Genomic DNA, 72,089 nt, shown 5'->3' with positions numbered 1-72,089 from the left:
AATGCAATCGTTTGTCCACAAATGTGCGTAGAACCAATTAATGTAAATTTATACGTTGATAATCCTTTTATTTTTTTGGAAAATCATCTGGCAGTTTTCACGCACAGTTTTAAACAACGAAAAAGAACGAACGACTAGTGAGAAAATATTTTGTATTTTAAACGCACACGATAATAGTCATAAATTCGATTATTGATTTTGAGCCGCGTTAAATTGTTTACTCTTGGTGATTATTTTGGATGAATCATCCGCAGCGAAACATTAAAAATTTAAACCGTTTACATGGTGTGATATATTGTCATGATTACCTTCATTTTGGAATGAGTTTATCAATATTAATTATTTATTATTTATTTATTTATTTATTATTATCATTAGTATTTATATTATTAATTTATATTTAACTACAGTTATATATATATATATATATATATATATATATATATATATAAGGGGCGGAATGGCCCACTGGTACTACGGGGCCCTACATAAATAAGTACCAAGAGGCCATGATTAAAGAATTACACTTTTAAAATCTTTATTAGACTAATTATAATAAACATCATAAACCGATAATAATTTAAATTTAAATTTTGAATTATGTGTTATATTATATCATACTTATTGCTATAATGTATAGATAAATAACTGTATGTAAGTGTATATAAGTGTATTCACTTTTAATTATATATAAAAAAAATTAATGTAAAATAAATGTAATTGCTACTCTAAATTTATCTATAAGGGGGCCTTTTAAAATTCTCGTACATTAGTACAGTAGTTTTACTCTACCCGGCCCTGATTGGTTTTATCTTCCATTAAAGTATTTATGGAATATGATGGCCATCATTCCATTTAGAACCCATTTTACTTAATACTTAATGTAAACAATCAATTTCAAATACGGTTAAAATAAATAATTATTATGTATTGACAATCGTGTGTAATAACCATTTATCGCGATTTCCTTAACAGGGCATAAATATCATAAATAAAAACATAAGTTTAAACATTCATTGATATTGAAAATGTAAATATGATGAAAGTAGTGTTCATACAATTTACTTTTGATGTTTCGTTCAAAGTGAAAGAAAGTTGGACTCGACCGGACTTCGTTCGTCGTTCTACGAGGATGATCACTTCAAATGATTTAATGTTTACATTTTTTATTATTTATTCACTTCGGATGATTCGTCCAAAATGATCACCGAAAGCGAACCCCACGTATATGCGGCTAAAGAAAATATTGTATGGTACCATAATATATCTATTGCATACGTCAGTAGTCTCAAACACGCGGCCCCCGAACCCTTTCAATGTGACTCGATGAATATTAATTTCTTTGTTTTATAAAATATTTTATAATTCGACAGTCTGATACAAAATAAGAGATGTCAAGAGATATCAAGTGCTGCTCGAAAATAAAAATAAATTATTATTATTGTTATTAAAAAAAAAATCAATGCACTGTACAATGTCCATTTTTGTCATAATCTTGATCTATAAAAGAAATACGTTTCGTTTTAATTTATTTTGTTTATTTTAGATTTAATATTAAAAAAAAGAATTTTGCCGGCGAACCTTTGGCGTAAATATATACAGTCCGTTGGTAATTTGAGTTGCGTCATCGAAACGAACCGGTGAACATGACCCACAGTATGAATACAAATTCGCATTGTAAAAAGGTTGGGCGCGTGTGCTGTAAATGATGCCCTGTTTTCATGAAAATCGACTCCTCCACTCGTACAAGCCAATTACGGCCGATTGCTACTCCTATTTGAGTTCCCTCCGCGCAACCATACATGCACGGACGAACTTGCGCCGACTTCACGGCCAACATCACAGTCACCGGTCACATAATCGGACAGTCAAACAATAATTAAATTTGTCGACGAATTCAAAACAATTATAATTCCATTCTTAACGTCCGTCCTGAATTAATATTTATCTTTAACCACCTCGACCCCGTAATTAATTTAATCTCTTCTCGCACGTGCACGTTCGTACATGTACATATTATTTCAGTTTTAAAACGTTATCCGTGATCCACTTTACGTTCTTAAAATTCCATCTCACTATTAAAATCGATATAGTTAATTAATTGTATTTATCAACGTTTATACGATATTTCATCAACATATTCAATTATTTATATCTATGTTACATTTTGTATTTTATTTAAAATAACCTCTTAATTGTGTACAACAGCTGTTCCAAAACTTTTTTTTTTCCCGGTGCCTTTTTTTTGAACCAATTTAGCCACGGTGCCCTACTATGAATAACGTGAAAGATAGAACAAAACAAAAATACTCACAGATGACCAATTTTATTAATTTTATTAAAATTCAGCTATATTATAAATTAATGGATTTTTAAACTTAAAAAAATAAATAAATAAAAATTATTGTTATTATGAACATAATTATTACATAAAAATATTATAAGGTTAAAATGAGAATGTCCGAATATACAATAGAAAATATTACATTATTCGCTTTAACGTTTTTACGAGAAAAATAAAGAAAAAGTAGTCTATATATTTTAAACTATTTTTTATGAACCGTAGGCCACGGTGCCCCTAGAGCACCGTGGTGCACGGTTTGAGAACCGCTGGTGTACAGTATCACTCATAATTGCCGAGCTAAAATTGTATAATGTAAAATGCTCTTCAAACGAAATAAAAATAAAAAAAAGTATACAATTAATTTATTATTTGTCCCGATAATTGAGATAAAAGCGATATCATTGTCTGTAATCAAAGTTTATTTTGGGTATACCTTTTGCATTTGCGGCTCGTCGATAATTTAACACAAGAACGTTATTGTATAAAACTAATAGTTATTAGTTAATAATTCGTCGTTGCCCGTTGGCGTCTTACTGTTTTACTTACTACTCGTTTATTCGTCTATATTTGACATTTGTATTCCATTATATTCGTTTTAATTTAATTTTACATCATTCTAAGATGTCTAAACATTCCATTATGGTAAGATTTTTAAAATTTAATTTTTAGTATACTTATGTGATTGGACAGAAAATATTCTAATATCTAATATTTATGTTCCTATGTTAGTTCCTAGTTCCTAAATTGTTATTATTATTTATTATAGGCAAATTCTCTAACAAATAAGCAGACTAGAAGTCAAAAAAAACTAATGTCAACCAGAATTAAAAATGCCGAGATCAATACAAATAGCAGTCAAAATTATAGTGAAAAGATTAAATATATATGTTATAAATTTGCTGAACTTCTCCCCCACATAAAAAGTTCCTGGCTAATTATAATTAAATTATAAGTGCATATTTTGTAGCATATTTTGAGAATTTTTTTTTGCGTATTAATCCGTTCCCTAATTATTGTTATACTATTTATACTATAATTTAGGTACCTGTTCAACATAATATTGAAGTTATTGATTAAAAAATTGATTATTTTTTTGGAAAAATGGTCATCCACCGACAGCCATGACTCCTAGGACTTAGTAAAGAGCTCACTCACTGTATGCTCTCGGATTAATTACATTTATAAAACGTTCAAGATTTGAAACAATCGAAAGAAAAATTAAAAAAAAAAATTAAAATTTTTATGTGCTATTTTGGTTTGCAGTTCATCGATTATTCTGTTTAATATTTTTAATCGCACGTTCAAGTATTTCTCTATCGCACAAATGTTAAGAAAAAAAAAAATTATCAACCATCCCCGTCAACTCGTTAGATGTCGCGGTATTCCAAAAACGGTTCCGTCAAACTAACCGATCACGGTTAATTACAATAATTATGTTCAACCAAAATCGTCGTTTTCGGAACTCGAGTTACATAATTATGAAACTCACGTCTCGCTTGCATATTGTAAGTAAGCACACCGTAGTCCGTAGTTTTTAATGCGCGTTGGTCTCACGACGATTATTTATAGTAGCGTTATTATTTTCCAAGGCACTAAAATAAATAAATTAGAAAGGAAAAAGGAAGAAAAAAAAATCCAAAAAAAAGGACACGGTCGCGGCCCGAGAAAATCTTGAGTTTACCGCGTCCGAATTTATGAGCACAATCATCGCGTTACGAGTTCTACGAAGTAAAAATTTATGTGAACAATTATCTCGCGTGTGTTACGAGTTTGCGAACTGGTACAAATTTTCGTGAACTACATCGTTTCGCCGTATTATGATTACGTTGTGCAGCCACGACAGTTTAACGACAAGGATAAATATTTGATTTGCGCGAAAATGCACGACGGTGAGTGCACCCGGCCCTCAGATATTAATCAGTTTTCGCAACCGCAGTAATCGTTTCTCTTCCCTTACATCCGCTTACATAATTAACTGTGTCCGCTTGCACGATTACATTAAATCCATTTTTAATAAGTAATAATAATCGATAAAAAATTATAAGTTTGTTTTTTCTTTTTGGCACAGAATGTTTTTCCGGAGCACTATCGAATCGTCCTGAACAAGAGTACGATCAGAAGAAACGAAACAACCGGACGGATTAAGACGGTCATGAATACTATTAAAATAACAATCTCGTGTCAAAAAAAGTAATTAATAATTTATCGTTTACGTGTTATACGCAGGAAATTCGCTGCGCTTTATTACAGTTATTATTATTATTACTATCGTTTTGGTTTTACCCTAGTACTAAATTCACCCGAACAAGGAGAAGAAATAATCGAAAAGAAGAATATAATACGAGAGTAAGTAAAGTGGCGTATCAATATATTCCCTGTTCATAGGGGAGCTTTTCAATTTCCACTTTCCCCCATTGTGATCGCGGAATACATCATATAAAAACGAGAAACTCCGAACCACGGTCCGCGGCTTCAATTTCAGTGGCCCTTTAAAATATTGTACTTGAAAATATTTTCTTAATATACACCATATACGATGGAAATACCCCGGGTTATTCGTAGTTGACGGCAGTTTGTTCAATGTAATTATTCTTTCAACGCGTGTCCCAGAAACGTATTTAGTTACGTCCAAAAACGATTAGCAATATATTTATCAAGTAATTGATAATAATTAATAAGTAATATGTTAATTTATCGTTGTGCGTCCAGTAATCCGAAATTCAAATGAGATTACGTTCTCTGAACGATTAAGGTCTTTTGAAAAATATGTCGCAACCGTCGGCGCGTATTATTCCGACGCGAATACGCGACCGGACGGCGTTCCGCGTACAAGTATTCGGATCACTTCGAGACTCAACGACGAATCGATCGTTTCTCCTGTCCAGTGAAACGGTTTCCGAATACGACCGGAGACAACGTTACCAATTACCCAGTGCACGATTTCCTCGATACTTTTCCTACGGAGTGGGGTATGAACTGTATATTGTTTTTTTTTTTTGTTATTCGAATGGTTAGTCGAACTTACCAAAAGTACCCATTTTTATTAATATACATTTTAAGAGTAAGTAATTAGAAAAAAAAATTGTATGTCTACATATATTTAACATATATTTTTACACATAAAACAATAAACGCGAATACATACAAGAAATGTCATAAATATGCCTAACCTTGTCTACTCGGAACCCGGAAAACGTGATGTATACAAAATGATTTTTGATACAAACAATATACCTTACCATGCCTTCAGCGAATTTTACTTGTACTACTCACGTGCGTTCATGTTTTATGGGGCCGGGGACGTTTATAAGAAGAGTTATTTTCAGAGTGATTAGTTTAAAACCGTTTAAATCACACGGGTAAAACTTTACGATTGTAAACAATAAATTAATGGTTATGAATTAAAACGATTTTTCGGAAACAGACGGTTGATAATCTTCTTCGCAACATATATAATATTAGGTTACAGCCAATAAAACAAACGAATCACTTCATAAAATTAATAATTTGTCGGGTAACATTACATATGTATTAAAAATACTTACGTGAAACGAATTCACAGTGTATTTCTAAAATTTTAAATTTTGACGAGCATTAATAGACATGATCAATAACTGTATTATTTTTCTTGTTTATCTTGTACACAACGCGTAACATACTACATTTAAATAAATACCACGTATGTAATGTAGTTTTATATGATGTCTAATAATATGTAAATGGATTACCTAATTTTTTAAATCGTTTAAATTATATTCTTTTTTATTAATTACTATATAATTTTGAACGTTTATGTTGAATTTTATGTGTTAGTGATGGAAACTATACGCTTATGATTTATATTGTTTTGTTAAAGATTTAATTACATTTCGTCGATTTAATTCCCGAGAACATTAAATGTATTTATTGATTACAGTAGCTAAACACAAGGGATAAAAGTATTTTACCAACAATTTTCAGAATGCTTTGCGAAAATTATAATTTACATAATTTACATAATTCGTTATAATAAAATAATTGAAATTAAATCCTTTGATGTTAATCTGAAACCTTTCCGAAAATACTTGTAATTTACTAAAATCAAGTTTGTATTGTCTTAATTCTATAACAAAATAATAATAAAAAGAAAATATAATATAAATTATCTTCAAACATTAAACGAATAAAATCAAAGCTATTTGTTTTTTATAATTAACTTGATTTATTGTGATAAGCAACATAATTCGAAACGTTTTTAGTAATGTTAGAACTATTGAAAATGTAGTACAACAAGTAAAAATAATATTGGATTTACCAAACATTAACTAACAAATAAAACAATATTTTTAAATGAAATTTTAAAATCGTATACAAATGACTATAAGGTATATATATGACTGTTCATACTAGAACAGTTATTAATGAAATCAATATGACTGCAAATTGAACAGTGAACGTAATAATCGGTTTGACGTTTTCAGTTGCGACTACTGAAACTAACGAGGAATGTAAATTTTTCAAGTTTGAAGGGACTAAAATACAGTGAAATATGGTGAACTATATGCTTCTCGAACAAATTTTCAAGCTAGAAACTTTCAAAATTAAATGCAACCAATATTCGTCGATCACTAAAAAAAAAAAAAAAAAAAATGTAATAAATTTATAAAATCAGATCAATAATATTATAAAACACTTGATCCTGCTGATGTGCAAGAAACCTATGAGTTCATAAAATCGAATAGACCTTTTGTTTGAAAAAACTATTATAAGAATATGGTTTTGGCACGCAAAATATTATTAATTATTAAATCAGCGTTACGCGGAAGTATAATTTATACACGTTGTGTGATTCGTGAAATAATATAACGCTCAGATCAAGGGGCTGGTTTGGGGCCGGAGACAATAAAACACCGAGAGCATGATAGTGAAGATGAAAAACGGTCGTAGCGGCGAAAGGTTTACGACCACGAACGTGGAATTACCGAGCACAACTAAATAAAAAATAATAAAAAAAAAGATAATCAAAAATGAAGAATAAAAAAAAAGGTGTATGAAATATTTTCATGTTTCTATAAAATTAATTTTTTTTTCTTGTAGAATCCAACTTGAAAACAAGCCATTAATTAATGTAATAAAACAATGCGTCTACTCGAACCGAATTCCGCAATATAATCTTGCGCTAGCCACACAGTCATTAGCTTAAACGATTTTCCTTTTCTTTTTTCACTCGGAAATATAGGTCAAACGTGTACCGCGCACAATGCACCGTCACGGATCATAAAATGTATAAGTCACAGGGGTTCAGCGCGAACAATTCGGCCAATTTTCCACGCTAACATCTAAATCCTTGTGTTATACTCGTATGTTTCGTATTCATTCATTGCATTGGTACATTTTAGGAAATTTTCCACGCAAACATCTAAATTCTTGTATTATACTCGTATGTTTCGTATTCACTCATTGCATTGGCACTATTTTAGGAAATGGTAAATTATGCGCGGCTTTCCCCATTTTAGCTATTCTTAAACGTCCTGATGCTTATGTTTTTAAAAAGTCCCCACGTTGGAGTATTATTCGATAGCGGTAAAATAAATAAAATACGTTAAAACGTCGAATTCCCTGTAGTTGATTTTTAAATTGATAAAAGAACAACGATAAAACTGATTCGTATTAATACAAAATAACAAAAAAAAAAAAAATATTAATTATTTCATACAACAATTATTTTATTAAATATCCTCGAGTATTTCCGAAAACATCATGACAATGTTGTAACATCATTTTTAATATACTACTCGTACGTTTCACAATACTTTGCTATACCATATATCATAGATTAGCTCAAATGTTTGCCCGTCAAGAACGTTTTGTGATTATTAATCATTTCATGAACATTTTTAAGCAGCAGAATACAAAAATGTTTTACGTTTCATTAAATATAAACGTATACTGGACGATTGGTCGTCAATCACTTTTCCTTTTTTTTAATTTTTTAATCAATATCTCTTGATCACAAAACACGGTATCACGCGAAAGACCGATGGCATAGCTATATTAGTTATTTTATGAAAATAATCATTGCGCTCGTTACCGTTGTGCAGAAACTGCACTAGAACTACGACATTGTCACTTGGGGTCGTGCGGTTCAACATAATCAAAGCCAGTAGGACATTTTGCGGAGCCCGTGGCAGATATTTTTTCACGGCGCCCTGGAATTTTCTTTCGCGAAACCAAAAAAACTTCTTTTCCACGTCCTAGTACCCGTTTGACATATTTCACATAATTTATGTAAAAACATTTTTCCTTTCAATGGATATTATATTTTATCATTAAAGTGTCAGCAGTGTATTATTAATTTATTATTTTATACTATTTATACTATTTATACTACAATGCACAGATACCTAATACACGTAATATTGAAGTTAAAGATTAAATTTTCACGCAACAGTGGGACATCTGTTGTTTAATTTTCCGAAACAGAATTACAGGTTTAAAAATTATTATGTCCCACGATAGTCGCGATGAAATGGCGGTACCCCTAGCAGCTGTGTCCCTTTTGACCTGTAATGCATACTACTCGTAGTGAAAATCGTGGACATCGGTTGGATCGAACGTTTTAATAGTATCCTTCGAGTGCAAATGGGCAGACGGTGAGCAACGTTAATCATATTAAAATAGATTACGGCCAAACACGAACAGTAAACGATAGTTGCGTAAAAAAAAGATTCGTATCTGTACGAGACTTTATAATTTCAGTTTCTTAACCAATTCAACGCGTTAACAGTTTTCGAATGATTTTTCAGACGTTTTGCACGGTTTTGATCTGCACAATTTCAACGCACGCGTTTCCCAGCCGCACGCAATGCGTCAAACCGTTTTCCGAAACGTGAAAACGTTACTACTCTATACATTTTGAACGTACGATATAGACATCCGCGCGGTTTTTTCAACAAAAAATGCGCTTGGGGTTGTTTGCTTTAAAACATTACTATCGTAAATAAAACCGTTTAAAATGTTTCCCACCGGTAACGAACGAATTATAATGTACGGACACGTGCAATACACCATGACTCGAAATGCTTAGTACACATAATAACAATGATAAGTTGCAAAATTTTAATAGAAATATTATAGCGTGCCCGCGATCAAGGTTTTGATATCAGTTAAAAACATAAAAACAATAACAAATGGTATAATTGAATCGTAAAGAAATTAAAAAGTAACATTTATCATACTTTATATCAGTAAATAAAAACTATAATTCTTGATTCCTATTATAGTTTTGAAAGATTACAAACGCGTTTCCAAGATATTAAAATAATATTTTGATACCGAATTTATACTACGAACATATAAGTATAATAGAACGCTCATTGTCTACGGGTTTTCTATTACCGCTATACATTATCACGTTTTTCACTGTAATACTGTATAACCCACAGATGCATTCAAACTTTTTCATCCCACGGCTCCTCCTTCGTGTCTTCATAACGTTTCGATGGCTCCCAAATTAGTAGGTAATAATAATAAATCGGTGCATTTAAACTTTTCGTGGTATTTATTGTGATCTATAAGAAAAATATGCAATAATTATCAAATACTCGAACACCCTTGCCATTACATTTCACGTGAAAACAATCGATAATCGCAATAGTAAAGTAGAGAAGAATGCTCAGCTCCCATATCAAGAGACAAGTGTTCGAAACATCTGAAATTCAACGGACGAATTTTAATTAACTTAACGACTTTAATAGTCTTTTGAAGTTCTTCATCAAAAGCTAGACAGATAGACTTTGAAGCAAGAGCTTCTCCATGTGAATTATAAAATGTGTCCATATAGAATATGGTGGAGATTTTTGTTTAATAAAGTCCGTCATAACAACATGCCACGAAACGAGCTCCATCGTTACAAATACCACAGCACATTTTCCACATTGAATTATTTTCCGTCGTGTAAGAATCAAGCATTTCGAATACATCAACTTTTCTAGCTTGACATGTAATTGTTCGGCAAAAAAGATGATCTTCGTGAAAAACTAATTCAAAAATTAATCTGCCATATGAAAAAAAAACTTTAAATTGTCACGTATGTTCCGTTATCGCTTCGATGATCGTTCAAACAACTATAGACTTTTATAATTTATACTTACATCAACTATATTACGTTAATTTTAGTTTTCGGCTCTTTAATGCGCCTCCCTTCTCTGACTCCCCCGACGCTCCGTGGAGCCGCTAAGCACAGTTCGAATACCTCTGGGTGTAACATGTTCAATTATTAATAAATACTTGCGTTAAAAAGAAAAATAATAATAATAATAATAATAAATATTTCACGTTTACACGAAATAGTTGAGCTGCATAATGAAATATTTCGAATACGTCGGACTTCAAACGGTTAGGGCTTTTACAGTTCGGCGTAGTAACTTTTGGAACCACGAATTTCGTTACACGGCCGTACAGTTAAAACGGACGTATCCGAGTTGGGTCCCACATAATATTCATAATAAAGATAAATAATTAATCGGGTCCGATTATAAAAACAATAACATACGAGTTCGGTCCTACTATAAAAACTGAAACTTACAAGTATTGACACACTTGATAATGTTAAAAAATTAATAGATTTGAGTTTGTCAAAGTTCTATTGTTTAAATGTTTACCAATTGTAATTTTTTTAATTTCTTAACAATTTAATTTATTTAACATACACTAGTCAGTAATTTTCAATGAATAATTTTACACCACAAGAGTTAGAAACTTTAAAAAGAAAAAAGAAATCATTCGTGTGCTCTAATTTACAGATAACTCTGATAGTCCTAAGTCTGTGAATATGAGAAGGGAATTTTTTTTTTTTTTTTGTTCGTCAAGACCCAACTAGAGTAGTACTTGTAAAATTTTAGGACTCAACTGGAGTACTACCTGAAAAACACTGGGATTCAACTAGTAGACTGAATAAGTGACCGGGACCCACCTAGTGAACGCCGGTTAAAACGGTCGGTCACGCGTTTCCGTGTCGATCCCATGCCAATAAAAAACACGTTGTGTACCGTCTGTACTATTCATAGGCACAACTAGGGGGGTGCTTGGGGGTACTAAGCACCCCTAGGCTCTAATTTAGTACCTCCAGTTAAAAAGTTAACAATTGAAAAATTGTGTGAAAAAATAGTGTTTTCCTTATTTCATATAGTTATTTTTATTTGATGCTTTTATCAGAAAAATGAATTTTTCATAACTATTAGTTAATTACATCGTCAGAATTATTTGAAAAATATTCCACTTGTCATCGCAAGATAATACCAGTATAAATATTATGTGTTGTATATTGTATAATATTTTTTTAATTTGTATATTTCTTAGTGATGTATGACCTAAATAAAATAATATAATGAAATATATATGTATGTTACAATTTATGCTTGTTAATATTTATAAATTAAAATATTAGTGTATGTGTGTTTTTATGATACGTTTAATGATTAAATTGAGATAAGGTACTTTGGAAGGGAGTGTTGGCGTAGCCCCCCACGGGTTAGTGCGAGCTATGTAATTTCAGCACCCCCAATATTTGGGCTCTAGTTACGCCTATGGTACTATTCTTAACGTGTCATCGAGTGTGCATTTAATACGGTTTTGATATGCACGATAGTAAAATATGAAACAGTCGGTGGTGATCGAATCGCAGAAACGTCGAGCATTGATACGAATTCCGGCTATGCATATCCATCTAGAATTGATTTATAACGCAAAGCGCGTTTAACGGTCGTGAAATACACTTCGTCGATGACTTTGAGAGACCGTTCCGGGTGCATTTACGGTAATGCCTTTTCCGTTTCAACGACGTCGGTTTTTTCTCCCCCTTATCGATTCTTCTTAAACAACTGCACCGTCGTTGTAGAATAAATCCGTTATTTAATATGCACCGAACGAATACCGTTTTTTTTTTCCACTGCGTTTTTATCGCAACAAAACGAACTGTTTCGACAACGCCATCGCAGTAACGTTTTATAATACGAGCAATATACGGGTATTCGTCGTTATCGCCACTCTCGGACAGTGTATTATTATTTTAATTGATTTCGATTCGTAACGTCCGACTACCGTCCTATTGATACACCGTATAATCTCCGGTCCATTAACTATTATCGAACGTTTACGGGCGAATGTATTATTAATTCGTTATTAGTCGGAAACACGCGGCCAGTGTCATGGCAATGCAGTGATCCTTCTTCTTTTAAGTTGATTTTTTATTATTTTTCCGTTTCTTTCAGAGCGTGATCTATGTGTTGATTTAATATTACGGACACGCGGGAAAAGTGTTCGGAAAGTTTCTCGTTATGAATATTAAGAAAACTGATATATTTTAATGATGGTAAACCCTCGACAAACTGAATTACTACATGTTGCGTCGTCCGTTTGTTTTGATCGAGAGAAGCCGGTTTGTCAAAAGCCCGACACTCAAACCGCACAGTAGCAAATCGATAACTGTGCAGCATTGTTTCGAATTAGTTTGATTGTAAACAAAAGCCGTAATAAGTGCATTTCGCGCATGAAATAGGATTTCGGACGGAAAACGTGAACGCAATATGCGTTTAACTCGATCTCAATTATTATTCGATTGCGAATCGTTCGAATCGATGTTTCAGATTTAGTGTTTTGTCTAGAAGTCGCATCCCCAGCGGCTCCGAATGAAATCGAAACTACCGGTTCAAATAATTGGATTGACCCATCAACCCTTTTCAAATTCACCAAACTTTCAAATACCCAAACATTTTAATTTTTTATTTTATTTTTAAGCATCTATAAATAAATATACCATTTTAAATCGAAAAGTTTTAGTTTTTAATAATCGAAATTGTCTAGATAGTTAAATTATTGCAACGTTCAAATAGAGTTTTGGTAAGATATACGTCCACGGCTTAAATTATTTAAAATGATGCAATTTTCGAATGGTTGAGAAACTTAGAAAATAAGCAAAAAAAATATAACACGTTATGATCAAGAGATATTTGTAAGATTTTGTAAACCATGTTAACAAAAATAAAAAATTAAATTTTAACTAAAGAGTTTTAATCCAAGAGTCCCCGAGGCCAAGGGGACTTAATCGACTTCCAATCAGATCCTGACGGAAAATTTAAATTCATAATGGATTCCCGACATCTAAGTGATGAATGTGACTTGTATAACTTATCATCCGTGTACTGATTAAATAACAAATAAACAATTCTAAACGTTGAACACAAATCATAGCACCTGATTTGTATCGATTAACGAAAGACTCGCTCGCCATTATTTTCACGCGAACATTTTAAACATTTAAACGCACAACGTTTGTTGCGTGTTTAAAAATTAAGATAGATAAATATGAAAATACCAATAATACTCGTTCCGTAATTTCTATTCGTCCTGGCCCCGACGATAACGGTGCAGCGGTAACGAAACGACGGCGGTGGGAACTTTTGAACGGCGTCAGATTATTATATCATATTTATGCACGCCCTCGTGTCATTAATCATAATGATCAAGTACTACACGGTGCACGTCACACGTTGGGTGAGTACACGGCGCAGCGTAGGCTTTCGCGATTTCGGCGAACCGTACGTGAACCGCGGCGGAAACGACGAAAACTTTCCAACGCGTCACGTAGTTTTACTGGCAAGGTTAACCTTTAAAGGTATACGTCTTCCGGGGCAGTCACGGTCAAATAGTTCGGTCTTAGGGGGGTAGGAGATCAGACCGATTTTTCATAGACATAGACTTTGATCGTTGAAAAAATAACTCATAGCCAAGGGATATAAGATGGCTTTTATTAAAAATGATTATACAAATTTTAGCAGTACAAACTGTACAAATATATGTTTGTAGACAAAATATGTTTGGAGATGTTGCTGTTCAGTAACAATAATATAGTTCGTTGTTTTAGATTTAGACATTATAAACACTTAATGTCTTATTAATCAAAAACAAAACACAAATTGTTTACGTAATGTAACCGATGAACTGAAAATTAGAAAATAGCACACAATATTCTGTGACTTCATTCAGTACACACTACACGTTAAAAATTGACAATAACTCTAAGTACCTATTATCATTGTGACCGCACCAACAGCAGCATTTGGTCACCAGCAACTTCAACGTGTTTCAATAGAAATATATTTTCCAAGTGAAAAACACGATTTTAAAACAGTTGCATCTATAAGCATAAAAAATTCACTCTACGGTTATCGGTTAATATTTTTTTACTATCGCAAAAAAAAATTTATATCAGAATTTTCGAATGGTTTTATCAGATTGTAAACAAAAATTGTCTACATACAGTGTATTATTAAAAATAATACAAAATCAATCGTGAAAGGTTATGAAGGATGATATATTCCCCCCGTCGACAGTGTTCTAGGGCGGTTCGACGTGACCACCACAGCACCACTGCAGCGGCAGTAAATCAACTGCCACAACAATGCCGATATTCCGACCATGTGGAAATCATGATGATTAGATCATTTACACCAGTTAACGTGAACAGATTTATTTTTGACTCTCTGGAACGATACGAGCACACGTAGTACACCTGATCGTACAACAGGTTTTCGTGAAAACCATTGAAATTCGTTACCCAACGACCAAATCAATTGGTTAAAATTGTTAATAAATTCTATTAGCAGTACACAAGAATTAATTTAATTAATTAATTCAGTATTTGTTTTAACCCATTCCTCCGTACTTTTATCGTCAATGTTTGCGAAATATCATATGGTATATTTACACGTTATATTATATTTTTTGTACTAATTTTTTCAATTTTATTTTTTTATTTTTATTCTTTTCTTATTGCACAATATACAGAATCTACAGAAATATTTTTACAACAAGTGCAAGTGATGATTTAAACATACGAATTATACAAAATAGAGATGTATAAATAAAGACAAAATCATTGAAGTACACAAAGGCATAATGTTACGAATATAAAGCAAGTCTTTGTCGAGCAAAAATTTTTATACAAACGATACAGGTACATCTTAAATATACGAAAATGGGTAACTCGATCCAATTTAATTTTATTTCAATTTTCACAAACCAACACTTTTTACATAAACATACATATGTGTAGTCAGTTTTTACTTATTGCGGGTTTAATTTAGCCATACGAATAAATAAAACTTATTGCGGGTGACAATGTTTTTATTTTTATGTGAATCTTTGAACATTTCCGTGGACTCAGACGCCACTTGACTGTTCAGTGTTCACTAAGTTGGGAGTTTTAACTTACCCCGTGCAATGTAAATTATCATAAAACTAATGCAATTTATCACTCGGGTAGATACATAATACTCATTTTGTGTAGGACATTTCTATTTCTTATTTGTTTGGTTGGTATACTATCGGCTATGGTTCGTATTCTCAAGTACTTAAGACGGGACATTATTATGTTGAAGAGAATTTATAAAATGATTTATAAGTTTCAATTTCATTGCTCTACAACTCTAATTTATTTTAATTCAGCTATTGCATAAACTGCGGTGTGCATTTCGTTTGAAAATTATGTTTATCTATATCTTATCAGCTTAAACAGTTTGTTTTAAAAAAAAAAGCTTTGGCAATTTGTGATTTTGATCTTCTCAAAATACTGTAATATACAATAAACAAACGTATCCAATTTTCAATCGACAAAGAACCAAAGGGGTTGTATGAAAGTATGTAAGACGATTGCTCGATAAACTATTCTCAAGTGCATAATGAAAATATGACCAAACAAAAGTGCCAACAGGATTTCAACAACTTCCTACAGGGTTTATATAATAACTGAGTATTGTGAACCGGTAACCGGATAAAACATTGATAGCATAAAAAAAAGAAATGCAAACGAAAAACTCGTATTTCAAATAAATCTAACAAATATGTAATGTGAATCGCGATAACTGTTGTACACCGGTAAATTATGAAAAAATAAAGAGTTTTGAGTTGTTTCAATTAAGATATTGTGTTACTTGAACACAATATAACATTTCGCAGTAATCCGAAAATAATAGTAAATCAGTTCCATAAAGGTTTTAACATTGTACGTGACGAGTGTCGCATTTCCAATGAAATAAGACAGATAATCTACTGTATTATGACATAATAAAAAATAATCTGATTTACACATTTTAATTTTTAATTGCTAATTAAATAACTACTTCCATCTGATAACAAATAACTTACAGTTACACCCTAAAAATATGTATACGTATGGTTTATTAATATATTATTAATCTAAATTTGTTATATATTTATATCATGGAAAAATTCGAGGAAAAAAAATCTGAAAATGGGTAGTTTAAAATAGATTAAATTAATTATTAAGAACACCATAAACACATTTTACATCTCCATATAATATTGTTTTACCAGTATAAAAACAAATAAATAAATCAATTATGAATTCAAACGCTAGTCCTAAGTAGGTATAATAATATAATGCTTTTATTAGATTATAACATAGGTACTACATTATTTATGTGCAAAAGAATAATTCTGAACGATAATAATTCCGATTTGAAATATGATAGTTTCATAAGGTTATGTTTTTCGTCTGCATAATTTTGAATAATTTAATATGACCAACGTAATTGCATACGTTATAAATATTTAATGAAATAATTATAATTTAGTTAAAAGTTATGTTCAAATCGTTTGTACCAACAGTTCAATTAAATACGATTACCATTGTTTACGACCTCTAAGCGGTAACGCATTGAATTTCATACTATATTACTCCATCAAAACAAATGTAAATTATTTTTTAATTTTCCGATTCATTGTGCCATAAAAACTATTAAAAAAGCATAAAACGACTTGTTGCAAGTAAAACCCATCCACATGTAGATGCCAATCAGAAATTTTGCAACACGAAACTTTCATTGCTGACTTCCCAGCCGACAATTGTATTAATAAATATATAACGAACATATTTCCCAGGGATTTCGTCCGCTCTCTAATCCCTGGATTAATTATTGTTTTTGATACACGACTACAGTAAGTAGTGAAAATTAAAACTAAATAAATAAATAATCAAAAAAAAATGTACACCGGTTACGCGCAACATATAATTTTTGATATTTAACAATATTATTATTTCTCTTTCAACCCTCGGTTTATTGTTTATTTCATTTTTTTTTTTTTTTTTTGAAAATGTAGTAATTTTTTCTATTTTTATCATTTTATCTTTGCCTCCACTACAACTGCAACCTCTGTTACGTTTCGGAGTCGGCTCGGGAATAAAATCGAAAACGTGATCTCTACGGTACAGTTGTTGCCTTAGATCATTGCTTTCCAAACTTTTTTGACTCATGGCGCACTTTTTGATCTAAGGTTTTTTCAGAACGCCCTTCTCCAAGTCATAGCACGAATAATCGTAAGGACAATTTTATACCAGATAGTATTTCACGACGGCACGGCGCACCTGTATAGACATCGCGGCAAACACTTTGAGAATCGTTGCCGTAGGTGTACCGCGAGGACGGTGCTGTTCGCGGTCAACCCTCAAATCCGTTTAGATCCATTCGTCCCGTCAGTGTTAGGTGACGATCCCGGTGTACATCAGGGACGGGCAACTCAAAGTAACAATAGGGCCAATTCGTAGAACTTTAAAATCTGGAGGATCATAGTAATAGAAATGAAGAAACATCATTGAAATAATTTACTTTGAACGATTTAACCTTACGACTGCACCGAATAAGTGTCCAACACCTATAGCTATGTTACCTACCGATACAGATATATAATTCTACTCGGTCGTTTAATGATTTAGCTGGAGTTCTCAATGTTAGTGAAAAATATAATATTTACGTCTTACGATCAACGTGATAAAATGAATAACACTAAACATCGAAACCTTACGAAGTGATTTGAAAACGTAGCATGCACTAGAAAAAAAAATAAGCATGCCAATTGCCCGTCCCTGGAACGCAATGCGCAGGTTCGGTCGCGACAACGTTTAAACAACGATCACGTCCGTCGGATTTGTGATCTTTTGTTTCTCGCGCGTCGTTCGTCGTATCCGATAATCTCCGGTGGTGCGATGCGAGTAGACGTACACGAGCGATTACACTCATCCCGTCACTCTCCCCTGACCGTTAACAATTAATCCCGAGCCCAGCCCAGCCAATGAGTTTATCGGCCGCTAAGCTGTAGAACCGAGTGATGCGTTGACAAAACGGTCAACAGTGCGACGATAAGCCGCATCAAGAAGTCGAAATATGTTTTCGACAATGAGCGAACGCGCGGTGAATATTAAAGGATCGCTGCGTAACTGTGAACAACCCGAACGACTCGAACATAAAACAATTATGATATCAACGGGCAGCGAAAAAAACAAAACGAAAGGAAACAAAAACTAGTTATAAACGGTTTGATAATAATTATTGTCAACCAAAGACATTTTATGCTTCGCAATGAACGCCAAACTACTTACCGAACGACGATTACTGTTGGAGTGAAAGTGCGTAAACACTTATTTTGAGGCGAATTGTTCCTGAAATCGGAGAGTGTAAAAAATATCTATAACCGAAAATTAAATCGATAAGCTGTTGGAATAAAATTATTGCCCGTCTATAATAATTTTGCTCGAGAAGAGCACGACAAATAAAGTGTACGAATGGTACTGGAGGCGTTTATTTCATTCGAGTGATACTCATTAAAAAATGTAGTTTCGCTTTTTTTTTCCTCCCGCCAGTACTTCAAACCGGAACGCACGCGACGATCATGACAAAACGGATATCGGACTAAATCGTTTGCGGATATCTCGGTAATTTTAAAACGACCGTTTTCTTTCGCAACACTCATTCCGGATACTTACCTCGAATCTCATCCACGTTTATGGCTGTTAACGACAACGTATTATTTCCACAGCCACGCCGGTTGGAGATCACCGACCGTGGTTACCAGAGACGCGTTTAACGGTGGGCAAGGGGAGGGGGCAATTTTTTGAGGACTAACGTAAAATAAAAAATATATAATTATAATTTTTCTTATGTAACTGTTTAACTATAATACATATTATTTCTATTACATATGTATAATTTTTTATTTTTAATTGTAATTTTCTTAAGGGTGGCATATTTTAATTTGCCCCGGGGTGGTTACATAGCTTAACGCGGCACTAGCGATGACCGCCATCGTAAAAAACGACGTAACACGCGTCGTTCGTTTCTACGTGGTCGTCGTTTCGCCAACCCGAAACATTCCTTATTCGTCAGCGACGGCAGAAGAACCTTAACTAATACACACGCGCGTTTGCGGATGCACGTACGGGGAAAAATGTATAATAATAATACATTATCGTTATTATTCGAAAAGATGGTTTGGGTAAACGGGGGTGAAAACGCGACGTCGATGACGATACGCGTCGGTGGACAGGGAAGTCCTCGTGCGGCGAACGCGGCGGGTTTGAAAGGCAGGACGAAAAATACGCGACGATGGTACGAAAACGATGGCCGGCGGGGTGATGGGGGGGAGGCACGCGAGAGCAGGACGAAAAGGACGCGGAGCACCGGTGGAGTGACGGAACGACAGCGAAAGAGATTTTGACGGGGCGCGCGTGTACGGGGAAACGAAAGTACACTCGTATGCACATATGAGACGGGCACGTGAGTCGGTGGGCGGAACGGGAGGAAGTGGTGGCGAGGTGAACGAGGGTCTACGACGACAGAGGGTAGTGGAAGGGTGCGATTCAATTATACACCGTTAGCTCATTTAGTATTTAGCCGACGGTTGTCGTCATAGAAACACGGACGCGCGCGCAGAATCCGCCTGCCTCCGGAGAACCAGCGGCGCAGGGTGCGGCGGTCGAGGGTGTGCGAGGTGGTCTACGACGCGGCAGAGAAGTTCGCGGGTCGCAGCGCACTCGTTATAAAAGCCCGAGACCCGCGCGACGAACCCGCACTCAACATCGGACAAACATGGCCACACGTTCCATGGTGGCGAAGGGACGGCGAGCGAAAAGTCCACACCGTAGCAGAGGCGAAGTTGGAGCGGCAGAATACGTCCGTCCTTGGTGAGCATGTCTAATGTTATTTTTTTCGCTCGTGCGTCACGTTATAATACCGTGCACGAGCCGAGAAGGGTAGCTAAATGTTTCTAGAATGGTTTAAGAAAAAATCACGTCGACCTGGTTGTTATAAAGTATTTGAATAAAACGGTTTGAGTATAAGTATTTGAATACTCCCTTTTCTCTCCCTCTCGTTCATGATCATCGTATTTTACGAAAAGTTAAATTAAAATCTTAAATTTTAGCTTATTATATACTTACATACTTAGTTATAGGTGTAAACAACGTACTACGTACACTTGTTATAATTATGTTATACGTAATGTTTATCAACACGTAAGTTTTACTGTCCAACGACTGTAATACATCGCATTACAATAACGTTATGCTTTAGCCGATGGTAATTTCGTTTATATTATCGTCGAAAATATATGTGTAATATATAATTTATAATTATAAAAATAAAATAATATTATGTTGTACAATTATTATTATGTTAACCGTTATGTTTGTTTTTACCTTTTTTCAAGTATGCATTTACATTTATAGCACTTAAGTTGTTTTATACAATTCATTTTTTTTTTCAAAAGTATTTGAGTATTTACTTGAATACTTGTTTCAATAGTTTTTTTTTTTTTTTATGACTCTGTAGTGTTACGAAATAAAAATATCTCGAAGTTCACTCAAATTCAATAAGAGACATATTAATATTATACTACGATCGCAGGAATAATATTTCGCCGGTCATTTCCTCGTGAAATCAGGATAATCTTTTAACGATTGCCTAAAATTATTCGTTCAATACCACGGTTAATATTTTAATATTTTTTCGCCGCCTTAAAATGTCTCATTATTTATAATTTTCGGTCAACAAATTATCGTTGTCAGATAAAACAATTTTTATTTAAGAAGGAAATCGGAATCGCTAGTTCTAGTGTAATATGAAAAATACTTAATATCACATTTATTTTCTATTTTAAAATTGCACGTAATTATTTTACGTCTCAAAGTCCCTACTGCATCAGTGTCGATAACATTCAAATTCAATTTATGTATTTTACCGGGTCTATATTTTTCATTTACGCGATGGAAGCGAATTTTAATTCACGTCGGAAAATAAATTATAATATCAACCCGAGGTCGGAACTTTGAAACCAAATTTATATAGTATACATATACAGTACCGTGTCCCTCTTATTTATCAATATCCATATTTCTCCATTCTCATTTCCTGAGTTTGTGTATATGTATAAATAAAATAAACTACAGAAAGTTTCAAGTCGATCTATTAAGGTTAACCCGTGTCGAATTGAATTTGAAATTCTAGTAAAATAATTCATTCGTAATTTAATGATTTTACATTCTTATGTACATCTCATTTACAAATGCGAAAATTTAAATTTTTTAAATATCTTGTTTAAAAAAATAAAATAAAATGCTTTATGAATTATGTTGTAACCTACTTTTTATTTAATATAATTTACAAGATATATTAAATTGATCTATGAAAATATTATTTTCTCGAAATGTCATTATACATTAAAATACATTCATTAAAATTGGATTTTCCATTTAACCTTTTTATAATCAGGGTAAATTTTTCTGTTATTTTGGATCAACTCAAACCTCATATTGGTTAAATTTCCATGAAAATCTTCCATAAGTTTAATGACTCTTTCCACTGTATTATTTAGCGAGCGTATGGTTTCTATTTGGGGTAAATAATTAATTTGGGTATTACACATACTCGTAGATTATCCTTAAAAATTTTGTATTAATATAAAATCCAGAAAAAAATTCTATACTCTTCTTATATATAAAGGAGGCTAATGTTTGAAAAAAAAAAAAAAAAATTCAAAAATTAAATTATTTTCTATTAAGAACTTTATAGCTGACATATATGTTATATACCTGACCAAATTTCGCTAAAATCTTGAAATAAAACAACAAAACGCAAAACATCGGTTGTACATCTCCATCATTGTTAAGTGACTGTATCATTAATATTTTGATTTCGTTTGAATAATGTATCGCCAAAAAAAAGCTGATTACTCCAGGAGGATGTAATTTCAATTTATTGTCCAAATTGTCATTCAAAAAAAATTATATCTCGGTCAAGTACCTAATTCATTAAAGCCATTCTGTAACTTTTATTTTGTAAAATATCTCGACAAAATTGAACGGCATAACTTCGTGCATCTTCTAACGTAGGGCAACACTTTGATCGTCTATACCTAAAATTGCATTTGTAATATTATTTTTATTCCAATTGATTCAAAACTTTTTGAACAGTTGGAAAAATCAGGAGTAAAGATTACAAAGGAAGTATAGTTTCAAAAAGGCCACGTAAAAATATTTCATGTATGTGGTGGCGACGTGATAAGTAAGTAAATATTTTTTAAATTTTTATTCCAATAAAACACATGCACCATTTAAACGTCCTGTATTTGATGCGGTGGTATCGCAGCTTAACAAAATCTAATACGCCCCATTGATTTTTATGTAACTTGTATTTGTTTATTTTTTTTTAAGAAAATAATACTTACTTTCATGTATCAAAATGAATGTATCTAGTCAATTATAAGAAGAATAATGTAAGAACATAATTTATAAAAAATTATACTTAGTTTATACAACAAATTTCAATTTTCCTATATTTAAATAAGATTTACAAAAAAATATGAAATACATCATTAAATTACAAATGAATCAATGTACTCAAATTTCAAATTCAAGTCGGCATGGGTCAATCTTAATAAAAGGACATTTTTTTAAGCCTAAAGACAAATTTAAGGGGTGACGTTAAAAAAAAAAAAATGTATTTATAGTTAAATAAGAGAAATCCTAACATACAAGTATAATAAAGTATGTTAAGTGGCCCTTATTATATTGTTTTTTCAATCGGCCGTTTCGGGAACATGGTAATAAAAATTTTCGGTCCCTCCAGAACATAAAACTGTTTCAATAAAGGTCGTGATATTTTTTTTTCATTTTCATCACACACACACACACACACTTGATTAACTAACACACGCATCGACGTTTTATCGACACGAAGTTTTATCGTTGGTTTTGGTTTTATTGTTTTTTTTTTTTTTTTTTTTTGTTGTTTTTTCGTTTTACGACACCTAGGAGAGGTGCGCACCTAGTTTATCGCTCCGGATTAAATAATAATACTAATAATAATAATAAGACCGACTGCGGGTCGGGCTGTAAAAAAAAAAAAATAATCTTTGAGCGCTCGTGCCCGGTATATTACATAATAAATACGCGCGCGTGTGTGTGTGTATGTGCATAGAAGAGTTCAGGGATGAGAAGTGTAAGAGACGATCCTTCGTGCACTGTTTGCGGACGGTCACCGGAAACCCGTGGGCGTACTGTACCCATAAGTGGCGGGCGCCGGGTACGCTAAAAGTGCGCTTGACACGTAGCCCTCTCGTACTTTTCTCGCGGCGCCGAGGCCGTAATTTCTCCTCGAGTCGCGCGCGAGATGCACTTTTGTCTGTCGCGCTCACGAGAACCGGGTTATTAGAACGGTATAGAAAAATAGAGAGAAAAGAAGGCGAAAATATAAAAAATAAACAAAGTTTATGTCCACACCGCCGTGATTCGATCGGTAAACAAAAAAACTCCCGGCCCTTTTGTGCACGTACTGTAAACGAGTAGAGTTTTAAAAATCCGGTATTATTTTTTATCGTATAATACCGCATTATGCCGATATTATACTAGTATTGTAAATTTATCAGGGAAAATGTATCGGAAACTTAACACAGGTTATAAAACCATTGTTAATTATGAAATATCAATCATCTCGAAATGGATTAATTTAATAAATGACTAAAATGTCAGAAAACATTTTAAAAAACACGTATACAACAATTATTTCAGACTAAATTCACCAATTTAATATTTAATCGTACTACCAATTATGATGTGTATACCTAGTGACTATAAATAATTTAAAATATTTTAATCGCAATTCGTATTTCATAGTAGGATTAAATTCATAAAATGTAGTAAGTAGCAAGAGCACGGAGACATAATTGAATAATGATTAATTTATTTATTAATTAATATCTAAAATATCATAATGTCAATAACGATATTTTGACTTTGATTGAGTTGACAAGGATAAAATTACGCAGCTATGGATGTTTTTAGAGTAAACACTCAACGGGAAAACAAGTCACGATAATAATTGATAATTATAAATAAAAACCGGATATAATTGCATTAAAAATATCTTAAAATTTCACTAAAACGATGTCAAAATTGCATTAAAAATAAATCAATATTGCAATATAAATATGTTAAAATTGCAATGAAAAATACATTAAAATCATATAGTAAAATTATATCAAATACATTCATTAATTACTTACTTAAATGATATTATGGGTATTAATATTATATTTACAAAATATATCATTTTTTTTAATTAAAATTTATAATTATATAAATCTTTAATTTATGTTCTTGGAAATTTTATCTTCTGTTACTTAAAATTTGTTTATATACCTTATGAAAAAGTACAACGTCTACACTTGTTATCGATACATATTTAAAATAATTTAAAAAAATTGGTGTTACATCTAAATTAACATTTTGATTTTCTGTTATAACCTCAGTGTAAGTTTTAGTTGTTTTATATCCCTCATTTTTTTCTAACGCATATTTTAATTTATCTTCAACTATTTTCCTATTGGGACCGAGAATATTTATCGAAATATTTTCAATTTCACTAAATATGTTTACACTATTAATTAATTGATTATTTAATTTATTTAAACTTATGAGTTTTGTGAATAACTCAGATAAATGTAATTTTAAAAATGCTAAAATACATTTAAATACGAAAATTTACGTCGTAGTTATAGTTTTATTTTAAAATTATTTTAGAAATAATAATTTGTATATTTTATTAAGCAAAGTATACAAAATTGCAATAATTGCAATAATTTCAGAATCGTTGAAAATTGCAAAAAATTGCATTATTAAATTAAATAAAAAGACTGTAATTAATCCGATTCGTATACATATTTGATCATATTTGATTTATCTGGTATCAATAAAAAGTTGGAATATTAATTAAATAATAATTATTTTATATAATACATATTAATATTTTTTTTTTTTATACCGTTGTATAACAAATCCCTAGTAAAGCGCATTGTGCGGGTACACTTTCACAGGGAGCTCGGTGTTCGAATCACTTCCGTGTAACGATGTTTTTGCGGCCCCTAGGTCCTCGGCACTACCAATAGTAACGGCGATCGATCGTCATTAAACGCGATTGCTTATCATTAGGTTTTTATCGAACTCTATACGTGTCGTAGAATTAATACGTATCAATTCAATGCGGCCAGGAAGTGCGCGACGTCGTTTTCCGATGTCCGATGTGACACACGTACTATCTAATATGCGTGATGTTACATCGTCGCGAATCGCACCACTGTTCGTAACAGTCAAACTTTGCGCAAAACAATAACCGTGAAAACGTCAAACCGAACAAGAAATAAATAAATAAATATTTCGAAATTCATCATCGCTCAAACGTAACCGAAAAATGAAACCACAGTTCACTCTGTATGAGATGTACGATCGGATTCGGTAAGAGTTCATTTTTTTATTTTTCTAAATAAAACATCGCGTATAAATAGTGTAATAACTCGCTGTAGGACTAACGATTTAGATTTTAATGGAAAACGAAATTATACGGAACTGATAATGTAATATTATTTCCATCGATACTATTAAACCGTAACGCGTATGATGTGTACTAGTATAGGTTCCTACTGGTAATTTAATAAAATAAGGACTTCCGAGAACGCATAACATTTATTATGAATTTTTAGACTTTATTGAAATATCAAATTTTTTCAATCACAATAAATGTATCATGCTGCTACCTAATCATTTTTTTAATTCGTTCGCACAAAAAAAAAACACGATTCGATTATACAAAAGAATACATTTTAGCTACTTGTGACGAAAATCCCCAAAAACGAAAACTCGTTTGCACACAAAAGTATTTGGTAGGTACTCATTATCTGGTACTGGACATACATAAGCTATGAATACCAAAAGTTATTCTATCGAGTTGTAATGAGGTATTACCGTAATTATTATTATTAAATAATAATAATAAATTAAATACATTTGATGGGATTGGTTTCCGATAGTTTTTATATAAGCGATAGATATACTGTCGGTATTTTCTTATAAATTTACTTTCTTTCTTTTATAATTCATTACACTGTTTTTATTGACCGATAATTAATTTAAAAAAGAAAATTATATACACACTATGTGTTGTTTTGCTCAAACGAATCGTCCGTTTTCGTGTTAAAAACGCTTTACGTTGTACGCAAACGAGTCATTGATTTTCAAGTAAAAAAATTTGAAAGTGCGCAAAGGAATAACTGCCGATAACGTGTTGTGCAGTCGACTTAATATTAAACGTAGAACGTTACTCTTTACAGTATGCCATTTATGTCCGATTTCAGTACTAATCAATGCTGCACAGATTGTGAGAACAGATTTACTTCCCGAAATTTTGATTACAGAAATACGGAAAACCAATAAAAAAATATCATTGTGAATATTTTGTATTAATACAGAAAGAAATAAATGATTATTTTCGAAAAATATTGATAATTAAAAACAAAAAATGTGCGTACAAAACATGAATAATAATTCACGTTTTGTGCCTACACAATTGATTTCATAATAGGCTTTATTCTTTACTATCGATTATAAATTCAACGGTATTATTATAAACGCTATTTCCATTAACTTAACAAAACACACGAAATTAATAACATTTTAAAATAAGAATACTACGAATCAAAAAATGGTAACTGTAATTTTATGATCAAGATATGTGGTTGGGTCAAATAATTGAAGCAAAGGTCACCCATTTTATTGCTATAAATCTCCAGTCGTAATAATTTATTATTTATAATTCAAGAAATAATCATTTGCAACCATTTAAATCGTCCGTTAATGTTCCAAACGTTTTATCATCATCTCTTCTCACACAAGAAAGCATTTTTTACGATCAATTATAATACATTATAGTATTAGATAACACTAAATAATAGTTATAATAATAATCACTCTCTCTCTCTCTCTCTCTCTCTCTCTTCGACATCACAACTCTTCAAGAGTTTTTGCCGCCACCGACACCTCCTTACATTCTTCTCGATTCTCGACTGTATTTTTTCTTAATTCAGTATCCCTAATCCATCCACGTACTGTTTTATTCCGTTTTTATAACAACAACAAAGGACAGAATACGATAAAGGGAACAAAAGAAAATCGCTGTTGGGATAAAGCGTGTTATTTTAGCGTTCGTAAGGTTTGAAAACGAACAAACAAGCCAACGAATAGACAGAAAAGGTGAAACGACGTGTGGACAGAAAAGTTATTCGATTTCCGGGAAGGATCGTAAGACGTCCGAACATTTGACGAGAAAAAAACAAAAATCGGATTTAAAGACGAACACCATTCGAGGTATGGACACGAAAGGTCGTGCGTAAACATACAGCACGTGTGGGGTTGGTTTTGTCGTAACGTGTGGCCGAGAACCGAACGAATTCGGTGCAACGCTCGGGACGGTTTTCTTTTTTCCCCCATTCCACCCCCACCGGTTGCATTTGTCCCGGGACGGCCGTCGAATATACTCGTCCACCGACGGTCGTCGTACAATCCCTTTGAACGCCGACCGCGTACGTCATATTGATTCGTCAACGTGATATTTCATCCGCGTAGAGCACATCGTTTGCGTCCCGGTCCGAAGTCGCGATCGCCCTAGGTGTTACACCGTGTGGGGGGGGCGTTTTTCGCCGGAAAACCCCGTCGTTTCGATTCGATTGGTTCCACCGCGTGCGTGCCCTAAAGACCAGGTCCACGTCAGGGCCGAAATTAAGGGTCTCAAAACCCCAAGGCAGCTACTAAAGAACGGCTCTTTTAAGTATATATATATATATATTAATAAAAACGGCTTTTAATTTTTATACGTTCAACGTAATTTAATAAGAAATTATATTATAATTATAATTAAAATAATTGAATTATATGTATTAAATATAGAAGAACATATTAATGAAAAAAAAATTGACAAATTTCAACGATACTATTCACTAATCAATCAACTTAATTTTTAAACTATTACACGACGAACTTTTTTTTATGCAAAAGAACGTGTATGAATTCACTGTATTCCACTGCTTGCATTATTTCTGGCTTAATGTACAACACGAAATATTTCCCTGTGTTGATCCATTTGGTGAGAAAACTTTCTTTTTTTTTCCAGTCCCCTATGCAACTGCTTAGTCAGCCTAGGCCAAAGTTTGGCCCTGGTCCACGCATAGGTAGGGCAGCGCAGCATAGTTTTCCGTAATCTATTGGTTAGAACGTATTAGCACGTATCGGGAGGCAGGGCAGAACTATGCCCATGTCGATCTGCGTAACGCAGTGCCACACGTGATCGGAATATTTTTAGGGCGCATATTTCAACCGTACGCTTTTCATTATTCGTTTTATCATTCGTTATTGTTGCTTGTTGATAAACGTATTCATGTATGCTTTCCGCGTCGTACGACAGGTCGTAGGTCAGGTTGTGAGCACCTCCGACCCGCTGAAACGCCACTACAATGCCTGTAACCGGTAAAACGTTGTGTCCACCACATGTGTAAGTAGTCGGTTACTTATCGATTCTCGTCCTTCGTACCATAGCGCGAAACGTTTGATGTTGAAACTCCGTGGAACTTTTTACAAATAATCGTCGAAACGAGTACAACGCGTAATCGATTCGGAAAACCGTGATCGTTATTTCGGTTTTTAGACGGCGACGGGGGAGGGGGAATAATGAATATGTGATGAAACGATTATCATCGACAGCGGTCGAACGATTTTTAATTCGCGCTAATAACGTACTATTTTCGAATGCGGGTTTGATGTTTTCGCGTGAAAATCCGTACGCGACGAAGGCGAAACGGTGGGCGGCTTGGATATCGCTCGTACGACGTTTTCAATAACATTATGCTAATTCATTGATGCATGTACCTTTTGCTACAATGTTTACCGTGCGATGGTAATCGTTAGCTCATGTAAACGTACATTGCCCGAAGCCGATTCGCGGTCTATACCGATACGATAAACTGAATCCGATTCCGTATCCTTACGCTTGCACGCGCGAGCGATTATGCGTATATATTCTGTTTTAGATGTACCATATTCGTGTATATATTTATGGTATGATTAACTGTTGCTTATAAAAAAAAACCGCGTATCCCAGCGCGGTACATCGGTCGACAATCGAACAACCGTCGGACAGCGACACGAACATTACGTATTGATGATAGGTAGGACTCGGAGTTGATGACCTTAAAAACATTAAAAAAATACCTAAAAATATATGTAAATATGACATAAAAATTACAAAAAGTTCCATTAAAAATGACCTAAAAAATTTACAAATATTTGTTTTAAATTAATAAAAATAATTCTTTTTAAATATTTTACTCTTTTTTTTTTTTTATAACATTCTATATACATTTATTAAAGCTTACAAATTACTCAAAAATCAAAATCAATGCATTGTATAATTAGAGCGTAGTTGATGTTATCAAAAGTAATTTAACGACGATTATCTGTTTATAAATATTTATATCTGGAAAAATATCTCTCCGCGTCCACTTAAATCATTGGGAGATGTATACGAGCACTAATCAACGTTTTAATTTTCGCTACTTTGAAAATATTACGCAAAAATAAAAAAATGTAGATATACCTGTATTAGGTATTATTCACAATAACACGACAACGACGGGAAGAATGTTATCGGCAAGATAAAATCGGAAAAGTTATTGACATAATAGTCGATAAGAAACGATAAGAAGTGAACTAGTATGAAATCAGTAAAAATGGCTAGAAATACCTATGGAATAGTGACCTAAAAATATCAATAAATGACTTAAAAAATAATTAACACCAAAAAATGCAAAAATAAATACAAAATAAAAATTAGTTATTCGGATTCACATGCTAATGAAACATATTTGTGGCCAAGAGAGCATCGTCCAAAAATTTCCAAAAAAAAAAATGCAAAATGCATTTTACTTCTGAGCCCTTGTGATAGGTTTCAACGAATTTTTTCTCTTTCTTTTTTTTTTTACTCCGTACGCAAAATCGCCATCGCTTTTTTTCGCCGCGTAATGTTATCGTTTGTTATCATTTAATCACCCACGTCTGTTACATTATCGCAGCGACAAGTAAACGATACGGTGTCAAACCATTCGATCGATTAGCCAATGATCTCTTTTTTCCCGTTGATTTCCATTCCTTCGGGGACGAATACAGTTCTAGGATCGAATCATGTTTTTGCATTATATTAGACGTAATACGTATTTATACGTATTTAACACGTCCGTTGTTATACTCACATTGTACTGCGAATTAGTTCAATCGATATTATAGCTCCTCGAGTTTATCGTATTGATAAACATTTTTTATTTCGATTGTTACCCAGTTATAAACACCGAACCGGTGGAATGTCGTAGAAGGGGTCGGAAGATGATGAAGAAAAACTAAATCCATAGAAAATAGTGCGTTGGCTCATACCCGTATGGTTCGTAAGCGTTTTTATTTTTTTTTTTCGGTTTTTGGAGTTATGATGATGCACGATTAAAATGTCTCGGTGATTACAAAGCTTATCGTTAGAATTATTCTCGTGAAGATAAACGGAATGATGTAATTTATTTGCATGGAAACGTGATCGGTAAAACCACAGTAATATGACAGTTCTTTGATCCGAAATCAATAATTTAAGCTGTTTCACTTCGAAAGATGTTATATTTGAGGATAATATATCGTACAAACAGCTCACGTATTCCAATTTTTAGAAGTGTTATTAGTACTACTTTAACTGCGTGCCACAATAACAAAGACTTGTATATTTTAAGTGCTTTTATAATGGCGTCTTCTGCGGATGTAAGCAGCTTAAAGTTTGACGATGTTTTGAAAGCATCTCAGGGCCATGTTCCAAAAATGAATAAATAAATAAATAATAAATATGCACACGACTGTTTTCAGCCGAGTTCTGTACAGTGTGAGTAACATAATACAATTGTTTTCGAATGTTTCGCGTTTAGTCGTTTCAATGAGCATTTCGAATATTTACCGATCTAGAAACAGTTAGTAGTAGTAGGGCTGAGGTTAGTAACCGTACTGAGTTCGAGTCAACAATACAAAACACATACAAAGCGTTTAGAAAAACTATGAACGTTGATTCGAACCGGATTCAAGCGATTTTAAATAAAACAATAATTCGATAAAGGGAATAGAGAGAGAAAGAGAGAGAGAGAGAGAAAATAACCGTCTGTCTGCAGAATGCTGTAGTTATCAAAAAAACGAATAAACGTGTGCGCTAACGTCCAGCGAGTACCGCAATTTATGTGTATGCAAATGTTACATTAAAAACCATGTATGTATAAATTTATATTATGGCGTCGCGTTGTACGTGCGCGTTCGTAGAAACGTTCGACGTGACCCTATGTGTACGGCATACATTATCCCCTGTGCGGCGGCATTCGTCAGCAGGAAATGTTTATTTGGGCCTACACGAGTGTTATTGGGATGATTAAAACCGCTTACGGTGTCCCGTGTGGGAAACGGGGTCGAACCGATTGTGTGAGCACACCGTATTTTTACACGCGTTACATGAGTGCCCGAGTGAATTTCTAGACGGAGAGTGAAAATGCGATTAAAATTTGTGTTTTCGACCACCCGGGCTTATTCTGAGGATTTTTACCTACTGCTCAAACACGATGAAAAGTTTGTTTTATGAAATTTATTTCGATTATAATACTTACCCTCTCCCCAAATAAATTGTATATTGATATTTTAGAATGTTGTCCATCGCGTGGTAAAATATTAAAAAAAAATACGGATCTTTTCCGTTATACGTATACCACTATTTAAATTTCATAGATTAATCAATCATCGAAGTAGCAAAGATTGTAAACTTACACAATTATTACTTATCAGGTACTAGATCGGGTTTATGAATTACACAAATTTCAAATACTCAGTAGAAATTCAATCGTTCTGTAAGGAAAATTATATTTTTGTAAGGTGCCCATATTCATAGAGTCAACTGCTATTTTGATTTTTCCTACTATCCGATTTGGGTCGTACTGCCCGTTAGAACCTATCAACCACCCCCGTGCACCGGTAACGGGCGCGGGGCGTTTCCTTTGGAAACGGTATCGTGCCCATAGTGTTATCGCATGGTTTAAAAACCGATCGTCACGGCTTACAAGTAGTCGCGAGACCCACGCGAAATCGAACGGCACCGGGTGAAGCGACGAAAAAATACATCGTACCGTCGTCGGTACATCGCCGTAAACCGCACGATACGATGCGCTCGTAACAGCCGGAGACGGTGGACACAGTTAAATCCTGGTTCTGGGGCGCGTCGAGAGAATGGCACCGAGTGGTGCACAAGGAAAAAGTTTCCAGGATAAGGACGCTGTCGGTTCGGTGCGAATAGGGCTGTAGTAAAGGGACTAGATAGGGACTAGAGGTGTCTACGCTCCGAGCGCAATCCTTGGGAGGGTGCAAAAATGAAAAATTTGCAATTTAATTGTTACTTATTAGTTATAACTTTTTACTTATAAGTAAAAGTAATATTATGTATTTGTGTATTTATGTACGTATTACTTACATAATTACCTACTTATAATTATGATGTATATTTATATTTAAGTTACTGAATAACGGTTATTATAATTTAATAAGTTATTAAATAACTACGGTCCTGGGTGCGGATCCGGACGGCGCGGGGGGTGTTGACGTAGAGGAGAACCGCACTCGGCGAACTTCTGTTTCGGATCGCTACTTTGCGCGCGTCTTGCCGAGCGGAGAACGAGACGACCGATTGACGTGTATGTACGATAAGTTTGAGCGCGTGGCAAGAAGAGTTTTCATCTTACGGCCGTCGAAGGTGCAATAGACGTTCGCGTACGCCATCCCCTCGCTGTCGGCGACGCGTACACGTGTCGAGGGTTTGACCTGCATCGACGAAAGTCGCCTTCGAAGTTTAGTATTCGTCACGTCGTTCTGTACAGGACTATAACAGGAGCGAATTTGGACTTACTTCTAATGGAGGGGCTCACATTTTTTCTTTAATTCAAGCTCAAAATTTACAAGTACAATTTTTGGTAATATTTAAATCAGGTGAATCCTTAATATTTGTGTTTTTTTTTTTTTTTAATCTAATGCCGGATCAACTTAGAATCGACTTTTGTTTAGTTCTTTTTTAACACCTGTTTATGTTTTGAAAGTTACGCTTGTGTTTTATTTGATTTTTGGCTAAGTATGGACCCGACAAAAAGCCCAATTCAATATTCACAGCCACGCGTAATTTGATTTTGTTATAAAACGATCCAAATTAAACAAAATTTGAAATGTGTACCTCACATATAATCAATTCCTTAAATACAGATTCAGGGAGGCGATCGCCCCTTCTCTCCCCCTTAAAATATGCCCAGAGACCGTTAGCGGTTAGTAGTCGTGTCCCATATGATAAACTTGCAATTTTATCTGGCAACCCAAAGCCGCGGATTTCCGCGTACGCGCATTGTTACCATTCGGTTGTTTTTGTATTTTTCGTATTTGTAACATTTCTATCGTTTCGATATTATAACGTTACAGTGCAACGCTAAATGATACGCGTTAACATGAAAGTTCATTATTAAAACGGTCAGTACTTATTATCGTATGCAGCTCCGATGTATTGTAAAACGTATATTTCACCCGTATTCGATCGCATTTATTACGATATTGTCTGTTCGGCACGTACGCTTTTCACCGAGTACGGTCCGAGCGGCGCGTCAATCGATTGTGTTTCGACAATCGCGATATGCACTATTCGATAACAAAAAAAAATAAATAAATAAATAAATAAACAAACAAGGCGGACAGCTTTGTCTCGGCAGCATTATGCGTCAACAACTCTTCGCACGGAGTAACGCTCGGCGAGGGGGACGATCGCTGTTTTGTCTGTAGTAAACGATGTCTCCGGCCAAAGCCGTGTCTAGAAATTTTTTTCGGGTGGGTCCAAAACATGTATATTATAATTTTATTGAATTTAGATTTTGACTTTTGATATTTGGTTAAAAATAAGACAGAAAAAGATTTAGTCTTCTTTTATTAAAATATAATAAAATCAAACCAACAAAATTACTTTGACATCTTGTCACTTCAGATTTCTATAAAATACACGTGTAGGTTAGAAGTGTATGATTATTATTATTAGACGCTATAAAAATATTTTCGTATGATATTTTGATATATAACTAAAAACAGTCGATGATTAATTGAAGCTTAAGTCATTTTTGACTGAAAACATTTATGTTGGTATTAAAAATAAATAATTATTTTAAACATTTGTAAAATATAAAAAGAAATTTCGAGGGGGGTCTAGATACCCTGGGTCTCCCTCCCCCAGATACGGACTTGACTCTGGCCATCGAACGGGGTTCGTTTTTTATTCAAAATCTTCTCTTATGTGAAGTGTGCATGATACAAATATATGGTGCACTGAATACATTCAAACGACAATCGAAATTTATACGTTCAAATGATAATCGGCGTGTATACATTATATTAAACTTTTCTCGGCAAACGACGTAAGGCCGCCGTTGAAACGACGAAGACAATATTATTGTGTCGCGCAAAATGTAATTTTCATAACCATGTACGACTGAAGTGATGAGTGCTTCTAACGGTTAGACGTTTTAAAAGAGGATTCGTATCACGCGATCATCTCGTTGTTTGCGTACATTGTTTTTATGGACGTGATTTTTTTTTATATTCTTTCTTGTTGGTCGAGAAAAATATCCGTCGCTGCGAACAAAGACGTTTGGTGGAACAAATAAACATTGGGAAAAGTGACGGAACGCTTTTGCAAGTTTCCCGAGAACATAAATTTGCATTAAATATTTGTTTTATTACTAATCTGCGACTGTGCAGCTCTGGCCGTTGTACGATATGGATGGTTTTCGGTGCGCGGCTGTCGATGAGTTTTGAGTTTCTGTTTTTCAGCGATAATATCTTAACAGTAATAGTATCATACGGTTGTGAAAAACATTGATCTCTACATCATTGCTAGATGAATAATAGCTCGTGAACCGTGTTCTACGCAAAAACGAATAATTTTATAAACTAATATGATATGGAACACATTTGCATTTTCTCGGATCAAACGACGATTTCGTCCGAATAATACAATCGCGTTTACGTCATATATCATGTTTTATTTGCATATACGTATTTGTAATACAAGTGTTGATCTGAACAGTTACACTAACAACTGAAAAAAAAATACATAGATTTTAAATTATTGTATTACACGCTGGGATTCCAAATGCATTAGACACGCAATAACATTGGCAATAGGATTTTACGAACTCATGCGATTTACTTGTTAATAGATCGAGATTGATTTCCGATTCGCGTATGACCTTTTACGATCGCCGGTAATTCGATGCAGCGTTATTACTACGTAGTAGTTGTAGCGGTCCGGATCCTGAATAATATAATAGCATTTATTGTTGTGTGTACGCGCAACCGTCAAAATCGTTGTTTACGCGAGTGTTATTTGCGAACGACGGAAAACTAATGAACAATAAAACGCCCGTATGATTGGGTCCGGCGAGCAGACAAATTCATTAGACCCTAGCGCAGTCGTCATCACTACTCTGCAAAGGGACGAGTGATTACACAGCAACCTAATTGCCTACCCGAAAACGAATCGTCATGATAATGTTTGTACAATCTAAAACGCCGTAGTGTGCGTAACGATTAACAATAAAATATACGAAACGATTAAAATATTAAAACCATCATTTGCGTGAATCATCGCGGAAACATGACGCACATATGTTTGCAGTAGTACAAAATTTGGAAGACATGAACGGGTATGATTTGCACGAACGCCTGAAAGACACAAGAACTTTCGAACGGTACATTATGTACAACTTGTCATCGACTTAAGCCAGCGTGAAGTTATGGCTGACACGAAACGTTCTTTCTTTCTCAAATTTTACGTTTCGAACAAAACATTTTCTACATTCAATAATATATAACCGGTCTACGCACAAAATCACCAAATGCAAAACTATACCTACGCGAAACAAAAATGTATACGAGTATACGTAGTAATCCAGGACAATGCGATCCTTTCGAATTACAATGTCATCAGTTCGATGCGTTCTCGAACGGGATAAAAAAATTGATGGAATAAAAAAGAAAAGAAGGATTTACCTTTTTTTTTCCTCCAAAAAAACCTATGTTACTCTGTTACCTATATGTGCTCTGCAGCTGACAGGCCGATAAACCGCTTGAAAAACGGCGCCGATACAATATACACATACGAACCCGTTGATGTACACACGAGATAATACAATAAATTATTATAAATGTATATACCACGTTTCGGATTCTTCGAATGCACGAATTCGACGCGTATCAACGTTTCGTCGGAGATGGAATTACGAAATTGCCAATAAGTGCCTAGTGGCATGTTCAAGGATAGGGCGACATGTTGAACTTTGCGCGAGTTCTTAAGTCAACGCTCCACGCACTCCGGCACTCTGTTCAAAAGTCAACTTCACTTTTATCGCGTGATTAAATAATCAAACGAATACTTAACTTACTGACTTACTTACTTGGACGACCGAAAGTTCTCGTTAACGAAATACGATAATACAATACAACGGAGGACCTGCGGGCTGCAGTACATTTTGTCTCGAATCCCGGGAGCAATACTTCAATCGGATTCACGAGATCGGACAGTGATCGCCAAATGGTAAAATGTACCGTTGCTGCGGTGTCGTCGACGATCCGGCGTATCGCAAGCGATGCAGAGCAAAAATATAACGTTCCGGTGACAATATCATAACAGCAATAATAATAATAACGTTTGTTTTACATTTCGTTTTTGTCCGTTAGCGTCGCGACCTGATAGAAAAGTTGAGCGTACACGTGTACGAAACCGATGAACATGGGGACCTCACACCAGTGGTTTTCAACCTTATTCGAATTGCAACCCCCCATTTTTTTTTATTTTTTTGTAATACAATTTTTTCTATAAAAAAAAATGTTGTTTTATTCATCAAAATTTTGATTTAATTACCGATAAAATATTTACATGATAAACAATTTTGATTAATTTACACTTAAAAATTTCACAAAATAAATAATTTACATTGTTTTTTTTTTTTTTTTTTAGTTAGTAGTTATATTATAATTTTATAAAATAATTCATTACAATTTACGTAATACTTATTATGGATTAATATTTATGGTTAAAATATTAGAATGTTAATTCAACCATTATCTGTATTATTTTATGCTCTTTCTTAGGAATCGAATCAAGAGTCGCTAGAAAGTATAAATTGAATAGTCTTTATTAAATATTTAAACAATTCTTAAAAACAATACTTATTGGTACAATTTGAACAATATAACTAAACATATGTTGCAGAAACATAACTTTTAAAATAATAGTAATTAATTACGATGTTGATAAATTAATAATATTAATGAAGTTTTCATTAGTTTTATATTTTTTAATAATTTTTAACTTTCAAGTTCAATTTTTTGAATTTTTGAACGAATATACTCGTATTTTTTTTATTTAGACGAATTATGTTAGACAAATCAAGTATTCGCTTAAGATGATTCGTCAGATAACTATGATTGTTTATTGTCCTGATAAGATAAATGATAATTAATTATTTATCTAGATAATGCTTGACACTGCGAACGCCGTCGGCTTGACCTCATCGCGTACGAGTCGCGGCTTCCGTCACCGCGCGCCGTTCGCGTCCCGCCGTCCATTCCCACGTCATTTGATCGGACGATAAACGGCGATAATATAATTACACGCGATGCACCTGCCAACGCGGCGGCCGCTTTTGAATGTTTAAACGCGCGGCGGAAACGTATTTTCACGTCGCACCGAATCGGTTCGTTACCCGGTGCACAGCAGAGCCGTCCTTAGGGATTTTCCAGGTTCAAGGCGAAAATACTTTTAAAAACCTTTTAGGTATATATTTATATCTATGATCCGTTTATAAACGTATAATGACATCAATAAATCTTATCGCACAACAAATTTGGTAGGTACCTCCCTAACTATAATTTAAAATAAGGTAGTTTTTTTTTTTTTAAACATTATAATCTAGCTAGCTAATGAAAATAAAACAATTTTGCAGTAGATTCAAATAACATGTATTTTTTTATTCACTTATATTATATAATTCATTAATCGTCACTTATTGGTAAAATATATATATAATATTATTTATACAAATTTGCGTTTTAACAAATAAAAAATAAACAGACGAATTAAAATACTAAAGAATACAGTAAAACCATTTTATTCATCAAACATTTATTTTCCTAGCTTTTATTTCTGCGAACTATTCAATAATGTCGTTATAGTCTACATTTTCACACAAATCACGTTCAATTGAAATAACTGCTAAATCAGAAAGTCGATATTGTACCATTGTTGTTCTCAAATAATTCTTAATGATTTTTAACTTCGAGAAACTTCTCTCAGCACTTGCAGTGGTTATCGGAAGAGTTAATAATATTCTTAACGCGATAAAATTTTTAGAAATGAACAACATGAATCAAGGCACTCGATACAGGTTTTTTTGTTTGTTCAAAATTTTACAAAATATTTTTAACACGTCAAAAAGTTCAATTCCATTTAAATCGTAATGTTCACCGTCCTTTAATAATATTTCTAAATCCATACAATGCTTTTGTAATGTTTCATCTTCAAATAACTACACTGCACGGGCACGCGCACCGCGAGAGTCGGACATTGTGGACACGTCTTGCAGACATTTTGGTGCTTCTTTTTGTCACGGGGCCTCGTACGCAAAACTTCCAACGGTCTTTCGAACCAAAATCATTCATTCACGTGCACTGAAATTACATTGCGCCGTTTCACACGGTCGAATTGTTAACGTGTATAGTACCTACATTAATGTTTTTCTAACATAATTTATAACAGTATTTTAGTTTAAACGTGTATAAATACTGATCAATTAAGGACTAAAAAAAAAAAAAAATAGTTTAAATGAAACGAATATTTCACAGCCTCCTAACTTCGAGAAGCAGAAAGAAGAAAAAAGTAAAATTTAGGAAAACGGAAATCTACAGTAAAATCGAATTCGGTTTCTTATCGCAATCATGACATTATACTCTGGGATCGGGACGGAACTGCTCTTCACACGCTCTGCTCGGCGCAACTCGGTCGGAAACGGTTTATAGTTCACGTATTACGATAGATCCGACGTTTTCGCGTGTCCGCGTACACGACGCTAACGGTTCAACGGTACGTAACACTACGATGACGATGAAATCATCGTGCTCCGATCGCGTGGGAGACGGAACACAGCCTCGACGATATTATAATATTATTATAATGCGAGCAATGGTCATTATTCGGGACAACGCTTTTTAATATCCGCGAGCGGGCGCGTGCACCGCTGTTCAATAAAAGTAATAATAGAAATCACAACGTAATTGCACCACGGGACCCTATCTCTTTATCCTTCCGACGGTTGACAATATTAAAACGCGTCGGCCCCTCGTGATGATGCCCACCGGAAACAATCAGTTCCATCGGCACAATAATAACAATCATATTTAATAAACAATAACGCGTGATATACGTATACACGTACACAGTAGACAAAGTTTATTAAATTCATGACCGTACGCGAGACCCGCGTACGACGGCAGTGTTAAAATATTACACGGACGGACGGCCGGCGTGGATGTCGAAATTCTTTCAACAGCGAAAAAGTTCAAAAATATAACTGTACCTAATCTGGCGAACCGACCGGATTTCTTATTCTTATTCATCCTCGCCTTGTTTCTCAGCTATACGATACGAGGTCGGCCACTACCGTTCTCCAACCACTCGCGATCTGGTATATCGCGCCTCTAACTGACGCACGCACCCCTCAACTCCGTCCATTCGTCCTCGCACTTTTCCTCCCCTCGCTCTAACCGTTCACGTCGACCGTCTATGCACAACAAGCTTTATGTTCTCGAACGTAGTTCGCAACTAGTTACAAAATTGATGCCTCTTGAAGCGATCGATCGTCGTCATGCGATTAGATTGCGCATAGCACTGAATGATCAACGAAATCCTAAAATATACTCTGGTGATGTTGTAGTAAGCCCAAGGCTAAGCAGATTTAATAATCAATAATCGATACAATGATCACTACAATGTTGAACCTACGTTGAAAATGTAAATAATCCGAATCCATCGTGTAGTATAGATGAACTCTAGTTGCGCGCGTAAATAGATTTTATGAAAACAAATATTTTCAATCTTACTCATACGTTTAAAAACAACCGGAAAGCATTCAACAGTACGTCATTAAATACTTACACTTGGACATAATAAAGCACAAGTACAAAAAAGAGCGGATTTAAAATCAGTGTTAAAACCAACAGTGTTGAGTACCGCTATTAAACTCATTTCTCTTAAATACTATTTTAAACACAAATATTATGTTACTTATGTTTTAATAATAATTATTTATTATACGCTCCGTGTAAATAAATGATAAATAACAAAATGTAAATACAGCAATGAGTATACTATTATAACATGCGTATAATTGACTCTTTGCATAGATATTTATCGTTTTCGACTGCCCACTATACAATATTGTTAAATCCGCATGTCGATGTGCGACTTATAGAGTGAAATCGAACAACTGCAGTTCGTAACGTTTAGTTTGTTTTTTATTGTCGTCAAAGCGACACTCGCATATTTGTCTACTTTTTTATTTTCGTATTATTTCCCCGTGTTTGAATGAACTTACGTAAAAGTATTCGATAATTTAAACTCAAATACATTTCCAAGAGTGTAACGTTCGCGAGCATAGAGTGTTTTAAATAATATTTTCGAAAAGCACTCGGATAGTGTTCGGAATACTTTTTTAAAAGTATTTATTTACAACTCCGTGAAAAAAAAATATGAAAAAAAATGGAAGTAGAAAAAAATGGAAAAATATGCAGGAAAAATGTTGAATGCGAATTCTTTGCTTTACCACAAAACGAGTTGGCACGTTATATCCTATACATGTTCCGTTATTTTTTCATAATAGCCCAACAACCGTAACAACATTATGCGAATAGTCTGTGTAGTGATACATCAAACACGAGCCTTATCGTGATAACGTATGCACGGCACGCAGTTGCACGGTGTCGAGCATATATTTTATACATCGTTGCGACGCGTATGGGTGACGAAGATCACCACCTCCCCCCGAATTCACCCCACGAATGGGTGTTTTAGAAATTAAAAACCATTTATACCGACGGCGAAGGGATAAGTAAGTGGTGTACGTGTACGGGTTTTTTTTTTTTTTATTCGTTTATATTCATCGCGGGTTGTAGACGACGGTTGACTTCGTGGGAATGTATTTGGCAAGAATGCACTGCGCTTTTCACGGTGAAAGTTCCACGGATTACGATTATTTGATGTGAAACTTAATACCACGTTTGTGGAGTCACGATATTGATTTCTTTTCCAGCTTGGATATTTATTTCGCGTGTTGCCGTCGCATTATTGCCGAGCGTATCACTGTCATACGTTCGCAAGAGTCGCCCTCGCCCCGGAGCGGCGTGGTGAAAGTATTGTCTTGGAACAATTGCCCCTTGACAATTTAGTAGTGGGTACACTGCCGCTCTGGATTTTATAACAAAGTACTGACTATTGTAAGTCGCAAGAAGATCGGAGTGTAACAAACCTAACTCATTAAGTACGTACGAATTACAAGTATAGGCATCTTTGTTAATATTAAATTTTACGTTTCGGTGGGTTACGTAAAGCCACATCGGTGGTACCTTGTACACGTTTTTTCCCCTCATCGGAAATAATTTAACACGCCTAACTGCCCCTCGTGCACGAAAACGCTATTGGCGCGCAGATGGATTTCTTCGCGAGAAAAAACACTATTTCCGTCCGTACGAGTTGGTCTGAGTTTAATTATGTTTTCTAATGCTGATGTTTGTTTTCGTCGTCACGTAATGTTCGCCCCTATAAACGATTTTTGAGACGTGTTTCTGTCATCCGCGGATGATATATTTATATATAAGAGATAAGTAACTTTTCGGCGCCCCTTACGTATTTGTCCTTAATTTTCACGCAACGGTCAAAAAACAAAATATCTAGAGGTCGGGGAATTTCGAAAAAATAAATCCGTAAGAACCGCGTATCGGATTTTCGGGCGGAAACGTTTATTTGCTGTACAAATATTGTTCGTCGGTTCATCGCTAATGGTCTATAAAGTAATATACAGCACTGATTGTTTATTCTAATTGATGTGCTCATATCCGTATACATTACACGTACACAATTGTATGTAAACATTTCATTTGCGATCGCTGTTTCATTTTCAAATTAAGGAATTCTGTTTCTACGTTGTTCACGTTCAAAATAAAAATATTAAATTCCGGGTCGGCAGTTTTAAAACTGTAGAATTTATAATTAATGTATGTTATTTAATTTTTATTTTTTTTTTATTTTTTGTTCTATTTACTTGAGCGCATAAATTCTTTAGTATTTTCCCTACGCGTGAATAATTAATAACTTAACATATTCAACAGATTTCTGAACTTGTAAATTACACATTTCATTATTTTTAATGTTTATTTTAATGGAGTTTAGGAACATTAACGCCCGCGTGAACTCTGGTCTTAAGTAAGCAATAACAAAAACTATTTTTTTTTTTTTTTTTTAATTATTATTATTATTGTTCATGAAAACAGTCGTATCCCAATACAAAATATTTACGGCACTGAGGAAATAATATGTAGCCAACACAGAAATACCAAAAATGTTTTTACTGTAATTCAAACGTCTAACGTTGCACAAGAAAAATTTCGTTAAAAATGTTTTTACTTCATAGGTTGACCAACGCATACTCGTAACATGGTAGATTTAAATTTTCGTTTTACCACCAAGTGTGTATACCCTTTACTGTTTATCAGGAATAACTTCGAGGAAATACAAGGCATCAATATGTATAAACGGTGTCTTGGGAAAACGTTTTCGAAAACAATTTCGATATTTTTTGGCTATTGGTATTAATATAATTCACAGCGGCGTGCACCACTGCGATATATGTGCGCTTAAAAACCAATATTCTATTCTATATATCAGAAATGTTATTTAAAATTAAAAAAATTTGCATGTATATTTAATATATATGTTTTCTCGGTAATAATGTTTTTTCTTTTTTTTCTTTGTCGACCATGACCAACTACATAACTCAGAAGTCATTCACAAGTCTCTAAAAGTTGGTCACCCCTGTCGTGTATGACTTGGGTGTATTATTTTCATCCTTTATATTTTTCAAAAGCATAACCGCTACAGCGTGGTGTAAATGACGATAATCGATCAATACGACTAGAAGCTTTTTACGTGCACGAAAATGCATGCAGGTACAGGTGCAATGTGTCGTGCAGGCAGTTTTTGATAAAATGTTTTTTTCAGAGAAATAACATTTGTGGTGCGATCAACTAGACATGAAAAAAAATTAGTAAACAAGCATGCCTCTCCGTTTTTCTCAAATAAATTTGTTTTCTTTTCATCAGGTACACCGTACGCATTCTGTCACTTTTCTTTTCGTCATAAAAAAATAAAACTACCCACTTATTTTATTGTACACACGTAGTCCGCAAAACCTCTCGTCGAAACAAAAATACAACGCAAACGACTAGTAAAGCTATGCGTGCAGCTCGCACATGCAGCTAACACCATCACGAAACGACCCTTCGCTACAGTTAATCACGGTTATTCCGTGAAGTGCTCTCTTTTTCGCGAACACCACTGATCGGTAGCGTAATCACTTTTCCTTCTCGTTCTACTTTTTGACGATCTCACAAAGATACGTATTTTAGTATTATACTGGTAACGATAATGCGAATTTTAATTTCACGCTTTTAACTATTGAAAAGGGGAAGAGTGAGCAAACTTCAATGTCTAATTATTCCACAGTATTAAATCGTACGCAATTTAATGATGTTTCGTTAATTTACGTCGTGCGAATCCTGAGGTAGATACGAGAACACATATTTTCACTGATCGATAGTCCGTCGTAATCATATTATACTTAATCCTTTTTTTTTTTCGTAATAAATTTTGTTAAACACCACCGCTGCGCAACTTTCGTTCGCGTTGGCCGTATGCATATATTATGCATCCACATGTATTCGAACTGCGGCCGGTAGAAAATACCGTTACCGCAATAGTGATTTATTATAGGTACTCGAAGTTAATTATTTATAGTACATTAACCGTATGAATTTCAGAACTAATATTGTATCGTTTTTTCGCCTTTTTTCCCTTTCTAAATGTAGCGCGTTTTTTAAAATAATTTATTAAAAAAAAAAAAAACTAAAAAAATTATAGCTGCAGTAGAATACGAACGAAACAAATAATTATGTAGGTGATTTGATATAAACACACACGTGTATACGGGTGAAATACCGTAACTATATTACGTGAATATTGTAGATTTTGAAATTGGTCATTCGAACCGATGACATGTGGGATCGCGGGGTATGGGTCTGTGTGTAAAGGATTTTCGTCATGACATGGAAGGATATAGAGTCTTAAGTCCTTAACTATTTCGCTTTCGTCCGATAACCGATAATCCTACACCCTCGAACGTTAAAGGATTAATCTTTACTACTTCACCTTCGTGTGTGCATAGTAGGTATACCTATATACAAATCGCACGTGCGCTTCGTTTTTATTCACCAGTGTGCTCGTCGTCCAAAAACGTACGCCCGTCGTGCGCTCGCGTTTCGATCCATAACACGATTGCAAAAACGTTTTCGTTAAAAATTAAAAATCTATTTTGCGCCGGTGTTGTACTAATTCAATATTTATAAATGGATCAGGATGGACACCTTATGTGTGTGTGTGTGTGTGTGTGCGTGCGAAGAAAACGTAAGAGACCCCGAAACATGTGTAGAAACTGACCCTAAATATTTATCGTCTAGAGGAAAGACAAGATGAAAAAAATTACACGGTAATTTAATAGCAAGAAGCGCACGTGTCGAAATTGTAAATTACAATTGTGATTATTGCTGCTGGGCCGATCGTTAAAAAATAGTGGACAGTAAAACTATTATTTTCCGGCTGAAATGCGATACGATCAGATGAGTCTGTATTTGATATTACTACTCGACCGTAATATAACGGATATAGAGCCGCAACAGCTGTTGTAGATATTCTATTTTCCATCTTCATCCTCTCTGGTACGTCCGCGTAGTCCGTTTGGATCGCTTTCGAAAGTCGTCGATGATTATTACAACAATGGGAGTTGTTCCGATGTATTTAAATACGCGTTTCGTTCTCCAAACCGTAGAAGCAGTCGCGTACCGCCGCGGTGACTTTTGATTTCTGATCTCCGTATAAATAATGTTCTTCCGAATATCTGTTTCATTCCGACCATTGCGTATTGTGGAAATCGATAAATTAACATTAACAATACGCGTATTGTCCGGTACGTAATGATTATCGCTACCGAACCATAATAATAGTATAAACTTCTTGAAGCGGTTGACTGATATAGTTTTTTTTTTACGAGTTACACGTGTACCGCACATTATTTATTAAATTCTATTAACTTGTTTTATTTGCTTTTTGTTCGTACACGAATAGAGTAGTTCGGCGACGGCGGTGTGTGTGTGTGTGTGTGTGTTCGGAACGCGCGTATAGGTAATATCTGAAATTGAATTTCGACAGACAAGCTCTGGTGTAGGTTTTATGGGAAACGATATATAGCGTGCGGGTAATGCTACCGACCACTTAAATAATATATATATTATATGTAATAATAATAAAAAAAAAAAAAAAACGTGTTACGATCGAGTGCACTAACAAAATTTGTACGAAATGGGAAACAATTTTTTGTTCCAAGGGAAGTTTTAAACGAATACACTGCACGTGGGGTCGCGGGTGGTTTCGTGCAGCTCGATGCGGGCGGAGTGTATGTAAGTAAATTGCTTTGGCCGGACGAAAAACGTACCATATAAAATGCACACGAGCGGAGTGAGGTATGGTCGGTGCGGTATGGCCGTACGTTATATAAATGTTATTTCCCCTTTTTGCGACGCACATACAACAGTAATAATAATAACAGCAGCAGCAGCAGCTCCCCCCGAAAAATAATATAATAATCTCCTATATGGCGCGCGCGCCCGCATGGAGTCAATTGTTTAGACCTTGGCTATGATGTTTTAAGACAATTGCGTCGAGTGTACGTTATTTGTATGCGTACGCTGAAACGTGTCACCGCGAAGATATCCGGACGAGCGTTTTCGATGAACTACTCCACCGCAACACAGCGGTCGTTAAAAACTAGCCATACGCGATTCGGAGAGGTCGAACTGCGCAGGACTGCAAAGTTTTGTCCGGCACGTGTATGTGACAAGTTCGCGCAGTTTTCTGTACGGACGGCTGGAAAAGAATCGGAAAACGATTCTTTTGGCAGTCATAACCGTACAGGCATTGTACTAATCGTTCGACCAGTGAATATACAATACACTGTAGTAACTTCCCCTCTTTAATGCAGTAACTGTTGGGGTTTCGAACCTTTTAAATTATGTTTGTTTTTACGAGGTCTCGGGGACTCGACCTGAGCGTTTGATACTCATGCTACGGTTACCTCATATAAAATACTGGAAACTAAGTGTAAATATAATTTAGAAGTTATTAAGCATGTATATTGTATATTGTATATTGTATATGTATATTGTATAATACATATATATTGCATTATATTTATGATACAACTAGGGTGCAGGTGAAGTCCATGGATTTAGTTGACGCACTCGCTTCGATAGGTCCCATACTACTGCCTTCGGGTCGATCGTCATCCTGACGCACACGGTAAAACCTTGGTCGGCGATCGCACGTCGATTCCAATTGCCATTCGTCACACTCGACGTATTAGCCGTTCCCAAATTAAAAACTAATGTACGATTTCGATAGACGACAATCGTTACACCACGGATCGCGGAGTGTGTCACTGCGGAGTTCGATTAAAACGTTTCAAACACGTTGCGGCCAAGTCGTGCGATAAAAGTTCCGTTCACATTTTTTTTTTTCGCCGAGAAACTAGCAACGGTAATGGGTACAGCTATCGGTAAGTACTCGGCGCTTCGTTTACGTTCGTTTCTGATTGAAATTCAAAACTTCTCCAGACGTTTCTCCGAACTTTTTATCACAAGGGGGGCGAATAGTAAAAATAATTGAACGTTTTTATTGGATAACTAACTAAAAATATCAACAACACCTATCGTTTACTTCGCAAAAGAAAAACTAATCCCTAATCGTGTCTGCAGTGCTTGATTGTTATTTTTAATCAAAAACTTTAAGTAATAATTACCAATAAGTTAAATTTGATTCGTCAAGTGTTCAAAACCAATAACAATGAACAAAAACACACAGTTACATCAAATTTTATGGAAAAATGTTCACGAAAAAAAAGTAGCAATAGAAAGTGGAATATTTTTAAAAACATTTGCTTTTAACAGCATAAAAACGTCTTAAAACCGAAGTACAATTATTATTACATTTTTTTTCTTTTTTTATTTTGTTAATAAAAAATTGCAACCCTGAACAAATAAACTTCGGATTACGTAGCTTTTCATTTTTCGTTTCGAGTAATATTAATAACGAACGCTTCGGACTTTATCAAACAAAGTTATAACTAATTTCACGCTGTGTATGTGTAACAACAAACGAAAACCACAATTTTGTACTGTGGACACGCGAAAACGTATTCAATTTCGTAAGACGCGTGAATCATTTATCGTCGTTTCGCCGCGTTATGATATTCATAATACACACGCTATTATACGGCCGCAGTATTATGATTATTATAAATTATGATAATGACAGCTGTACAACAATACAAAATCAATTTAAGCTGTGTGGATTATTAACATTTACAGACGTGTTTTGCGCATCTAAGCTAAACAAAAACTCGTACGATTTAAATACGAATATAATTTAAAATACACAATTCATGTTCGAGTTAAATGGAAATATTTGTGTGTGAAGGTTTGAAAAAAAAATATCTGCAATGAGAAAAAAATCGAACCACAGACATTTGAATGAACTTATTTATTCATATATTTTGGTTTTTTAATATTGTACCTACCTACATTCCTCCGATTCTTTACGTGTACGTACAAATGTTGGCGTTATTATTTACCCTTTCTATATTTTTGTAACCAATAGAAAATTAAATTGTAAATTAACTAACGATTACTTATTATACTAATGATGAAATATAATGATGGGTTGGAAATGTAGTGAACCATTAAAGTTGTAATATCATCATATTATTATGATGTTGAGGTTTGAACTAAATTGTAGTTGCTAGTAAAGTGAAGTGAATGTAGACAAGCAAGTAGTGAAGTTGGACTTTTTAGTTTTTTGACACGGTATCCATGTGATGATAAATATTTGTATTAATTTGCACAAAATATACTGAATAAATTTATAACTTGAAATTATAATCAATCCGGCGGTATGGGAACAGTGAATTTAATTAATAATTAATTGCAATAAAATCTGTAACAGATTATTACTTAACAGTTATGATTATGTCATTAACCACGTAAGAAGTATAAAAATACGATGTACAATTATTAATTGTATAATAAATGTTATACTAATTCATGTATTATTATGAAATCGTTCGAGATTTTCTATTTCCATTCTTATTATGGTATTATTTTCGATTATAATAAATTGTATACAATATGTTTACAGCAGTTAACACACTGACACATAATAGTATTCATTGTACACCCGTATGGCTGTATTATAATTTATAACCATCAGATTATTAAATTTGATACAGAAAATGATTTATTTATATACTACCAAGCATATTTTTTTTATCGTTTTATCGTCTTTAACCGTCTTTCAAGTCTCGTACAACTGTAGTCGTAGTCTCGTCAACTATCAAATCCTATTGATTGAAAAACAAACGGGTTTAATATTTCCTTACAACGGATTTTCTTCAATTAATACGAGTGGAAAGCGCATAAAGTTGAACGGTGAAGAATGTTTATACCAAATACTAATTATTCTATTATATCATAACTATTATTGTTATATGTTTATAAATACAAAGCGATTACACAATTTCAACGCTGTTGTATTATGCAAGTAGATTGTTCAAATGGTATAGATAAGTTATTGTTAATCGAAAAATTAGCGAAATGCAATAAATAAAATCAACAATTAATAATGAGGTACTTATTAATCGCTTTTGTTGTTGTGAAAAGTGATTTATATAGAGTATCAATTCATGAAACGAATAAAGTAAATCGTTACTCACGAGAGAAGCGAGCAAATTTATAATACATAGAGTATAAATGGTTGATGTTTCACGACATGGCCTCTTCTGAATTCTAAGCTGACCCGCAGTAATAAAATCCTGGATACGTCACTGCTACGGCCCATACCAAAATCGTATGATTTATAATAAGAACGTACACTTATTTATGGACAATACTTAATGTATTCAATGAAAAGATAATGTCATAATTAGCATATGATAATCTTTTTGTAGGGCAATTGGACGCGGCCTAATCGTTATCGGCCATGATTTTTACTTATAGCTCGACAACATGAAAATAACCAACGCTAATTTCTTCAATAATTCAATTAAAAAATTAAAAATACGGGCACCGCGAAAGATCAATAAAACATTTCGTTGTTTGCCGTATATTTACGTGGGTCCCAACACCTTCTGAAAAATGCGAAATCATAAAAATGCGAAATTAATCATTAATCGTTTAAATTAACCGTTAATCAAACAATTAACCGTGTACGATATGATTTTCATTGTTACATCTTTATCGTATCAAAAATAAATAAACGCAATCTAATCTAATAATATCGTGTTTTTTACGTAATATGTTTTCTTTATTTCAATAGACGGCCGTGTAGGGAACGGTCGGACGACAGTTTTTTATCTGTTCGCTATTGACCGCAATAACAACTTCAAAATTCTTGACAAAATAATTATTTATAAACCATATCCCCCTACAATATTGTTAAAGTACACGAGTTATTATTTTTAATAGATCATTATTATTAATGCATAAATAATACGATGCAAAAACAAGCACAAGTTTCGAGTCGTGAGGCCCTTATAAAAAGGCAAAGGCAAAGGCCCTGATCGCCTCTCCCATCGTACCAGAACTGTACAGAATAGGAATGGCAAATCTTCGCACGCGTACCCAAGATGGCAAGTAATAAAATTTTGAGGGTACGCGAAAAATTCAAATATTTATATTATATTTTTATCTTTATTAAAAAATCGTGGTATTGAGCAATGAACCGTTAGCTGGTATGTAAATATTATTTTTAATTTAAAAATACTTCAAGTACAACGAATCACCATTTTCAATTCTTTATAACTAAGCGCTTATACGAGTATAGATTTTTATGAATTATATTGAAAGCTGTGAATATGAAAAAATCGAGCTATTAGCATAATCTCGTTTTGCATAAATCAGTGTGATCGAATTTATGATATCCAATACGTGATTTGAAGACATTCTTAGTATAGTATCACATACCATCAAAATTGAAAACCCTGTACGATAGCTTATTAAATTTTCCTAAATAAAAAGCTCATAGGTATGCGCATTATTATAATAATAATATACGACATTTTGTTTGCGGTCTGGAATTCATTCGTGGCCGGACATGCCGGACATTCATTCGTATACAACGATAATATATTATAAAAAAAAAAAAAAAATAATTTTTTCATATTGTTCTCCAAAGACGAAATATTGGTGGAGAAAAACTGAAAACTCAATCTCCGCTACATCCAAGTTATTTACACAAGGCCAAATTTCTCTGCGTGCCTATTGTTTTAACAAATAACAACCGCATAAATAATTAGAAATAACAACAATATTGCTGTAATCTTGTCACGAAAAGGTCGGACCGAATACGACGACGACGAACCTTTTCCATTCTCTAAGCGTCTCCATTATGTATATACGCAATGCGTCCCCTTTTGTATAATACTCCATAATTTAAGCCGGGATGTTGATTCGCAATCGGAGTTAAAAAAGAGTTCATAAAAAGATTTATGCATGCCCTTAACACAATGCGAATATCCGAATTGGTTAGAATTCGAATGAAATTTATCAGTATAATATGCTTAAATCAAATTAAATTCAAAACAAAATCCAAACTCAATGTTCGATAAATTGTCGTTTGAATATTAGTCATTAACAATAAATGTTAGATTTGTTTTTTTTTTCGACATTATGATGGCGTTGTGTTATGTAATTCGTGATTTTTATCACGGTTCATTCATAATTACGTAAGAAATGTTTTAAAACTATCTGAAAACCGAAAAATACAGTTTATATTCGACTATATTATTGTTATTATTAGACGAAAAAGCATTACGTAATACTCGAAACTTTCCGAGGGAAAAAACGCACAATTCATCGATATCCGGTGCCGAATGATAACGATAACGCGTAAGTAACTTCGACCGACACAGTTTGCGGCTCGCAGCGTGCACAAATGAACTTCTCATCTGTATTCAATGCGGTAACTTTCCATCGTATCAGCAGCGCGCACAGTAGTTCTAATGAAATGTGTCGCGAATTGAACAATAGATTCATCCGTCCAAAATTGTTAAGCCTATTTAATTCTTTGCCGTCCAGACTATTGTGTGTACATTGAGCATAAGTGCAAGGTTTCGATAGAACAAAACGGTAATTTAGAAAAGGAGAAGAAGTACATTTTACCTTTAACACGTTTTAATTGTTAATTTTTAAAGTTTAGTTTTTTTTTTAATTTACGAGGACGCCGCACCCGCATTGTTTCCGTCTAATAAACGTACAGTATGGTAAATTTGCGTTCAGTTGTTCAAATGTAGTGATTTAATATTAGAGTAAACTAACCTGTAATCAAATTTTAAGGGGAAAACATTATCTATGTTTTGTGAGAGGGTTTTTTCCGATATTTTAATTTTTTAACGTATTATGAGTACCTATGTAAAATGTCACAATTAAAAAAAAACCTCATAACTCGCATAACTCATAATTTTAAAATTAAAATATTGAAAGAAACCAACCAACAGAACACAGATAATATTAACTACATTTGAATTACACACATTTGCGGGCGTTGGTCGTCTTATGAGATGAATTACGTTTTCTTATAATATTCATGTGATGATAACATGTTGTTTGAGTTGCAAATAAATCTTACTGGTTAAAAGAAATTACTTATAACATCAGGATGACAAAACGAATAGATTTGGTAAAGAACGATTAATAAATTATAATTGTATATAATGTATAACCATAGACGATATGCTGTCACGAAAAACAAAGATAGCGATTTTATTATAACCGTTCACGATAAACGATGGGTCTGTGACGTAATGCGCAGTTAAAGTTGAACCGATGTGATTTTTTCAATATTTAGTACAAAATATTTCTACTCCATTTTTGTGGATTCCAATTAATAATTTTGTCATATCACTTTCAGGCTCGGATTACGAATATTGTAATACATTTTGCTTTTGGATGTTTTTCGTTCGATTTAATTAATATTTTGAATTTATGTTCGGTTTTCAGTGTTTGGACGAGGTGTGTTATACCGTTTCGCGGACTGCAGCCATGGGTCAACGCGGGCAGGTTCTACGCGAGGAAACCACTCGCAGCGCTCAAAACGCGTTCACCGTTTCCCCGGAAAGTTCGCCGGAACGTTCGGTCGGAATAGCCGAATGACATCAAACGTTTACCAATCTCAGTTGTACGTTTTTTATACGTTTTATTTGATGATTATCGCGACTACGGCCGCGGGCGGTTCCGAGGGGAAGCGCAATATCGCCATATTAAAAATAAATTAATTGTAAATCATAATTGCTCGGCAACGCGGTTTTTTTTTTTTTTTCATACGCCTACGTGTTCCCATACGCGGAACGCTCGAAACTACGGTTATTAATTTTTTCCTTTTTATCGCCCCACTCCGAGCCAACAAAGAACAACGACGGTGGGCATCCGGGGGGGGGGACGAGGGGGGGAAATAACAATAAAACGAAAACCCGGCCCCGTCCCCGTCCCTTCGCGCGGGATTCTCCGGACCGGGCGCGTTCCCGGCGCCGACGCGCGTCGGTCCGCCACCAGCCACCGGTTGCGCTAGCTGGCGCGCGGACGGCACGTCGGTCGCACCGCCGACGAACCGATCGGACGAGAGTGCCGCCCGTTCGGCGTTCATTTGCTGAGCGCGCGCGCCGACGCGCCGACGTACCGTTCTCGGTCGCTGCCCGCTTACCAGTCAGTCCGCAAGCCGAGCCCGTGCCGCGCAGACGTGCCCAACCCTCGGAGGACACTTTCCGACCAAACGATCGGCCGTTCTACCCGCGCACCGTAAGTATTCGCCACGACGTGCTCGTGCTTTTTTCAACCGCCGTCCGTTTATTTTATTTTATATTTCGATTCTTGTTTTTTGATTTTTTTTTCGAAACGGTTTTCCGATCGACGACGACCAGCTCATTCGATTTCTCGCCGATGATTCGATCGTCGTCTCGACTCGCGCGCACTGTAACGCTATTGATATTATATTCCTTACACCACCGTGTAGCGTCTGAACGTTATTTATTTATTACGTTTTTTTTTTTTCTTCCTTAACGTAATCGTAGTCGCCACGGCGGTATGATGATTATTATTATTAATATTATTATTGACGCGCGGGATCATTGATCTAATCGTCGGTGACCTTTGCGCGTTATTCACTGCGTTTCGTTACGTGTCCGTTTCGGACAAAACGATATAATATACACATCGCTTTGAACAAATCGATCCCCGCGCACGCTCTTACAATAGTATGCGTTTTCGTCGTTCGCTCCGTTTCCACATATTTATCTAAAACGTGGAAAAAATAACAAAAACGCGTCTGGCCATAAAATAATGTGTATCTTGGCAGTGGCTAGATCGCTCGATCGGTGATTAACCCGTCGCAGCTGCTATGTTTAATTTCGGAATCTCGTTAGCGTCGCAAATCGAAAACTTCTGTTCGCCCAGTGGTATACGCAACCGTGAAATAATAATAATATCATCCCGGTCGTCTAAGAAACTTTCGCACCCATTAGATTTCTTGAAAAGAAAAATAAATCAACCAACGGATCTACAAAAATGGTCGTGTATCACACCAGTGTTCTAATGTAAACCGATGGACATTTTTTGAATTCCAACTATCCTATTTTTGATGATATGGTTCGTAGTTCTTGGTTTTAAAAAGGCGTATAGAAAACGCAGGTATTTTAACACAATATTATATTATTATACCAATAACTTTTATTTTAAGTATTTGATGTCCGTGCGTTCATCCATTATGACCAAGGCATCAGCGACAATCACTACCTATATATATATTTGTATGACATAAGTAGATTTATTTCTCGCGAAAAATTCGGTTTCTCGTGAAAATCAGCAATATATATATACATATACAAAGAACATATAATATTACACTGAACGCTTTTTCGCACCTACTATGTATTTTTTGGAATAAATTGTAATCATTTTCATTTTAAGACTTCGGAAAAAAAAATTAACGAAAAATGTAATACCTACATATTACATATTACATACCTACATAATACTACCTAGTATTTTTGGTATTTAAGTATTCTTTATTATTATTTGTTTTAACATTTATTATAATTATAAGTTACGAATGAAAATTAACTCTATAGCGATTTTATAATATAATCGTGTCACTATTATAGGTACTATAACTTTTAGACTTTTACTAAAAATAAGTTTTAATGGAAATGTTGGTACCCGATAAAATATCTAGTTCCATTTATCCTTTTTTTTATAAACACGCTTTTGTTTTGGTTATTATTTCTAACTTGCAAAGAAATAGTTTTTATGATTTGACAAAATTGAATTTGAATTCCAAACTAAAAATTCTTAATAATTAAATTTCAAATACAACATATAAATATACATAAGTTATTATTAAATAGAAACTAGTTACATATTATCGTTATCGTAAAAAGTGTTGAGATGAATTTAATTTTCTCTGAATACTTATATAATGATTATAACAATAATATATGTAAATGTGATTTAATCATAAGTGGCAAGATTAAAATCAGTAAGCTAGCATTTGCAGGAATTTACATATTTTGTTCGAATATGTAATTGAATCATATTAAACGTGTAGTTTTCACAATACAATATTTGAAAACTTAAATTTAAATATGTTTCAAGCCTTTTATAGTAGTCGGAGAAAAATGCGAACGGGTTTAAAAAGTTACATTTTATCAAATTTTTCTTTTTTTTTCGGGACTGTATCGCAATGGCTTTTGACATTTTTAGTCTGGGTCACAGTGACAGGCCAGTCCCGCGCAAAGTAATTAAATCGCTCGCGTATTTTACACGTCTATAATAAAAAGCTACGGACAAATGAAGGGCAGAGGAAATTGAATAGTTTTCCATTGTATTCGACGATAATTAATGACAATACCGTTTTGTTTTATTATTATTATTATTATTGTTATTGTTATTGCAGTCGATGCTACATACATTTAATGAATTTTCATATTAATCGACGGCCAATACAACTCGGTAGGAATATTAACTCAAATACGTACGATTATTCCGAATAGTTTGCAGCAAAAATGTTCCGATATATTCCCGTAGAGGCGATGATGATAATAAAATTATTATAATAATTGTTTGCATGCAATTTCGTACCTGGCAGGTTGGTGGCAACTGGCCGTTTATTTTAGTGCATGCACGCTATTAAACACATGTGTTTGGTTAAATTTCACAACTCTGATTAATTATACTGTCCCACAGTAATTTTGAAATACGTACCGTACTTAAAATGTTCGCCTTTAAGGCAGTTGATAAAAATTTAAATTAATTAATTTTATTCATTATGAGTGTTGACTAGCGTTATTTTATATAATATATTCGTGTTAGGCACGTCACCGACCAATATTTAGTTATGCTCCATACTTTTTTCTTTGATATCATACATCACATAATTTTTCCCGACATTTTATTGAATTATACGGTAAACTGTAGTTACAAGCGAGTAATATAGTTGCAGCGTGTTCCCACAGAATCATAACGTTAATTTTTTATTTTCTCCTCTCTGTTAACACACACAGCGCTGCCCAGATTGATTATTTTTATACATGGTATAATATTTTTTATATTGAATTTATATCATTGTTATGAAAACATCTGGTGGATACGAATTATTACTTTTGGTTTACGTCATTCAGTTGTACGATTTATCACGATTGTAATATTTATGGACGAAAACCACGCAGAATCACCGTTTAAAACGAAGAAGATATGTGTAGTAGTCCTTCGGTGCTCGTCAACCCTTGCGTTGTGCAATGTGCGCACATAGAAAATGCGTATATAGTTGTCACTTGACCACCATTTTTTATTATCAGACTTATTTTGATTTATGGCCGTATGAGTCAAATAGTCATATATTTGTAGTTTCTGTAGGAAACAAAAATATTTGCTATTTCTATATTTATATATAAATGTCTGTTGTAGTGCTTTCAAATTAAATGTCTTATAAATGAAATGTCATTGTGACAAACAAATTCAATTACCTTTGTGGTTTTTAAAATTAAATACCATTTGATACAACAGTAGCTAATTAATATTAAAAAGCGATTGCATGAGTGAAAATATAGAAATTTAATTTACAGATATCTCACTTATTTATAAAAGTACACCTATGTCACTTATATTTATATAAATAAATATATTAAAATTTGAAAAAATAATAATCAAATGATAATTTGCACTTTATTTGAAATCCAATTAAATCGTTTAATAAAGTTGTTTCTCGTATTGAAGTTTTATTTGTTTGCTATGGTAATTATTAAGAGTATAATGATGACTGGATAGAAAATAACACGCATGTAGTCAAGTAAATACGATGATAGTTTATTTAATTTTCTATTTGAATTAGTAAAGTAGAAGTGATTTTCAATCATTTTTGGTAATTCATACGATTTGTAAGTTAGCTGTTATAGATCAAAAATACTTGTTTTAATATTTCTCAGATAACAATTTAATAATTACATATATTTTTTTAATAATTTAACTAGTATGGCTTTATCAACTGATCTTATACTTAAAAGTATATTATAGGTAGAAAAATATTAACATTTTGAAAAATAATATATATTAGTATACCATCTTATATCCAATGTCTACAATATTATAATTAGTTGGTTTTCGTTTTTATTTGGAGATTGTTTATCTTTATGTCGTTATTGATATATTGAACCATTTGGAAATTATAGCATATGTTGAAAACACGTGTTAAGTTAAAAGCAATGTTTACCGTAAGACCCAACTTCCTCGTTTCGATATTGAATTTCTACAATTCATCTATTTATTTATATACATATTGTTGATCAACAACGATCGATTGTATATTGTATAAATATATATTTATTTAAAAACTATTTTCAGCGTTTTTGAAATCGTTCTTTTACCCCTTATATATATACTACATTTTCCTTACGTGATTTCTGCGGACGTAATCACACGTATACGGCATAAAACCAAGTATAATCCCATTGTGACACGCGCAAACAATAGTTAACTGAGGGAACGAAACAGAAGGATTTGATGAATAAGAAGAAGAGAAACACGATAAATATAAATCAAAAGGGATAAAGCGGACGTGTGATACGTGACCGACGCCACCGGAGTCGACCTTTATTCCGTCGTTGTCTTACCCCCCTTCTCATAAAAATGTCCTTACAAAGTCTTAACCAAATGCACATGGTATTCAGCAGTGCGTTTGTGTTGTTTAATCTTGGTGGCGGCATAAACAATAATTTTTGGGAATGTCTTTGTTTTTTTTTCTCCGTACAATAATATGTATACGTATAATGTGTTTTAGATTTAGTCTTATTATTAATTTCATGCAATATCACGCGTAAAACGTTTAATAACAACACATTCACTTCTTATACACGACTAGAGTAGAAATAGTATTGTACAATCGGGGACTTACCGTATTTCGCGATTATGTATCGGCGACAGATGTAGGAATTTCGAAAGCAATAAAAAAACTTATGACCGAAATAATGTGTTCTGTGCATTACGTGGATACAGAATATCTTGTTCGACTGATATATTTATAGGTGTATATAGATAAGTTAATGAATTCGTTACGGTTTTATAATGGGAAAAAAACGACCAACGGAAAGAAAGAGAGTTTGCCAATCATCGGTGCATTGTTTTTCCGTCGCATCATTGCCAGTTATCGCGTTTCGTTAATATTCATTATTATAATACCGCAGTCTACAGACATACACAGACATGGGTGCTAACTTTAATATTACTTGTGACCGCGTGGGCTAAAAATACATTTCGATATTGCTTAAAATTCCTGTATCAGTATCCGAAAAATACGTATCTAATGAACTGGGTACCCATATTATCTGTTTTCTAAGATTTCGTGATTCAGTATTTTTATAATAATCGTAACTGATAATTTGTATCAATTATCCGTCGACCATTCGATATCGATGCACTTAGCAGTGATTATAATTTATAATAGCATAGTTTTGTGTATTTTTAAAATTTAAAATGGATAAGTGGTTAGTAAAAAAATCGATTAACCACAGAACAGTCTACTGACGCAAATAACAGTTCTAACTCTTTGAATGTTGAATCGAAAAGTGAAATTTCTCAAAAAAAAAAGGGTGTTTCAAGAAAAATGGTTACAATTATATCCGTGATTATTATAATATATTATGATCGTGTGAAAGAAAAATCATTTTATTCAATTTATTCAAGTGCTGTTGAAAATAAAGTTGATCTTCCTGCATCTTCTGTGCCTGATTTAAATTCTAAAAATGTATTTGTAGTTGAAGGATTTTCTTTGTGGAATAAAGCTTTGGAACGATTCAAATGCCACGAAAGTAAATATTTAATAACGTTATTTAGCTATTCCAGAGTAGAGCTTCGATTTTTATCAATTTTTGTTATCTTTGTAGTCAGTTATTTCGTTCGATTAAATTTTTCTGTCTCCCAAAAATATTTTAAATACACAATTGTTGTAGACAATCGTAGATATTATTTTTAAATTATTATATAAATAAATATTAAGATAAAATTATCCCAAGTTGGGTTGCCTGTTAACTGCAGAATACTGCAAAAATTCATAATATGAAATATTTCTCGCATTATAACAAATCGAATGTATACATTTTTAGATATTAATTTCCATTAAGCTTCAGTTTTATCTACGGCAACACAAAAAAAAGAATTTAACATATGTGGATCTCTGAGTATTTCTATAACTAAAGAAATTAATGACGCTCGATCCGATCTTTTAAAAATTATTTCATCTCTTTATTTGACGAGGCAAGGTTTAGCAGCGCGTGGTCATGGTGACATAAACTCAAACATTCAACTACTATTCATTTTACGTTCTGATAATGTTCCGGAATTAAAAAGTTGGTGGTTAAGAACTAAATATAAATGGTTATCTCATGATATTGTTTAAATTGCATAGTGTTGTTCGTATGGAATATGCGAACAAGACGACGAACGATAACCCTAAGTATATCAAACCGATCTCTGATCAAAACGTTGAAATCGTTCGTGGAGGGAACAGTTTTTTTTTAACCAGGTGTTGGAGGCGAACTACTAATACTACTTTTGAACACAAAAGGGACACCCCCTCTGTATCACAGCTGCATCAGTTTAAGAATCAGCTGGTTCACAAAAATGTGTGTGAGAAATGTGGCGACGACGGCGTTGTACGGTCATAAGAATAATGTGTCTGTGATTTTTTGAACAAAAAAAACATCATATTTTCCTTTAAGTAGTAATATATAATAGTGTACATGTGCATATGTACATGAACGCACGTGAGCAAGGATAAGCGAATTTTATACTAGTCGTTAATATTTTAAATTTCTAACTTAACCGATATTTAACTTGAATATTTTTTATGAGACTGGTCAAGTTAATTTTGAAGTGATTAAGATAATGGTTATACTTATTATATCAAGGTTACTTAAAAAATTATATTCTGTAAACACGATTTCGCTTTAGTTGTACTGCTTTGATTTATTGTAATATAAATATCATATTAATAATTATTTTCAACACTCAAAATGGTTTTACTTAAAGTAAATATTATAATATTTGCTATACATAATTAGTGTACTTTTAATGTTGTCTGTAATATATTTTTTCTGGAACACCAAAAATATTAATAGTTTTTTTTATAATTATGAAACCGTTTTCTTTTAAACGAAAAATTAGATATAATTGTTACCAAGCTGTCATTCAGTTACATCATACGTTTCCAGCATAATTATAATGAAACATTACAAACTATTAAAATAATTAAAAAAGAGGTTTTCGATATATTGACGTAACAACATTATAAATTCGAATATTTACCAAAATAATATAAAACGGAATCATGACATAAAGTCTTGTGGTCAATTTATTTTCAATTTTACCTCATGGTGTATGTTAATTGAAAATAGTCGTTATGGGTGGATTCAGAAGACGGTAACCTACAGCAAAATAACGATTTTCTTAAATGTAAAACTATGTATATATATATATATATATATATATATATATCTATGTGTGTGTGTGTGTGTATGTGTTTGTATAATTTAATCATACATTACACTTAGATGTGGTTATTTTCTTTATGCAAAATGTCTGAAATATGAATGGAAATTTCGCTTACAAAGTTACCATTAACAGGTGATTTAAACACGTCCCATATCATAATCGTGTAACTTTTAATTTGTGTAAATTGCAATACACAACATAAGGTAATTTTCCAAACTTTTAATGTCTGTTGGTAATTGAATTTTGAAACTAAAAGTTGTACGACGTCATCAAGATTAAATAACGGATATGAAATCAACCCCGATGTAGGGTAGTTTTGTTTTTAGGGTTGGGGAACTCGACGTTATTCGTTTTGAAATCGAGTGCAAAAGATTTAGAAGGGAGACGATGACGGCAGTGTTGTTTTCATTACAACTAGTTTGCCACGGGTTTTTATTTTTTAATTATTTTTGCCTTTACGTTTTAATTATTACGTTCGAGAAAAAAGGAAATTGAATTCGGTCATCCATGAACTGTATAAAAAAAAAAAAAAAACCATTTAAAAATTTCCGATGAAAACTATCATTTCGATTAGAATTTAACTAAAATGAAAGAATGTTTATTGTTGTTCAGATAGAAAAATCAACGATTCAAATAATAATGATTAAATAATAACGACAATAGTGAATTAAAATAAAAATAATTATCGAACACTAGAATTAATGTAATACTCGTATTATGTTCAACAAAAAATAAATAAATAACAGTTTAAGAGATAAATAAAAAAAATGGGGTTTTACGGTATGCCGGCGTTGTCAATGGTGTTCCGTACCAAAGAATTTAAGAAAGTCGTTTTTATCAATAATTATTATATACGTACATATATATTATATTATTCAGTCCAATGGATCGTTGTAAACGGGAAGCCGTCTCGTTCGGTGTCGCCATTGTGCGCAGTGCAGGGCTCGGACTCACCCTTATGAACGACGATCGGAGCGACTGAAATCGTACACACGACAGATGTTGTTGGTTTATTGTTCGATTTCGGGGTGGAACGTCGAATACACAATATTATAACGTTATTCGAAGCTGTGCGGTGTGTAATGATATGATCTAGCGAAGTGAATAATGAATATTATAGCTTCGTAAGCGCTCCGAGATGGATATATTATAATACGTGCGTGCCACGGGTGCAGAAGTATAAAAACGACATTCGAAATCACAATGGTGCAGGAGGTTTTCGCAGAAGTCGGTGTTCAAATGTCCGAAATATTTATTATAAACACGTGAAGTCGGTTTTTTTTTTTGTCGGATATATAAAACAAGAGTATACGAGTGCACTACTACAGTATTCTCCTTGAAGTAGCGGCAAAGTTCGATTTATTTTTTTAACGTTCCGCGTGTCTTATTTTCATAATCCACCGCTATAGACTATTCATTCGGCATTATGACTTTGGATCGTATTAGAGTGTCGCACTAGTTGTTCACAATCGCGTGGTTTTAAATGAATTTTGCTTTTTTCGAAACGGTTTATAGTATATTGTATTAGGTAGCTGCCATACATTTTACTGTACCACGACGCACGCACGTTTTATCGCCACCGATTAAAATGTTGTACATGTTTTTTTTTTCATCCACGTACACACGTATTACGAACGCAGTTGTCGAGAAGTGGACGGTCCGATAGGTCAGATAGCGTTCGATGCGCTACGAATTCCGTATGGCTTAAAACTTTCGATTCAATTTCAATATACGCGTTCGCGTATCTTGTATAGTATATTGTTCGCGACGTCGCCGCCAATGATTTGTTCATTGCACTGTATGATATTTTATTGAAACGCATGTACGCGTGTGATCTGTACGTAATACTGTTGTACGACGGTTTCAGATAATGCACTCCATATAACCGCGTTTGTGTGGTTATTATTTATTGCTAGTTCGAACGTGTTTAATTTGATAAAAACTAAACCAAAATCATTTTTTTCATACATAAGCGTGTGACACTGCGCTGTCTGCTGTACGCGACCGAATATATTAATATTATTGTATTATAGTACAACGGCGTTCGCAGACGGGATTTTTTTTTTCTCGTTGACAGTATGCCATAGTCTTAATATTCTTTTAAATTTTTTTCCATTTCCTTTTTCGTGTACACTGAAAATAAAATATTATATCGCTGTCAAATGAATTTTAAACAACAATACTCCTCAAATGAAAAATAATGTATATAAAAAAGAAATATCTTAATTATATATCTGTTATATATATATATATATATATATATATAAATATTTATACGTAAACTTTTTGAAGGTTAATCGAATAAAAACGTCATTAAAACAATAATAAATTCCTACGAACAAATTGAACAACCTTATGGCGACAGCGATGATGATGACGACGACGTGGGAGCGTCGACCCCGCAAAAACAAAAACAACAGTGGTGTGTTTGACAGTTGTTAACACATGGTGCGAGTAATTAAGCGATGTGTGCGCATACACACATTACACATTGTATACATCAGTTAGGTCGGACGCGACAATGGCGAAAGACGGACGTCTACAATAATGATTATTATAATTGACGGCCGGGTAAATTATTATCCGCGCAAACATGTTCTACGTCCGAGTTTTTTGAAACGATACTGATGGTTTTTCATCACTGGCAATACGGCTCTGCTGCAAAAGTCCGATGTACGTATGTTATGGATTTCAGCCCGTTGCTATTATTCATGTTCGTCGTATAGGTGCGAAGTAACAACGTTCATTTTTTCTTATGTACTCGATCCATTGGCCTAAGATAGCGTTTGTTTACGCGATTATGTGATTGCAATACAGCGAGTGGGTTTCGTTTTCCCTCTTCTCCTGGCGACGCACTCGTGCGAAAATACGCTTTTACAAGCATGACTATACGTATTGTATTATTCTACAGTTCGTTTAAAAGTAACACGGGCGGTCCAAAATAGTACGGTGTATATACACACGGTGTGCGTGTCGTCCCGCTGCATGATTTGCTCATTTATTTATATTGCGATATCTACCATTGATTTTTTTTATAGAAATCAATCCAATCGTTAACATTATCTAATGACCCCATTAACTAACGAACGATTTTTTTTCCGTGCCTTCGTACACGTGCAAATCGAGACTGCGTGTTTTGAGTACAGTTGACGAATGATTCGATTAACCAGTAAGTCCAAATAAGTAGCGATAACTGTAAACTATAACATGTGTACGTATACACAAGTGATTCGTCAAGCGCGCGTCAAAATAACTTCAAACCAAACAGTTCAAAATAATGAATACACTATTTCACCGTAACATAAATGATTTGTGATTTAGACTGTTTGTGCACGATCAATGGACGATAGATTTTTCTAAATTTTGATTATTATCGTTAAACATTTGTGCGGTCCGAAAGCAATTTTCAAAATTAATCTTCGGCCCCGGCTGAAGTCCTGTAGGTACACAGCGATTACACCGGGGCGATCCGTACGGGTATAATGTTATTTCGTTATTATTGAACCCGCCCGGAGTCATTAATACTACGTGACTGCTGCCGGTCCTGATCGAACAAATCATATTATGATATCATATAATATACACGAACGACGTCCGTCCCGTTGGTTCCACTGCGCGAGTCGCTCGTTACCGTGCATATTGTAGCGCACTGTCGTCGTCGCATAGAGGTGGTGCACGTGCTTACCCGGGTCGTATCGCAGCACAGCGGTACATTTAATATATGATCACAACGGCATTATGCCTTCAATTTCGGCTTGTTTTCCGACTTGGCGAATTCCTCCCTTGGGGTGGGTTCCCCGCGTTAGTATTCCGCGTTTCGGACTCCGGCAACGCGTACGCACGCACGCACACATATAGTATTTATTATCATTACTTATTATCGTTGTACGCACGTACACTTATTACGCGCTGCACATTTTTTCCACCACCTTTCCCCCTGTTTTTGTGCGTGTATAGCATAAAATAATATACGATACGCGGCGGTGGACGGGAAGGGAGTTTACCGTTGGGACCATCGCCCTTACACCACCGCCGCCGACGCTTTACGACGAGAAACGGAGAAAAATGATTCGATCGACGAAGATCGTATATATATATATGGCCTCCGTTACTCGAATGTCGGGAGGACGAAAAGAGTGGAAAGAGGGGTTTTTTCTCTCCCGACACGGTGGTACCTTTCATACTTTGATTTTTCTGGTTTCCCAGTCGGTTACGTTAACGTTAATTTTCCCGAGATAAATGGCTCTGACAATATACGTTTTTGAAGTTGTATCGTATTTGTATTTCAGCAGTGATGAAACGATGCGTGTGTACATACATGGCACAAAAACCTATTCAATTCGATTCGCATTACTTAAACAGCTTTTGTTCCTTTACAGCGTAAAGCATTTCTTACAAAGGTCACGAAAACGAACATGGCTAATGCGAATCGCGTTTCGGCATATGTACCTACTAACCTTCCCTAGCATATATAATTATGTGAAAACGCACGGTGACCTATACGTGCACTTGCGGTCGTAAATATAATTTCGCGGACAAAAATATGCAACGAGCCAGCGCGCGATCGAGTGTAATTTATGTACATTACCCGAACATTAAACGTATGCTAAAATCGGTGTTCGCATACATTATAATTTCTAATAAAGGAACTCGCATGGCGGAATGCAACGGTTTTCACGCAATCGTCACAGAGTCTTTACAGCGTCGTCCAGTGTTATATGTAAAAATCGTACGTGATTATCGCGAGGTTGTTCCGTTCGAGTTTCATAACCAACCGCGTCGACATTTTCTGTCTTTGAATCGAATTGATTACAAGTTCGTCTATAGTTTTCACGATATTCGTATTTCCAAGAGACGTTTCGGAGAACCGAAACGTAATATCTGATTGTGTACCCAAATCCATCCCCGACGGCGCTGCTCCAGGTACGGCAGGCTAATTGACAGGGGACCAAGGCTGTTTCGACTAATATTACCGCCATCACGGTGTTCTCTTTGTTATTGCTATCTACTCGAAAAAAAAAATAAAAAAAAAAATTACCTATATGTATACGTGTTTACCTCACATTTTTAAAACGCTGTTTGTTTTCGTGTTTCAGGCACGCGTGCAGAACGAAATAGTTTCGCATACCAGTGCTTATCATTCTTCGCCTTGTGTGCATATTAAAACAACTGGACGGAGAACTGATAAGGGCTGGCATGTTGATATTGCGACGTGTAGCAGTTTCGGGGCGACGGAAAAGTCGACGACGACCAAACCAACGGGACAGTGTGCAGTGCAACGGTCAACTCTACCGATGAAACGATAAACACATACTAATATAATATTATTATTATCGAAACTTTAAATATTATTTATAATTATTAGTATTATTATTCGGTTGCGGTCATATAATGTAAGACACCGCGAAAATGTATTTTTTTTTTATATTCTTTTTGGTAGATGACCATGACTTTTGTAACCAACAATTACTCATTCCCAACCCCCAACCCCCAACCCCCGTCACCTATAAATGAATAAAAACTGTATGGTTCAGTCCTCGAATTTGTAATTATAGAATTTGGTGGATAGAATCGATTTTTATCACTAGTATCTCACGGAATAATTATTTGCGTTTACCGTAGTTTCTAATGCAAAATGTTAAAAGACAAAAGTTAATAATTTTTTACTAGTTTTCATTTCAGTAAATACTTAAATATGTCCATTACATGGGTAATTATTTATTTTATGGTGTAAGCGTGCATACTGTCGCATAATTTCGTAGCAGGTATACTGATAAACAAAACCTATTTTTTTTTAGTAAATTTTTCTCCCACTCAAAACTAGTAATACTTCGAAGATGGACTAAATAATTTATTTATGAAACAGATTTGGCCCAAACAGTGTCACTTTCGAGAAATTAATAGTAAATGTTCCGCACGTAAATAGAAAAATATTACAAACATTTTTTAATTCTTATTCTTACTATAGTTAGTGGCGTACATACAAAAAAAAAAAAAAAAATTGTGATATTGTTGATGACGTGCAATATATTCGTAGTTTCATTATTATGCTTTGAACTTAAAATATAAAACTAATAGCTACAAATATTATAAGAACTAATTAATTATATTGATAGGTGTTTGAAAAGTTTTGTTAACTATGCTGTTTTTATATTCTTATGGCTATTATGGCTACTAATTTACTGTAATGTAAATATAAACTGTAAATTGTTAAAAAAAAAGTTGTATAAAATAATATCTATTTATAGCAGTTCCTTATCTCTGCAGTGAAAAAAAAAACAAGATTGAATGTACGCCACTGACTATATTCATTTAAATTTGTTAATATATGGCACATTTTTCAAAATCATTTTTTTTTACAATAGTAAAATTTTAAACTTAATGAATTTGACCATTTTTATGAACAAACGATTTACTTAACACTTTTTTTAAATAAAATTACTGAATCATAAAAGAGATTGTTTGCAATATAGTCGTTTGATTTTTATTATACATTTATTAACACTAGTAGTATTATTATAATCTAAATTATTTTTAAATATAATATAAAACAAGAATCAATTAATCTTTGTTCTAAACAGTATTTAAAATTTAAACGAGTATAAGATCAACGCTTAATATTTTAGTCCAATAATATTCGAGGGAAAATTAACAGCAGTTATTATTAAATGTTTGGTTGGCAATTTTATGTGTGAATGAGGTTAATTACGGTACTTAGCATTATTCATAAATAAACCAATTTTCTAAAACGCTGTAATAAAATAAACTATTATACGATTTGACTCATTTTAAAAGTAAACGATTCACCTGTAGTCATAGAACATATTTATGGTAATAAATAAATGTAATTTTTAACAAAATAATTACTTGTAACCTTCCATAAATGATTGAACTTGATTTGATTATAAAATAGTATAAATAATAAAACGCATAAAATACATCACAAATTAAATACTGAACTAACATTTTCATAACTTTTAAATGTTTCAAGGCCCTTGTAAATGTAATAATATATTTTATTTATTTTTTTAATTATGTTCATTATGGTTATTTCAAGTTTTTTCTTTGTTATAGCTTTCCATAACTTCATATTCGTTATGCATAAGTTATTAAATAATAGTTTTTAGTACTCCCAAAAAAGTGCATTAGAAACTACATCGGGTCTCAGGTTCATGTCGTATCTGCACTCATTTTATTTATCTGATACGTTCGAACTGCGTAAAATCGATACGAGTATCTTTAACGTTCGATTAAATTTTCCAATTCACCATGGCAATTATATCCGCAACTGTTTTAATAAGAACATTTTCCGCGTCTTTTCGTTGTTTTTATTTGTCTATACTTAAATGCCGTAAAAATACAAACATAAAACGAAGGTTTACATAGTTTGAAAATTTAAATAACAAAGGAACACTGCAGGCATGCGTATTAGGTTTCAATTTAGTCACATGTCAATTTACTTTATAATAGTGAAGACAAATGAGAAACTGTATCGATCTTGTGTAATATAAATGTCCTACGTGTTTAAAATTGCGGATGAAAATGTACGTTCGACGTTTACCTCTTAACATTTTGCATTTCTCTGCGATGCAATGCCGGCGGTCTACAATGTGTGTCTATAATGTGCTAACACAATCCGTCGGAACGTACTAGTCACTTTTGTATCGGTTAATTTCAAAATCTTTTTATTTATTTTTTTCGCACAAACAAGTCGCAAAAGAGGTATAAAAATCTTATAAACAATCAAGGTTTTTTCGAATAGATACGTGATACATATTATCTGTTGATCGACTAAGAGGTTTTTTTTTCTTTTTGAGAATTCAATTTTTAAACAGAGTTTACGGAAAATTTAATAATTTATACCGGGTGAAGATAAATGAATCGCTGCAGTAGAAACACTCGTGCAACCGTCGCAGCGTTTCACACGCTTTTATCAGTGACCGGTCAAAATATCTTTAAACAAAAATGACTTTGAACAAAATATCTTTTTATTTTATTTTTATCAGCTTATTACATATCATTGTATCTTCGATCTACATTTTATATTTTAATGTAGAAACGTAATATTTTAAATTTTATATTTTTTATTTATTTACAAATTTTTTCTTTCTTTTTTTTCTCTTTCTGCATTATTTTTATTGTTCATTATATATTATTATCGTATTAAATAATACATCAAAAGATAAGCATATAAAGATAAAGCTAAGATAAGATAGGCTTATGATTTTATTATTTGTGATTTTTATAAATATACAATTGGTTTATAAAATAGGCATACTTTAAAAAATTGTGAATCAGTTTAAAAGATATTTTTATCAAGGACATTTTTATCATAAGTTATTTTCACAAAAGATATTTTGACCGGAGATATTATTTCGAAGTTATTATGACATGGAATCCCTATATCTATGCGTAACCATACAAATCTGATTCTTTTACAACTTTAAGTTATTTAGATTAATACAAGACATGTCGTTAAGCAAAATCAAGTTCTTAAATTTCCGTTATTATTCGGTTATTTCACATCAATACCCTAAAGTCGAACGACTAAGACATTTGGTTAATATTTATATATATTTAAAAATGAAGGATTATGGTATATTTGTTAATTTAAAGATAAAAAAAAATGGAACAATATTTGGTAAATTTATAGTATAAATAATTATATTTCGAAGAATGCATTAAACCCTAAATATGTAGAACATTTTTAATCAAAAATGTAATGGTTTCAAGTTTCTATACCAGTGGTTGGCAACTTTATGGACCATTGAGCCACATTCACAAATTAAAAAGAGTTCACGAGCCAAACGATACAGAAAAATTGATATGATATTCAATGACATTTGCTAGTTATGGAATTTAATGCGAGCCGTATAAAAGAGACGAGTGGGCTGGATGCAGTCCGCGGGTTTTAGAACACTGCTCTATACGAACAATAATTGTTTACAGTTATTATCGATTATGACCGTGAAATAATATAAAATAATTACAAAACAGCAATTATCAATTAAATGTAACGCATAAATAATGAATATTGTACAAAAAACCGTAAAAAAATAACATATAAAATGTTAGTATATATTCTTTATTAGTAAATTCAATAATTTCACCAAATAAACTAAACAATGAATAATAATCTGATAAATAAATATAATTATTATCGCGGGCTCATAATTAATTGCAAGTGTTTGTGCGTTTAAAATTATAAGCCAAAGATGGGAACAAAAATGTATTTACTGATTTTGATGAATATTGATTAATAAACGACCGTTTAAAATTAATAGCATAAGACGAATTTCATACGTAGCATTATTTCGTTAAAAAATCACGAACAAGAATAAAAGACGACTTTTAAACGTCCAGCCAATATTATAACAACGTCAATCTGATTCAACTGATTCACTGTTGATTTAAATCCACTAACCCCTCAAATTTGGCAAAATTCGAGATTAGTCGTGTTTATTTAATGTTCTATGATTTGAGATTATCTCGTTTTAACATTCACAATACTGTACGAGATATCGAAGCGTTCTTACTTCTTACAAAAATAGAGCTGAATTACCCGGCCCAGTCTAGGAGATATTTTACAATTTTCGATAAAAACTATTTCGATGTAAGCAAACATTTTAGAATATAAATAAATAATAATAATGTACTCCCAGTTCCATGTTTACTCTATGAGCACTCGGGGTACGTGCCCAGGGCCTCCATCTGGCTGGAGGCCTCCAATAATAGAAATTATAACTTTGAATTTTAATCTGTAACGTATTAATACGACTGCCTATAAAAAAAATAATTCTTAATTGTAGAAAAAAAAATGTTAGATAAATAGCAACGTTAAAATATTAATGTCAAATAAATAATGAACGCTTAATTGTGTGTAATTGCATTAAGTATATTTTATTTTTCATTCCATTATTTAAAAAGATTTTTCTTCAAAATGAATAACTCCTATTTTCCGACTACACAAAAGTCATCATACAAAATAAGCTTTTAATATTCTTACTCGCCTTTTATTGGTTTACTAAAAAGACCCTTAAGCTTTAGATGCCCATGGGCCCCTGCATAGCATAAAACGGCCCTGTGTATTCCTTTATTTTTTTTATTCATTCGTTATTTTTTTGACTTTTTTTTATACCTGTCGATTAGTTTTTATTCGAAACCGGTAGTATTTTAAAAATATAATAATACTCCAGGTTAAGCATTTATTGTTTTATTTATATTTATAAACTTTTGTTTATTTATTCATATATTATTTACGAGTATTAACCATTTAACCATTTTTAATTTTAATTTTATTTTATCAAATATTTTAGATTGACAAAAGCGCATATTTTTTAAATTATTTGTACAGCTATGTCTCGATTGTCCGCAGATATGGTGACGTGTCGACTGGGAATAAATAAATCCCGTGGATAATCTGAAATTCAACTAAAAAGGTATACACAAAAATGCTATCAACTTGTTTTTACATTATTATTATTACTACACTGCATTGTATTATTGTTTAAATATTTACATTTTTACCGTCTTACAAAAGAAAAAAAGTTTATTTCACTAATTGGTTTGGTTTTTTCGTATCGAAATTAATTAAATTCGTTACACGAACGGTACTTCTTGGAGCAATCCGGTTCCACGGAGAGCTGCGGATAAAATGCAAAGAGAATATTAGAAAATTTAGTTAATTGTATTAAAAATGTACATGCTGAAGAAATTCAAATAATTCCAAATCAACCGATAAGTGAAAAAATCGTACACACTCGGAGTGTGTGTACATAACGTTGAAAATACGATCTTCGAAAAATCCCCGTTTTATTGCACTTCTAGAGGAATGTAAGAGGAATCACAATTTCAAGACCATCGAATACGAAGTCTATCGTAAGTTGGTCGATTTCAATTTGATACGTTCGGTCGTCTTTCGCGATGTAGCGA

General features: G+C 33.6%; 1 long non-coding RNA gene across 1 annotated transcript; it reads left to right on the top strand.

Moving 5' to 3' along the window:
• The first annotated feature begins 20,264 nt into the window (after nucleotides 1-20,264).
• LOC112685022 lies at nucleotides 20,265-67,124 on the top strand. The gene is made up of 3 exons (XR_003148748.1): nucleotides 20,265-20,360; nucleotides 53,124-53,918; nucleotides 66,254-67,124. It is a non-coding gene; the product is annotated as an uncharacterized LOC112685022 (long non-coding RNA).
• The last annotated feature ends 4,965 nt before the right edge of the window (nucleotides 67,125-72,089 follow it).

This window comes from Sipha flava, unplaced genomic scaffold, assembly GCF_003268045.1.
Source record: "Sipha flava isolate LNK unplaced genomic scaffold, YSA_version1 262_pilon_pilon, whole genome shotgun sequence".
Taxonomy (NCBI): domain Eukaryota; kingdom Metazoa; phylum Arthropoda; class Insecta; order Hemiptera; family Aphididae; genus Sipha; species Sipha flava.
Note: the sequence above shows the minus strand (reverse complement) of the source record. Positions and strands in the feature narration are given on the sequence as shown.